The sequence below is a fragment of the Schistocerca nitens genome, chromosome 6 (assembly GCF_023898315.1).
Source record: "Schistocerca nitens isolate TAMUIC-IGC-003100 chromosome 6, iqSchNite1.1, whole genome shotgun sequence".
Lineage (NCBI taxonomy): Eukaryota > Metazoa > Arthropoda > Insecta > Orthoptera > Acrididae > Schistocerca > Schistocerca nitens.
The window spans coordinates 507,061,171-507,133,259 of NC_064619.1; positions in this window are offsets into that span (position 1 = coordinate 507,061,171).

Below are 72,089 nucleotides of genomic sequence, written 5' to 3' on the forward strand. Positions count from 1 at the left end.
GCATGCAGCTTTACTGTATGGATAAATGATGGTGGCGTCCTATTGGGTAAAATATTCCGGAGGTAAAATAGTCCCCCATTCGGATCTCCGGGCGGGGACTACTCAAGAGGATGTCGTTATCAGGAGAAAGAAAACTGACGTTCTACGGATCGGAGCGTGGAATGTCAGATCACTTAATCGGGCAGGTAGGTTAGAAAATTTAAAAAGGGGAATGGATAGGTTAAAGTTAGATATAGTGGGAATTAGTGAAGTTCGGTGGCAGGAGGAACAAGACTTTTGGTCAGGTGACTACAGGGTTATAAACACAAAATAAAATAGGGTTAATGCAGGAGTAGGTTTAATAATGAATAGGAAAATAGGAATGCGGGTAAGCTACTACAAACAGCATAGTGAACGCATTATTGTGGCCAAGATAGATACGAAGCCCACACCTACTACAGTAGTACAAATTTATATGCCAACTAGCTCTGCAGATGACGAAGAAATTGAAGAAATGTATGATGAAATAAAAGAAATTATTCAGATAGTGAAGGGTGACGAAAATTTAATAGTCATGGGTGACTGGAATTCGGTAGTAGGAAAAGGGAGAGAAGGAAACGTTGTAGGTGAATATGGATTGGGGCTAAGAAATGAAAGAGGAAGCCGCCTGGTAGAATTTTGCACAGAGCACAACTTAATCATAGCTAACACTTGGTTTAAGAATCATGAAAGAAGGTTGTATACATGGAAGAACCCTGGAGATACTAAAAGGTATCAGATAGATTATATAATGGTAAGACAGAGATTTAGGAACCAGGTTTTAAATTGTAAGACATTTCTAGGGGCAGATGTGGACTCTGACCACAATCTATTGGTTATGACCTGTAGATTAAAACTGAAGAAACTGCAAAAAGGTGGGAACTTAAGGAGATGGGACCTGGATAAACTGAAAGAACCAGAGGTTGTACAGAGTTTCAGGGAGAGCATAATGGAACAATTGACAGGAATGGGGGACAGAAATACAGTAGAAGAAGAATGGGTAACTTTGAGGGATAAAGTAGTGAAGGCAGCAGAGGATCAAGTAGGTAAAAAGACGAGGGCTAGTAGAAATCCTTGGGTAACAGAAGAAATATTGAATTTAATTGATTAAAGGAGAAAATATAAAAATGCAGTAAATGAAGCAGGCAAAAAGGAATACAAACGTCTCAAAAATGAGATCGACAGGAAGTGCAAAATGGCTAAGCAGGGATGGCTAGAGGACAAATGTAAGGATGTAGAGGCTTATCTCACTAGGGGTAAGATAGATACTGCCTACAGGAAAATTAATGAGACCTTTGGAGAAAAGAGAACCACTTGCATGAACATCAAGAGCTCAGATGGAAACCCAGTTCTAAGCAAAGAAGGGAAAGCAGAAATGTGGAAGGATTATATAGAGGGTTTACACAACGGCGATGTACTTGAGGACAATATTATGGAAATGGAAGAGGATGTAGATGAAGATGAAATGGGAGATACGATACTGCGTGAAGAGTTTGACAGAGCACTGAAAGACCAGAGTCGAAACAAGGCCCCCGGAGTAGACAACATTCCATTGGAGCTACTGACGGCCTTGGGAGAGCCACTCATGACAAAACTCTACCATCTGGTGAGCAAGATGTATGAGACAGGCGAAACACCCTCAGACTTCAAGAAGAATATGATAATCCCAATCCCAAAGAAAGCAGGTGTTGACAGATGTGAAAATTACCGAACAATCAGTTTAATAAGCCACAGCTGCAAAATACTAACACGAATTCTTTACAGACGAATGGAAAAACTGGTAGAAGCTGACCTCGGGGAAGATCAGTTTGGATTCCGTAGAAATACTGGAACATGTGAGGTAATACTAACCTTACGACTTATCTTAGAAGAAAGATTAAGAAAAGGCAAACCTACGTTTCTAGCATTTGTAGACTTAGAGAAAGCTTTTGACAATGTTGACTGGAATACTCTCTTTCAAATTCTAAAGGTGGCAGGGGTAAAATACAGGGAGCGAAAGGCTATCTACAATTTGTACAGAAACCAGATGGCAGTTATAAGAGTCGAGGGACATGAAAGGTAAGCAGTTGTTGGGAAGGGAGTAAGACAGGGTTGTAGCCTCTCCCCGATGTTATTCAATCTGTATATTGAGCAAGCAGTGAAGGAAACAAAAGAAAAATTCGGAGTACGTATTAAAATCCATGGAGAAGAAATAAAAACCTTAAGGTTCGCCGATGAGATTGTAATTCTGTCAGAGAGAGCAAAGGACTTGGAAGAGCAGTTGAATGGAATGGATAACGTCTTGAAAGGAGGATATAAGATGAACATCAACAAAAGCCCCCCCAGGGGGTCCACAACTCTTTTGTGGATACGTGCGTGGCGAGCACGGGGCCCCGAGCCATTGCAGCCTTCTTTCTCTCCCGGGCTGCATTTCCTTTTCCTTCCCCTCCTTTCCCCTCCATGCTCCTTTCCCCTCGCCCTCTCCTCTCCCACTATTGGTGTCCTTGCTTATGTTGGCCCCGCTATCCTCCTGGTTCTGTTGGTTTAACTCTCTGGCTTTGTTGCGTACTTATCTCCTCTTTTTGGCATTCCTTGGTCCCCCTCTGGGGTTTGACCTCCATTCCAAAATTTCTCTTCCGTAGTGTGAGCCATTTGGGGAAGAGCACCTTACCTAGTGTCTCCGACGTGCGCCCTCCTAGTACATTCCACCTTTTCTTTCACGTCGTGGTCTGATGCTAGGGTGCATAGCCAGCACGGTAGCCAGCCCGTGTGGTGGGGTCGCTATGTACCCTTTTGGTTGAGCCCCCTGAACACACAGGGATCACACTTCTGATACCTGAGCTGTGACCTACTCATGCATGCCTTGGAGTGGTTGCTCGTCATCCTGGAGCATCGGAACTCCCGGCAATGGCCGCCGTGCCAGACGGCCCTTGCTGTGGCTGGGTGGCGCCCGTGAGGAGAGCCCCTGATCGGAGTGGGTGGTATCAGGGCGGACGCTATGCAGATGAAACGCATACGGGTCCAAAACTCTGGCCGTTCTGCGGCCGTCTCTCTGCGTGGTACTGATTCCTCAAGTGCTGCTTCTCTTGCCCCTTCGGCCTTCCCTTCCATGGCTACCCCCTGGGAAGAGGGTCAGGCCCGTCGTCTAGGGGCAAAACCTTTCCCCCGTTATCTAGTTTGCACCAGGACTGATGGAGATACTTTCACCAGTGTCAAGCCTTTATTCTTTGTGGAACACATTGAAGACAAGTTTGGCGAAGTGGACTCCCTGAGCAAGATGCGGTCGGGTTCGTTGCTGATTAAAACTACTTCAGCTGCCCAATCTGCGGCCCTTCGTGCCTGTACCCATCTTGGCACAATTCCTGTGTCTATTACCCCTCACCAGTCTCTAAATATGGTACAAGGTGTGATTTTCCACAGGGACCTCATCCTTCAAACTGATGAGGAACTTCGGGACAATCTCGCACGGCGGGGTGTTCACTTTGTTCGGCGTGTTCAGAAGGGTCCTAAAGATAACCGTATTGATACTGGTGCCTTTATCCTGGCCTTTGAAGGGGACACCCTTCCTGAGAAAGTTAAGATTATGGTCTATCGCTGTGATGTGAAGCCGTACATCCCACCTCCTATGCGGTGTTTTAAGTGCTTGCGTTTTGGCCACATGTCTTCTCGCTGTTCCCAGGACCCTCTCTGTGGTGACTGTGGACGTCCACTCCATGAGGGGAGTCCCTGTGTTCCCCCTCCTGTATGTGTAAATTGTCGTGGTAGTCATTCTCCACGTTCACCAGATTGCCCAGTTTATAAGAAAGAAAAAAAGATCCAAGAGTATAAGTCCCTCGATCGTTTAAGCTACACAGAGGCCCGTAAGAAATATGCACGACTGCACCCTGTGTCTATGACATCAAGTTACGCCTTGGTTACATCTTCCCCCCTTCCCCCCCCTTCCTTACCCCCATCCCGGACCCCACTCCTCCCCCCCTCCCCTGCGGCTCCCACACCTTCTCCTCTGGGTGCTGCTCCCCCTCCCCAGCCGGAGAAGTGTCCCACTCCTTCGGCGTCTGCCGGTCAAGGGCGCCTCTCCCGGGATGCCCCTTCCCGGCACCTTCCAGGTCAAAGGTCTGCTGCCGCGCGGCGACCGCGAGAGCCGCGGTCTGTCGGCCCCCAGGTCGCCCGGTCTCTTTCTGTTCCTGATCTTGCTGCAGCTGGCTCCTTTATGCCACACAGCCCTCCTCGATCTCAGCCTGAAAAGAAGAAGAAACATAAGTCCCGGGACAAAGAGCCTCCGGTGTCACCGGAGGTCCCTTCCCCGACTTCACAACTGGATTCTGACCTGTCGTTTATGGATGTCGCCCCCTCCTTGTCTGTGACGGGTGGGGACCCGGCAGTATGACTGGATTTAGCGTGTTCAGCCCTCATTTAAACCATCGTTCTGTGGTTCTCCAATGGAATTGTAATGGCTACTATCGACACCTTCCGGAATTGAAATCCCTTCTTTCGTCCTACTCTGCAGCTTGTGTGGTTCTCCAGGAATCACATTTTACTGATGCTCACTCACCGACCCTCCGTGGGTTCCGTGTTTTCTGTCGCAATCGGGTCGGACCCTTGCGGGCTTCTGGTGGCGTTTGTACGTTGGTCCGTACCGACATTGCTTGCACGTGGATTCCTCTCCAAACTACATTGGAAGCGGTTGCTGTTAGGGTCCACTTAGACTCTGCAGTCACCGTTTGCAATCTTTATCTCCCTCCTGACAGGGCTCTTACACCTGCTGCCTTAACCACCCTTCTTCAGCAACTTCCTCCCCCCTTCCTCCTCCTTGGGGATTTTAATGCTCATCATCCTTTGTGGGGCAGTGCCTTTCCATCTAGACGAGGTTTTCTTATAGACCAATTTATTGCAGACCACGACCTGTGCCTTCTTAATGATGGCTCCCCTACTCATTTCAGTGCTGGTCATGGTACCTTTTCTGCCATTGATCTTTCTCTTTCTTCTCCCTCTCTCCTCCCTTCATTACACTGGTCGCCACACGACGACCTTTGTGATAGTGACCATTTCCCGTTGATTCTCACGCTCCCTTCGCGCTCCCCGATGGACAGGTTACCTCGTTGGTCTTTCCACCGCGCCGATTGGCCTCTATACACTGCACAGGTCGAGTTTTCTCCCTCTTTGTCGGGTTGTATTGATGACGTCCTACGTGACGTGTCTGACGCGATTGTTCGCGCTGCTAACGTTGCTGTCCCGCGCTCATCTGGACTATTTCGTCACCGGCACGTCCCGTGGTGGAGTCCGGCCATTGCCATTGCCATCCGTGATCGCCGTCGAGCTTTGCAACACTTCAAGAGGCACCCATCCGTAGCCAGCCTTACTACTTTTAAACGCCTTCGCGCTAAAGCCCGTTATTTAATCAAACAGAGCAAGCGGATATGTTGGGAACGATTCGTTTCTTCCCTTGGTTCCACTGTCCCTCTGTCACGGGTATGGGCTACACTTCGTTCTCTCCAAGGTTGCCATCGGCAGTCCACCCTACCAGGCCTTCACCTCCCAGATGGCATTTGTACGGACCCATTAGTTATCGCCGAACATCTTGCGACCCATTTTGCAGTGGCATCGGCGTCAGCCTCCTATCCCGCTGCTTTCCTTCATCACAAACAGCAGGCTGAAGCTCTCACCTTATGTTTCACCACTTGTGAGTCAGAATCTTATAACGAACCTTTTACTGAATGGGAATTTCTTTCTGCTCTATCTTCTTCTCATGATACGGCCCCTGGCCCAGATTCCATTCATAACCAACTGCTTCAACATCTCAGTGCTCCACAACGGCAACATCTTCTTCGGGTGTTGAACCGTATCTGGCTCCAGGGTGACTTCCCTTCTCAGTGGAGGGATAGCATTGTGGTTCCTGTCCTTAAGCCTGGTAAGAACCCCCTATCTGTTGACAGCTATCGGCCAATTAGTTTGACCAATGTTGTTTGTAAGTTACTTGAACGGATGGTAGCCCGTCGGCTCACTTGGGTCCTCGAATCTCGGGATCTATTGTCCCCTTACCAGTGTGGCTTTCGAGAGGGACGATCTCCAATCGATCATTTACTTCGCTTGGAATCCGCAGTTCGGCAGGCTTTTTCCCAGCGCCGCCATTTGGTTGCAGTGTTTTTTGACCTTCGCAAGGCCTATGACACGGCCTGGCGCTATCACATCTTACTAACCCTTCATCAGTGGGGTCTTCGGGGCCCACTCCCGAATTTTATCCGCCAGTTCCTGATCCATCGGTCATTCAGAGTTAGAGTTGGTACTGCTTTTAGTTCTCCGCGGACCCAGGAGACGGGCATCCCACAGGGTTCTGTCTTGAGTGTCCTTCTTTTCCTCATTGCTATCAATGGACTTGTGGCCTCTGTCGGTCCCTTGGTCGCCCCTGCCCTGTATGTGGATGATTTCTGCATTTGGGTTAGTTCCTCCTCGATGGCATCTGCAGAACGGCAGCTCCAGGTGGCTATACGGCGTGCCTCTGCATGGACCCTCTCACACGGGTTTCAATTCTCTCCTTTAAAATCGCGGGTGGTCCACTTCTGTCGCCGTACTACGGTCCACCCTGATCCAGAGCTCTATCTCGCTGCACAACGATTGCCTGTGGTTTCACAGTTTCGTTTCCTGGGTCTTCTTTTCGACAACAAGCTCACTTGGTTGCCCCATATCAGACTCCTGAAGGTAGGATGTTTCCGTAAACTCAATGTCCTTCGCTTCCTTGCCCACTCCTCTTGGGGTGCGGACCGTTCTCTCCTCCTCCGTCTTTATCGTGCTCTAGTTCTGTCTCGTTTGGACTATGGTTGTCAAGTTTATGGTTCAGCTGCTCCTTCCACACTGCACGTGCTGGATCCAGTCCACCATCGTGGTATCCGTTTGGCCACCGGTGCCTTCCCTACTAGCCCTGTTGATAGTCTCCTGGTTGAAGCTGGGATCCCACCCCTTTCTGTTCGGCGGTCCCAGCTTCTGGTGTCTTATGCCCTCACTATCCGTTCTTCTCCCTCTCATCCTTCCTATTCTATCCTGTTCCCAGACCATGGACGTCGCCCACCCGACTCCCGCCCTCGGGCGGGTTTACCGGTTGGGCTGCGCCTTGCGTCTCTTTACCGTGATTTTCAACTTCCTTCTTTGTCCTGTCTTCCTCGCTCCCTCCCCTCCACCCCTCCTTGGTTAGTTCCTCGGCCTCGAATTCGGATGGATCTCCGCCGCGGTCCGAAAGATTCCATCCCCCCGGTGGTGTTTCGTTCCTTTTTCCGCAAAATTTTATGGGAGTTTCGGGATGCTGTTGTTTTTTACACTGATGGCTCTAAATCTGCTGATCATGTTGGGTATGCCTTCACGTCCTCTGTTGGAACGGAAAATCATCTGCTGCCACCTACATGTGGGGTGTTTACTGCGGAATTGATGGCAATTTCCCGGGCCCTTACCTTTATTAAACAATCCCAACACAACCGCGTTTTGTTATGTACGGACTCGATGAGTGGCCTTCTTGCTATTGACCAGTGTTTTTCGCGCCATCCCTTGGTCTCTGCCATCCATGACCATCTCGCTGATATTCACCGTGCTGCTTGTTCCATTGACTTCCTATGGGTCCCTGGCCATGTGGGTATCCCGGGAAATGAGCTCGCTGATCGTTTGGCTGGGGGAGCAGTTACTTACCCCCCGTTTCCTGTAACCCCTCCTGCAGCGGATTTACGGCTTCACATCAAATCCCACTTCGCGCAGTCATGGGCCAATTCTTGGGAGGCTACTCCACTGTCTAATAAACTTCGTGCAATTAAGGTGACACCAGGCCCATGGCGTTCTTCCTTTCGCCTCTCCCGAAAGGACTCGACCACACTGTGTCGTCTCCGCATTGGTCATACCAGGCTGACCCATGGTTTTCTTTTGCGTGATGAGCCACCCCCGCTATGTGGTTGTGGAGCCTTCCAGTCAGTGGCCCACATTTTGGTTGAATTCCCCCTTCTTTTGGCTCTGCGTACTAAGTACAGACTCCCCCACACTTTACCTTTGATGTTGGCTGACGATTCCCGGATGGTCTCTCTGGTTCTCGGTTTCCTCCGGGAGAGTGGTTTTTATTCTCAGTTTTAAGGTTTTTAATCTCCCTGGTGTTGGGGCAGGGCGGTGAGTGTTTGGGTGTCTCCCACTGTAGGCAGTGTTTAGAGATTCCCGATTCACCTCCCTGACCGGAATCCTCTTTTCTTCCCCTTTTACTCTTTTTACCCTTTTTTAAGGCTTGGTTAGTCTTTTTATTCCCATACGTATTTTCTGCATTATAGCAGTTGTACCTTTTAAGTCACAGGTGGTCTTGCCTATGCTGCTTCAGCATAGTGTTGGGTTCGTTCTCTTGCCGACTTCCCTCATTTGTTTTTACCAATGACAACGTGACTGCCCTTTACGTTTTTTCCCTTTTTCCGTTTTATTGTTCTGACTTTTCTGAGATGTCCCGTTAGCAGAATGGAGTATATTTGAAACAAGGGACTGATGACCTCGCTGTTTGGTCCCTTAAACCTCAAACGACCGACCAATCAACAAAAGCAAAACGAGGATAATGGAATGTAGTCGAATTAAGTCGGGTGATGCTGAGGGAATTAGATTAGGAAATGAGACACTAAAAGTAGTAAAGGAGTTTTGCTATTTGGGGAGTAAAATAACTGATGATGGTCGAAGTAGAGAGGATATAAAATGTAGACTGTCAATGGCAAGGAAAGCTTTTCTGACGAAGAGAAATTTGTTAACATCGAGTATAGATTTAAGTGTCAGGAAGTCATTTCTGAAAGTATTTGTATGGAGTGTAGCCATGTATGGAAGTGAAACATGGACGATAAATAGTTTGGACAAGAAGAGAATAGAAGCTTTCGAAATGTGGTGCTACAGAAGAATGCTGAATATTAGATGGGTAGATCACATAACTAATGAGGAAGTATTGAATAGGATTGGGGTGAAGAGAACTTTGGCACAGCTTGACCAGAAGAAGGGATCTGTTGGTAGGACATGTTCTGAGGCATCAAGGGATCACCAATTTAGTATTGGAGGGCAGCGTGGAGGGTAAAAATCGTAGAAGGTACCAAGAGATGAATACACTAAGCAGATTCAGAAGGATGTAGGTTGCAGTAGGTACTGGGAGATGAAGAAGCTTGCACAGGATAGAGTAGCATGGAGAGCTGCATCAAACCAGTCTCAGGACTGAAGACCACAACAACAACAACTCTCTTACTTTATAATTCACGGTGGGGTCAGGGATTTTCACGTGCCTCGAGATGACTGGGTGTTTGTGTTGCCCTCATAATTTTATAATCATTCATGAAAATGGGGAGATAGGACTGAGCAAAGGTTGGGAATTTGTGCGATCGCTGATAACCGTGCAGCTGAGCGCCCCACAAACCAAACATCATCGTCATCTGATATTGTAGCAGCACTTTCCGAGAGGTATTATCAAGCATTTCTTAAGTCACGCGAGAAGTCTCTTCTTACCTCCAGGAAGACCATTGTATCAGTGAGTGGTAAGCGCTTTCTAGACAATAACATTCTGTTAAAGATGGCATGCGTATGTGATATATTTGAGAAATTAAACTCACTAAAAAAAAGGATTGCAAGGAAATGAAACACATTTCATTCAGCTTATTAACAAGCTTTCGGTCTTCAAGAAGAACTGTTTCTTTGGAAGAGAAAAACGAACGACGGAGGGGAAATCAATTACTTCCCACGTTGGCAGCGTTATATAAACGACAATGAGAAAGGTCTTACACAAGATATGTTATTGAAGGACATTTATCTGACTTTCATGTTCATTTTGCTAAATACTTTCCTGAAAAATGTCGTACATTCCAGCGGCTCCCAAATCCCTTCAGTAATGATTCTCCTTCTGTGATCAACACTGCAGAAGAGGAAGAGTTGATACAACTTTCATTAGATTCTTCCATAAAAGTGAAGTATTCGTGAATGAAATTGTCGACGTTTTGGTATTCAGTAAGCGAAGAGTTCACAAACTTGAGCAAGAAAGCACTGAAGTCCGCAGCTCGTGGTCGTGCGGTAGCGTTCTCGCTTCCCACGCCCGGGTTTCCGGGTTCGATTCCCGGCGGGGTCAGGGATTTTCTCTGCCTCGTGATGACTGGGTGTTGTGTGATGTCCTTAGGTTAGTTAGTTCTAGGGGACTGATGACCATAGATGTTAAGTCCCATAGTGCTCAGAGCCATTTTGAAAGCACTGAAGGTATTAGTTCCCTCTGGAAACTTCTATCGCTGTGAGAGTGGGTTTTCGGCAGTGACTGTCAGTAAAAAAACAGATTGCAAGTGAATCTCTGGTGTGGAGAAGGAAATGCGCGTAGATGTATCTCATTTGGTGCCAAGATTTGACAAGTTGTGTAACAGGAAGCCAGCTCATGTGTCGCATTGAGGTGAGTAGTATCTTATTCATAACTTTTTAAAATTACTTCCTTCAATTTTTACGAGGTACCGTGTAGGGTAGCCACGAAGACAACATAGCTGGTCAGGTGATCCATGAACGGAAAAAGATTAAAAATCGTGGATTTAAGGCTTTCTCAGCTGACCAGTTAATTAGATGATTCTTGGACAAAACACCTCAGATGCCGTTGACCCACAAAGGCATGCGACCTTTCAGCTAGAGAACCATTTGTGTTTCAGATTGGTTTGCGTCCGTTTTTGTGCTGGAATGAAGAGATACAGTCGATAGTGAGGACCACAAAATATGGTCAATCTCCTCTGGAGCGGAATGAATGATACAGTCGGCACTGGGCTGGTGTTTGAAAACTTCGTGGCACATTACAATTCTGTGATCGTCTGGAACTTTAATTACCTTAGGCTCACCCTCACCACTTCTGCGAGCACCACTCTCCTTCTGACGCAGGTAATAATTCGCATTCCATAGCGCGTGGGATACCAGAGAAGACATCGCGGTTTCTAGGCGATATTTAAGCTAGAGATGTTATTACTGAAGGCTGACTCGAAAAATTCCTTTGTTACGTACAGCTTCTTATTCTATAGAGTTTCCTCTCTGGCGGACTACAATAACACTGACAGTTGCTCACGTATCTCTAGAACAATAAAGAGGTAACTTTGCTAATAATCTCCGTCTACCGCAGGATTTCCGGCCCTATTTGCTCAACAGGGGATCCTCACTTTAAAACGGATTGTTGCTCGTAAGACAGCAGCGAGCGCACGTCGGCTCGGAATAAGCGCCAGAGAGAGCGGTAATTTAGCGCAGGGCCTACATCAGAATTTAATTCCGTACAAGACGCGCGCCTTACTACGCTTAATCAGGCCCGGCCGAATATTAACTGCAGACGGTGGGGGTAGAGGTGCCTGCAGCCTGCAGCTAGCCGGAGCGCCAAAATACGTCTTCCGCAGACAGTAATTCCCCGCTAGCTATTCCTCTTCTCTCTGCTCCACGAGGGGAGCGGGAACAAACCCTCTGCGAGAAGAAAAAAAAGAAAAGAAAGGAAAACGAAATGTGTGTGTATGTGACAGAATTAAACAAAACCAATAATTTGAAGGATATTAATCGCATTTTTTATCTACATTGGGTTTAATAAATAGTACCGCCTAAGTGAGACACCCTTGTTATTTTGAGACTGGGTTTGAGTATTCGTTCACGAACAGACTCTGGGGAATTAACTCGAAGGTAAATGTGGCATTAACATACGTAAGCAGCGGGCTGAGGGCAAGAAATATAGTGTGTAGGGCTGTGGGGGTGAAATGTAGAGTGTTCTAAGCCAGCAACAGTGCACAATGTAAATAATCGTTGGGGACAATGCATATTGGGGACAACGCAGCTCACGTTGTTGACATGAACAACATCTTCTTACACTTCTTTTGAAGATGTTCCGTCGCAGTATTATCTACACTGGGCTTACTAAATATGACATCCTGGAGGGCATCCACTAGCTTCCAACAATATCTGTATCGTGCGGATGACTGTGATCGGTACTTGCGTAGCGCAGTGTGTTGCGTTTGTGTTGTTGTGGGTAAGTATGGTATGATAGATCCAGAGGGGACGATATTCTGGATGACTGAGGAAAGCGTACTGCTCTACAACGGTACCTAAGGAGTCACAAAGCTCAGTGCACGGATGAATTCCGCCATTGTCAGTCGTAACAGTGGCTAGATTGGTTTGTGAAAAACTTGGATTGCGTAAAAATTGGGACTTTATACGGGCGCTGATGACCGCGGAGTTGAGCGGCCAAGAAATCCAATATCATTATCATCACCACTGTTACAGTACCAGAGCGCATTACAAAATATTGTGAACTATAACAACAACAATTTCTTACTTCTGGGTCCACGGTAGCTGCACGTTTGTTGCATCACACATGACAATGTATCAGAGATCATACAGTGAAGGCTTTCACGATCAGAAGTCTTAATAACTGGTGCCTCTTCCAGGTTGTACGCCCGTAGTTCCAGAAACTTCTCCGTCCATGACGTTTCGTCCAGAGCTGCGCTGGACGTCTTCAGAGGTGCTTCTGCTGACGCTAGGTCAGCAAAACTCACTGACGCCGGGAATGCCTCAGAAGATCTTCAGTTTAGCTCTGGACGAATCGTTGTGGTACGAAAAGTTTCTTGGACCACGCCCATACAACGCAGAAGACTTACCACCAATTAAAATATGTCTACATTTTTTTAAAGGTAGACATTTGCCTGCGTAGCCATGTTTTTTTTTTTCTTTTTGAAAAGCACACTTCAGTTCTTTTTTTAGCAATTCGCTATTTCCACACCTTGGACATTATGTTTATTATCGATCTACCGCTGTTATCGTGGTTTTCAATCGGAAGCCGCTTCATCTCCGAATAACAGCTGCAACCTACATTCGTCTGAATCTGGTTACTGGGTTCATCCCTACATCTCCCTCTACGAATTTTACTCCTACATTCGCTCCTGTTCCAATCTGACAATTCCTTGATGCCTCTGGATGTGTCCTATCAACCGATCACTTCTTTTACTCAAGATTTGCCATAAAAGTCTTTTCCTCAAGTTCATTACAGTAGGTTCACATTAGTTATGCGATATAATTTTCGGCATTCTTCCACAGAATCACATTTCAAAAACTTTTATCTTCTTCTTGTCTAAAGTGCTTATTGTCCATGTTTCCCTAGCATACGAGGCTCCTGAAAAATACACTCTGGAAAGATTTCATGACTTCCAATCCATTATCCAGTCTGGTACAGCAACAGTATGTAGAATATTTGAATTAAAAATAGTCTTGGTTGCAATTTATTCTTTTATTAATGATGTGTTTCGCCTTCGATGGGCATCTTCAGATTATCTGTAGGGATAATATAACAAGCAAAAATTAGAGTATGGTCCGAGCTCGCATGATTATACAGGTGAATATGGAAATTTTACCGTCCTTGAAATGTTTCTTTTATAACATATTAAAAACCGCAAAATGACTCTGTGCTGGACTGTAGAATACATCTACACCTACATGGATACTCTACAAATCACATTTAAGTGTCGAATCAGATGAATCCGCAGAGACCTTTTCCTTTTACAACATTTTGAAACCATTACATTGTTCTGTAATCGCGAGATGGAACGCTAAATAAATGATCAAACTAAACGAGATGTATCTCAATAAAGTCGTACCAGCATGCCAGAATGGTGTAATGGCAGAACCACAATCACAATCGACAGAGATGCGGCTTTCATACAATGACTGCAGAAGACAGACACGGATGGTGTTTCAAAGCAGTTATGTGACAATCGGCGTATTTAAAGTTTACAAAAAAAAGCGTAAGAATGGTTGATTCACTATAATGAAACTAAATCAGAATGTAGTCGCCCGTGAGGGATCCTTTAAACTACTGCAAATAGATAAAATTATAATATCAATCGTAACTAAATGAAATCGTAATATAACCATCAAAGATGGGCGTCATACCGATAACCAGGGATAAAACAAATTCTTAAAACAAGTCCCGAAATCGAAATGGAAGCCATTAGAAGGACATAACTAAATTTATATAAAATTTTTAAAAACTGACATCATTGAATCATAATAGCCTTGGTTCCTACTAGTGAGGTGATGGTTAAGCAGCTGTTTGTCGACCGTACACTTATGTTTAAGGATTTCCAACTTTTCCATAAAAATTATTCCTGTTCATAAGCTATGATGATATGTAATTTCCGTTTCACTCTCGGCTTGGGGATGCAACAGAAAATCGGAAGGAAAGGATTCTTTTTAATATTTTAATTTATAACCCAATTCTGTATCAAAATAAATGCAATATCACAAAGCGTATGTAGCGACTCAAGTCGTTACCTTCTTCTACATCTACATGATTACTCTGCAACTCACATTCAAGTGCTTGGCAAAGGGTTCATCGAATCACAATCATACTATATCTCTACCATTCCACTCCCGAACAGCGCGAGGGAAAAACGAACACCTAAACGTTTCTGTTCGAGCTTTTATTTCTCTTATTTTATTTTGATGATCATTCCTACCTATATAGGTTGGGCTGAACAAAATATTTTCGCATTCGGAAGAGGAAGCTGGTGACTGAAATTTCGTAAATAGATCTCGCCGCGACGAGAAACGTCTTTGCTTTAATGACTTCCATCCCAACCCGCGTATCATATCTCTCACACTCTCTCCTCTATTACGTGATAATACTAAACGAGCTGCCCTTTTTTGCCCCCTTTCGATGTCCTCAGTCAGTCCCACCTGGTAAGGATCCCACACCGCGCAGCAATATTCTAACAGAGGACGAACGAGTGTAGTGTAAGCTGTCTCTTTAGTGGACTTGTTGCACCTTCTAAGTGTCCTGCCAATGAAACGCAACCTTTGGCTCGCCTTCCCCACAATATTATCTATGTGGTCTTTCCAAGTGAAGTTGTTCGTAATTTTAACACCCAGGTACTTAGTTGAATTGACAGCTTTGAGAATTGTACTATTTATCGAGTAATAGAATTCCAACGGATTTCTTTTGGAACTCATGTGGATCACCTCACTCTTTTCGTTATTTAGCGTCAGCTGCCACCTGCCACACCATACAGTAATCTTTTATAAATCGCTTTGCAACTGATACTGGTCTTCGGATGACCTTACTAGACGGTAAATTACAGCATCATCTGCGAACAACCTAAGAGAACTGCTCAGATTGTCACCCAGGTCATTTATATAGATCAGGAACAGCAGAGGTCCCAGGACGCTTCCCTGGGGAACACCTGATATCACTTCAGTTTTACTCGATGATTTGCCGTCTATTACTACGAACTGCGACCTTCCTGACAGGAAATTACGAATCCAGTCGCACAACTGAGACGATAACCCATAGGCCCGCAGCTTGATTAAAAGTCGCTTGTGAGGAACTGTGTCAAAAGCTTTCCGGAAATCTAGAAATACGGAATCAACTTGAGATCCCCTGTCGATAGCGGCCAATACTTCGTGCGAATAAAGAGCTAGCTGCATTGCACAAGAACGATGTTTTCTGAAACCATGCTGATTACGTATCAATAGATCGTTCTCTTAGAGGTGATTCATAATGTTTGAATACAGTATATGCTCCAAAACCCTACTGCAAACCGACGTCAATGATATAGGTCTGTAGTTCTTAAACACTGGTGCGACCTGCGCAATTTTCCAATTGTAGGTACAGATCTATCGGTGAGCGAGCGGTTGTATATGATTGCTAAGTAGGGAGCTATTGTATCAGTGTAATCTGAAAGGAACCTAATCGGTATACAATCTGGACCTGAAGACTTGCCCATATCAAGCGATTTGAGTTGCTTCGCAACCCCTAAGGTATCTACTCATGCAATCAGCTGTTCGTGTTTCAAATTCTGGAATATTTCATTCGTCTTCCCTGGTGAAGGAATTTCGGAAAACTGCGTTCAATAACTCCGCTTTAGCGGCACAGTCGTCGGTAACAGTACCATCGGCAATGCGCAGCGAAGGTATTGACTGCGTCTTGCCGCTTGTGTACTTTACATACGACCAGAATTTCTTCGGATTTTCTACCAAATTTCGAGACAATGTTTCGTTGTGGAACCTATTAAAGGCATCTCGCATTGAAGTCCGTGCCAAATATCGCGCGTCTGTAAATTTTAGCCAATCTTCGGGATTTCGCATTCTTCTTCGGAACTTTTTCCGTTGCCTCTGCAACAGCGTTCGGACCTGTTTTGTGTACCATGGGGGATCAGTTCCATTTCTTAGCAATTTATGAGGTATGAATCTCTCAATTGCCTCTGCCGTCTGAGCCTCGTTTCGAGGAGGACTCTTAGCTGTTTGACCTCTTTGGTCTACCGTTTTGGTTGTACAAAGAGCTGCTCCAGCGCACGGCGTTTTGTCAGGATCATGGACTGACATTTGGCTGCACGAAAGCCCTTGTGCCACAGGTCACCTCTGATCTCCAGACCTGGATATGACACTTGTAGTTGGCTGCGCCGAGCTGAACAAAGTAACTACACTCCTGGAAATGGAAAAAAGAACACATTGACACCAGTGTGTCAGACCCACCATACTTGCTCCGGACACTGCGAGAGGGCTGTATAAGCAATGATCACACGCACGGCACAGCGGACACACCAGGAACCGCGGTGTTGGCCGTCGAATGGCGCTAGCTGCGCAGCATTTGTGCACCGCCGCCGTCATTGTCAGCCAGGAGCTCCATCGCAGTCTTTAACACTGGTAGCATGCCGCGACAGCGTGGACGTGAACCGTATGTGCAGTTGACGGACTTTGAGCGAGGGCGTATAGTGGGCATGCGGGAGGCCGGGTGGACGTACCGCCGAATTGCTCAACACGTGGGGCGTGAGGTCTCCACAGTACATCGATGTTGTCGCCAGTGGTCGGCGGAAGGTGCACGTGCCCGTCGACCTGGGACCGGACCGCAGCGACGCACGGATGCACGCCAAGACCGTAGGATGCTACGCAGTGCCGTAGGGGACCGCACCGCCACTTCCCAGCAAATTAGGGACACTGTTGCTCCTGGGGTATCGGCGAGGACCATTCACAACCGTCTCCATGAAGCTGGGCTACGGTCCCGCACACCGTTAGGCCGTCTTCCGCTCACGCCCCAACATCGTGCAGCCCGCCTCCAGTGGTGTCGCGACAGGCGTGAATGGAGGGACGAATGGAGACGTGTCGTCTTCAGCGATGAGAGTCGCTTCTGCCTTGGTGCCAATGATGGTCGTATGCGTGTTTGGCGCCGTGCAGGTGAGCGCCACAATCAGGACTGCATACGACCGAGGCACACAGGGCCAACACCCGGCATCATGGTGTGGGGAGCGATCTCCTACACTGGCCGTACACCACTGGTGATCGTCGAGGGGACACTGAATAGTGCACGGTACATCCAAACCGTCATCGAACCCATCGTTCTACCATTCCTAGACCGGCAAGGGAACTTGCTGTTCCAACAGGACAATGCACGTCCGCATGTATCCCGTGCCACCCAACGTGCTCTAGAAGGTGTAAGTCAACTACCCTGGCCAGCAAGATCTCCGGATCTGTCCCCCATTGAGCATGTTTGGGACTGGATGAAGCGTCGTCTCACGCGGTCTGCACGTCCAGCACGAACGCTGGTCCAACTGAGGCGCCAGGTGGAAATGGCATGGCAAGCCGTTCCACAGGACTACATTCAGCATCTCTACGATCGTCTCCATGGGAGAATAGCAGCCTGCATTGCTGCGAAAGGTGGATATACACTGTACTAGTGCCGACATTGTGCATGCTCTGTTGCCTGTGTCTATGTGCCTGTAGTTCTGTCAGTGTGATCATGTGATGTATCTGACCCCGGGAATGTTTCAATAAAGTTTCCCCTTCCTGGGACAATGAATTCACGGTGTTCTTATTTCAATTTCCAGGAGTGTAGTAATATCGAGACTCCTTTGCTATACACCAGTCTGAAGTGTAGACTAACCTGCGCGACACAGGGACGGCGACTCCGCCGCCTTGTCCTGGCAGCCTGTGCGCGCTGCCGGCTGCCAGGGCTTGTCATTAGGCGGCTAACGCGCAGCTGCCCCTGCGGCCAAGATTTATTTCGCTAATTAATTTATCGGTCACAGTATTTCCCCCTGCCGGGCCCTTCGTTTCCCACTCGTTGCAGGCAGCTGCGCGGCTCTGCTGCCGACCGATATTGCTCGTTTGCCTACAGGGGAGGGTGACAGCGGACGAGGGGCAGTTGCGTGCTAGGTGTGTCCAGCGCCGCTTCCGCGATGGGGAAAGGGCACCCTCTCTCAGGGACGTCGACGCCAGAGGACATACACAGGAAGTCGTTCGACACCGGATGAATCTCGTAAGGCAGTAATTTCGGACCACTTCCCTGTCTGCACTTCAAAAAAAAGCATCTAGAATAATGACTGAACAGAATCGTGTGTTAACTCCAGATAACATTTAACCAGAGATGCTTTGAAAACTACAGTTGATTGTCATTTGTTGTCGTCGTAATATTCTGTCCGAAGACTAGCTGTAAGCAACTCTCGATGCTAGTCTATCGCGGACAACCATCTATCTCTGCATAACCACTGCAACCGTATTCATGAAACCCTCTCACGTGTTAATTTTTACACCCCTCCCCTGCTTCCTTCCTTAGGAACTATTTTTAGATGCCTACTAAAGAATGTTCTGCTGCCCTCATCGCTTTAGTAATTCTGAATTAGCTACCCGCTATACCGATGTAAACTTCAGTATCCTTCTGTAACACCACATTTGAAATCGTCTATTCTATTCTTATCTGAATTGCTTATATACCAAGTTTCACATTCGTAGAAGGCTACCCTCCATATAAATACCGTCAGAATGACTTCCTAAAACTTTATTATATCTGTACAAAATTATGAAATATTTTCGTTTTTTCAGAAACGATTTTTTTTTTTTGCTGTGGCCAGTCTATATCTTATATCCTCTCTATTTAACCTATCATAAGTTATTTTGCTGCCTAAAGAGCTAAATTCATCGCCTTCTCTCAATGTGTCCTTTCCTAATCTAATTTCATCAACTTCGACTAATTTGGTTCTAAAACCCTTTCTTTTTACTTCTGTTGGTTCAAATGGCTCTGAGCACTATGGGACTTAACATCTATGGTCATCAGTCCCCTAGAACTTAGAACTACTTAAACCTAACTAACCTAAGGACATCACACAACACCCAGTCATCACGAGGCAGAGAAATTCCCTGACCCCGCCGGGAATCAAACCCAAGAATCCGGGCGTGGGAAGCGAGAACGCTACCGCACGACCTACTTCTGTTGGTATTGATCTTATAACCTCATCTTAAGACATTTCCCATTTCATTCAACTGATCTTCCAAGCCGTTTGCCGTCTCTGACAAAGTATGATTAGTAAAAATCGCTCTCTTACAAAGATTATAGCATTCTAGCCTAAGGCGTGGTAAGCAAAGCAGTTTTAACGAGCTATGAAAATCACTGACGACTTAAGGCTGGCTTTGTTACACGCACACAGTGTCTCCAATGAAACCTCTGCTTTCGGATCTTTTGGGAATCTCACATGTCCTCATTGCCAACAAATTTGTAAGTATTGTGGCTTTAATGGAACGAATGAGGCAGTAGTTCATCAAAGTAGCCGAGCTGGCTACTACAGGGAAGAACAGATTTCGACCTACTATCAGTGCATTTTTGGGGGTTGAAAAACTTGAACGGGGTTCATGCATCTTTGTGAACAGAACTGATAAGTTACTTGTACTTGTACATCTACATTCCTCAAGTCACTTTACGGTGTGTGACGAAGGGTAGTTTATGTATTACTGTCACTTCCCTTCTTTCGTGTTTCGGTAGTGATTGGCCTACGGGAGGAATCGTTGTTGGAAAGCCTCCGTTTTAGCTCGAGTCTTTCACAATTTTACCTTCATTGTCTTTTCGCAAGATATACGTAGGAAGAAATAATATATTTGTAGAACCTTCTACGAAAAACCTCTTCCGGAATTTCTACAGCAAACCGCATCTTAATGCAGAACTCATTTCTGGAAGCGTCTACCACTGGATTTGGCTGAAGATCTCAGTGGCGCTTACGCGTTTACTACGTGAACCCGTAATGAAATGTGCTGCTCTTATTTGCATCTTCTGTGTTTACTCTGGCGCTTCAGTCTGGAATCGTGCGACCGCTACGGTCGCAGGTTCGAATCCTGCCTCGGGCATGGATGTGTGATGTCCTTAGGTTAGTTAGGTTTAAGTAGTTCTAAGTTCTAGGTGACTGATGAGCTCAGATGTTAAGTCCGATAGTGCTCAGGGCCATTTGAACCATTTTCTTTTGTTTCCTCAGTCAATCCCAACTGGTACTGATACGAAAACGACGAGTAACGCAAACAAACTCATTTCAGAGTGACTACTGTTCTTTGTGATTCTTCCAGTTCATCTGTCTGGGATCTGCTTTAGTTGCGATTGTTCTTATGTGCTCGCTCTAATTTAAACCGCTCCGTGCACTCATACATATTTCACGGAAGTAACTGCTACTATTGATTATGCTACAATCGTCTAATTATAGGCCTTCTGCATATTTATGTGCAGTACGGTACAAATCGTTTATGTTGAGGGTCAAGTGCCAATCGCTGCACCAAGCGTTGATCACTTGAAAGTATTCCTGCATTTCGCTACTGTTTCCGTATACAAAAGCGTCATCCTTGAAAAGCCTCAGGTAACTTCCGACGTTACGTACCATGTCATCTATGTATGGAGGCAGTTATAAGAAGAAAAAACATTCGAGCGTGGTTCAAGGATTGGAGCTACACTGCTATTCGGTAAGAGCTGTTACCACACTCGTCCCCTCCTCTCTCTCCTTACACTCAACTACACTCCCCTCCCCTTCATCTAAATCTACATCTACATCTACATTTATACTCCGCAAGCCACCCAACGGTGTGTGGCGGAGGGCACTTTACGTGCCACTGTCATTACCTCCCTTTTCTGTTCCAGTCGCGTATGGTTCGCGGGAAGAACGACTGTCTGAAAGCCTCCGTGCGCGCTCTAATCTCTCTAATTTTACATTCGTGATCTCCTCGGGAGGTATAAGTAGGGGGGAAGCAATATATTCGACACCTCATCCAGAAACGTACCCTCTCGAAACCTGGCGAGCAAGCTACACCGCGATGCAGAGCGCCTCTCTTGCAGAGTCTGCCACTTGAGTTTATTAAACATCTCCGTAACGCTATCACGGTTACCAAATATCGCTGTGACGAAACGCGCCGCTCTTCTTTGGATCTTCTCTACCTCCTCCGTCAACCCGATCTGGTACGGATCCCACACTGATGAGCAATACTCAAGTATAGGACGAACGAGTGTTTTGTAAGCCACCTCCTTTGTTGATGGACTACATTTTCTAAGCACTCTCCCAATGAATCTCAACCTGGTACCCGCCTTACCAACAATTAATTTTATATGATCAATCCACTTCAAATCGTTCCGCACGCATACTCCCAGATATTTTACAGAAGTAACTGCTACCAGTGTTTGTTCCGCTATCATATAATCATACAATAAAGGATCCTTCTTTCTGTGTATTCGCAATACATTACATTTGTCTATGTTAAGGGACAGTTGCCACTCCCTTCACCAAGTGCCTATCCGCTGCAGATCTTCCTGCATTTCGCTACAATTTATTTTCTAATGCTGCAACTTCTCTGTATACTACAGCATCATCCGCGAAAAGCCGCATGGAACTTCCGACACTATCTACTAGGTCATTTATATATATTGTGAAAAGCAATGGTCCCATAACACACCCCTGTGGCACGCCAGAGGTTACTTTAACGTCTGTAGACGTCTCTCCATTGATAACAACATGCTGTGTTCTGTTTGCTAAAAACTCTTCAATCCAGCCACACAGCTGGTCTGATATTCCGTAGGCTCTTACATTGTTTATCAGGCGACAGTGCGGAACTGTATCGAACGCCTTCCGGAAGTCAAGAAAAAAAGCATCTACCTGGGAGCCTGTATCTAATATTTTCTGAGTCTCATGAACAAATAAAGCGAGCTGGGTCTCACACGATCGCTGTTTCCGGTATCCATGTTGATTCCTACATAGTAGATTCTGGGTTTCCAAAAACGACATGATACTCGAGCAAAAAACGTGTTCTAAAATTCTACAACAGATCGACGTCAGAGATATAGGTCTATAGTTTTGCGCATCTGCTCGACGACCCTTCTTGAAGACTGGGACTACCTGTGCTCTTTTCCAATCATTTGGAACCCTCCGTTCCTCTAGAGACTTGCGGTACACGGCTGTTAGAAGGGGGGCAAGTTCTTTCGCGTACTCTATGTAGAATCGAATTGGTATCCCGTCAGGTCCAGTGGACTTTCCTCTGTTGAGTGATTCCAGTTGCTTTTCTATTCCTTGGACACTTATTTCGATGTCAGCCATTTTTTCGTTTGTGCGAGGATTTAGAGAAGGAACTGCAGTGCGGTCTTCCTCTGTGAAACAGCTTTGGAAAAAGGTGTTTAGTATTTCAGCTTTACGCGTGTCATCCTATGTTTCAATGTCATCATCATCCCGGAGTGTCTGGATATGCTGTTTCGAGCCACTTACTGATTTAACGTAAGACCAGAACTTCCTAGGATTTTCTGTCAAGTCGGTACATAGAATTTTTCTTTCGAATTCACTGAACGCTTCACGCATAGCCCTCCTTACGCTAACTTTGACATCGTTTAGCTTCTGTTTGTCTGAGAGGTTTTGGCTGCGTTTAAACTTGGAGTGAAGCTCTCTTTGCTTTCGCAGTAGTTTCCTAACTTTGTTGTTGTACCACTTCACTTCACTGAGTGGACATTCTGGTTAGGTCTTCTGGGGTCTGATTTTCGAAATAAAGCCATCTTGATCACTCGATAAATTTTAATTTAACACCAAGGCAAGTACCACAATTCGTAATCGAACCAAGTTGGCAGTTGACAACCCGGGTTTGGTTCACAAATCACACCTAAGTTTCTTTTACAGATGTAAGCTTTGCTTTGACGACTCAAGTAACTGAAGTCAGAATAAATGAATATATATTAACTGATTTACACCGATTAACCCAAAAAACTTATAATATTAACAGACTAATTTAGGGAATCGCAGACTCAATTAGGAAATTTATTTCCCTTATTAACCCTCGCAAAAGCAATTGCTACGGCGGGGGCTATACTTGGTGCCCAGCTTCGAAAATATTGTAATCTACTCAGTTACTTTATAATTTAAAATTCTGGAAAATAATATTTATTGTTTCTAATGAATTCTTGTGACTGCATAAATGTTTTAAATTTTTTAGTTGAACTTAATCAAAAATTTGAATCTTGGTAATAGATATCACTGCCGGCCGCGGTGGCCGAGCGGTTTTAGGCGCTTCAGTCCGGAACCGTGCGACTGCTACGGTCGCAGGTTCGAATCCTGCCTCCGGCATGGATGTGTCTGATGTCCTTAGGTTAGTTAGGTTTAAGTAGTTCTAAGTTCTAGGGGACTGATGACCTCAGATGTTAAGTCCCATAGTGCTCAGCGACATTTGATTTGAATAGATATCACTTTCCCCAGTGAACGTCATAGTCAACATTTTCATGTTCAGCAGCTTACACAATAATTAACAAAATTTGCGTTTTTTATTTGATATTTAGGTTGGCCATAAAATGTCCCCCTTGGTAGTACACGTTACTGAAAAATGTGTTGATGATGGTAACATGTGCTAATAGATATTTTCATGTTCTAGAGTCTACTAACACATCAGTACCTCTTTAAAAATTGTTTTGTTAATACAAGAAAGCTACAGTTAACGTCTTTTTTTACTTTTTAGGGTGGGCCTCTGGTAATGTGCGTTTTGGAGACTACCTTGGTATTTCTAGGGTTAATGAACTTCTGGGATCTATCTAAATAAGTTCAATTAAACGACAGAAAAATTCCTTAAAAAAGGACGCGCCCACTTCAATTATAACGACATGGGACTACCAAATTTTCTTCTTTTCTCTTCCCTGTAAAATTATCGACAAACTTTTTAAATAAGTTCTTTTTACTGGTTCTGTACCTCAGTCGGTAAAAGCGGAACACTTTAGGATCACTTTGTTTCCTTTTTCCTGATCGTCTCTCAAGAGACATTTCCCTCACGAACGGGTCGAAGTGTCAAGCGGAATGTCTACGGTCCCTTCGCAGCGTAAAACATTTAAGCTTCTAGGTCAGTGTAATCAAAAGAATCGGCCATTTAGGTATACTTATCTTGATACTCGCAAACTTACTGATCAAAACTTCTAGATGAACTACCTATAAACATCGAAATAGACGAACCTTCTGTGCACATAATTAAGTCTGTACGAAATCTTTTTCTTTTCCCTTTATCATCTGTGCCATAACTTCGTTCATGTTATTCCAGCAGGAGTGAAAACACAAAGGAGATAGATGAGAGACTGCTGTAAAAGGAATGTGTTCGAGAGGGCGGTGGATACCAGGAACTTAGCGTTAAGCGCGTGTAGTCAGCACAAACGCCTGTTTCCGCATTTCGGGACTAGCGAGTGCTGGAATCCGATTGCGGCACACGGCGCTGCGCGCATTGTGTTTTGCAGAACAATCGCATCGCAGGTAGCGAGCGCTGGTGCTGCCCTCGGCGCGACGTTCACCGCCTGCCATTATTTCCCAGGGGCGCCGAGGGCGCTGATTGCTTTCATTAGAACGCTCTGCGGCTTACTTGCAGCGCGAGTATCATCTGGGCGCGCTTTGTTCCCGGCCGCCTCCGCACAATTGCTCCGAATCCTCAGCAGCGAGTACAACAGCGCGTTTAAGAGTTCCCTCTTATTGTCTCGCCTTGATACTCGACAGGTGTAATTGTTTCTGTGTACTCTGTTTTACGACGCAGAAAACGCTTTAAGGGCGTATGCTACATCACGAATTATCTACCGGTAGTTACCCCCTTTTATCTCACTCATTAAAAAGCTGTGCATGTTGTTATAAGCTTGGAGTTCAGAATCGTCCCACATTCGAGGAGACTAACAACTAGGGATGGGAGGCACTTAACGTAACTGATAAACTGAAACGGCAAGGAGAGTGGGAAGGCTGTGTGCGAGGTGCTGGAGGTTTTACCAGACAAATTCCAATTCATCCTTTATTAATAGAAACCACATATGGACTTGACACATCATTGTAACACTGACCATAACTGATTACAACAGTTTGATCTCGAAATATATTTCATCATATTTAGCTGTAATTAATCAAATCTTTGCTCTTATAACGGGTAGCAAAATATGTGGAAAAAAAGGCAAGCATACTTACAGTGTGTTTCTCAGTTCATGATAAACACTTCTACAGGTTGTAATTTGTAAAGGTGACATAGATCAAGTGTAACATGGGACACCAGATCCGGAAACGTCATCCAACGACACTACAGAACATCAAAGTGAAGGATTCCGGCGCCTGTAAATGTACACTACTGGCCCTTAAAATTGCTACACCAAGAAGAAATGCAGATGATAAACGCTTATTCATTGAAACAAATATATTTTACTAGAACTGGCATGTGATTAGATTTTCACCCAGTTTGGGTGCATAGATCCTAAGAAATCAGTACCCAGAACAACCACCTCTGGCCGTAATAACGGCCTTGATACGCCTGGGCATTGAGTGAAACAGAGCTTGGATAGCGTGAACAGGTACAGCTGCCCATGCAGCTTCAACACGATACTACAGTTCATCAGGAGTAGTGATGGCGTATTGTGACGAGCCAGTTGCTCGGCCATGATTGGCCAGACGTTTTCAGTTTGTGAGAGATCTGGGGAATGTGGTGGCCATGCAGCAGTCGAAGATTTTCTGTATCCAGAAAGGCCCGTACATGACATGCAACATGAGGTCGTGCAGTATCCTGCTGAAATGTAGGGTTTCGCATGGATCGAATGAAGGGTAGAGCCACGGGTCGTAACACATCTGAAATGTAGCATCCACTGTTCAAAGTGCCGTCAATGTGAACAATAGGTGACCGAGACGTGTAACCAATGGCACCCCATACCATCACGCCGGGTGATACGCCAGTATGGCGATGACGAATACACGCTTCCAATGTGCGTTCACCGCGATGTCGCCAAACACGGATGCGACCTTCATGATGCTGTAAACAGAACCTGGAATCATCCGAAAAAAAGACGTTTTGCCATTCGTGCATCCAGGTTCGTCGTTGAGTACACCATCGCAGGCGCTCCTGTCTGTTCCGAGCTGACAGTCCATGCTGCTGCAAACGTCGTCGAATTGTTCGTGCAGATGGTTGTTGTCTTGCAAAAGTCCGCATCTGGTGACTCAGGGATCGAGACTTGGCTGCACGATCAGTCACAGCCATGCGGATAAGATGCCTGTCATCTCAACTGCTAGTGATGCGAGGCTATTGGGATCCAGCACGGCGTTCCGTATTACCCTCCTGAACCCACCAATTCCATATTCTGCTAACAGCCATTGGATCTTGACCAACGCGAGCAGCAATGTCGCGATACGATAAGTCGTAATCGCGATAGGCTACAGTTTGACCTTTTTCAAAGTGGGAAACGTGATGGTACGCATTCCTCCTCTTTACACGAGACATCACAACAACGTTTCACCAGGAAACGCCGGTCAACTGCTGTTTGTGTATGAGAAATCGGTTGGAAACCTTCCTCATGTCAGCACGTTGTAGGTGTGGCCACCGGCGCCAACCTTGTATTGAATGCTCTGAAAATCTAATGATTTGTATATCACAGCATCTTCTTCCTGTCGGTTAAATTTTGTGCCTGTAGCAGGTCATCTTCGTGGTGTAGCAATTTTAATGGCCAGCAGTGTATGTATACACGTTGAACATTAATAAAACCGACAAACTGCATGGACGGATTCCTGACTGGAAATGGAGGGAAGAAGGTCCTCCGAACATGTGCCCGGACATGCATCATTGCCAAGGTAGATGGCGTCACGAATGAAGGTTCCTCTGACAGCGGTTTCTTTTTTTGTGTCATTTTTTGTGTTTTTTTTCTTTTTGTGTTCCTTGTGTGTTGACATAGCGTACTGCAAGCAGCAGAACGGTCTAGTTTTCATGTCGAGAAACCAGCTGAGATGGTGTTTGATGACGGTCAAGCAATGGAAACGCTCGAAAGACAACACGGAAATACCAAAACAAGTACCCTTATAGACACCAATCAATATCACACGATATTTCAAGTCAAAGAGGTAGTGTAGATGGGCAGAGGAGGGGTGGGTGCAGCAAGAGCCAGCCCAGCTGCGAGATTCGTGTGGTCCTTTCAGACAGACGAACGTGCACGGAGGCGGCGGACTGTGCCTACACCAGATCTGTAGGATTGGGTTCCACAGGATATTGAGGCGAACCCTACTACAAGCTCCAGGCAATTGGCTCGCGAACGTGGTGTCAGCCAAAGAGCGAGTATATGTATCCTGCATGACAACCGCGTGTATTGCTTTCCGTGGAGGCCACCTTAAGCATCTGTTGTGAAATGAATCTGATGTTCCGGGACGATTTGTTTTCGTTGCACGCACACCGTCCACTTGCGGACGCAAGTTCATACCATCCTTTCTTTCCTCCATTTCCAATGAGGAATCTGTCCCTGTCGTTTGTCGGTTTTAGTTTTCTAATGGTTCTGAGCACTATGGGACTTAACTGCTGTGGTCATCAGTCCCCTAGAACTTAGAACTACTTAAACCTAACCTAAGGACATTACACACATCCATGCCCGAGGCAGGATTCGAACCTGCGACCGTAGCGGTCGTACGGTTCCAGACTGTAGCGCCTAGAACCGCTCGGCCACTCCGGCCGGCTCGGTTTTAGTAACGTTCACCTTGCATACGAGGTGATTCCGTGATGATGTTACAAACTTACTAGGAAGATGGAGAAGGATAAATGTATCAATTTAAGGTAAGGGCCCCTGCACCAAAAACACAAACGAGTCCAAATTTATAAGCGAAAGCTTTCTGATGACTCTGACAGTGGAATACATGTACTGGTACTGTTATTGCTATAACTGTAGGGTAGACAACTTTCAGAGACGGTAGTATGGACTAAAAGAAGGATAAAATGTCCAGTAAACATGGACTCCTAAATGCATACCTTAAGACCCATGAGAACTTGTTCACAGAGGAGATGAGTTTCACAACAGCAAACATGGCTTAAAAGACAGCAGAGAATCGAAAAAGCACAACGCCATACGAACCAAAATGACGGGCAGAACGACGTCGCACACAAATGATAGACATCTTGCTGCGTCAATTGAGCGCCGTGCTAATGTCCCTAGCCACCGTACTCCACACCCAGAGACACGAGAAAATGACAAGTCTGCAGCAGACGTGTTGCTGGTGACTCCATAGCGTACACCAGGACCCCGTGTTCGGCACCCGGTTCCCAATATCTGTTACTCCACAGAATCCATAAGGATGCTGATCTCAATGCATGACAACGAGAAGTGGCAGACGAGCAAACAGCCTGCACTCGGTGCACACACCTCAGGACTGCCTACTATGTGTTCAGTGATCGCGGCCGCAGCTTCAGTACACAGGCTGACCGCTACCTAAGGTACTGCAGCCGACCATGTGTTCCCTTCCTAGTTCTAGGGCACCAGCCAAAGCTGTTTCCTTTCCACATCAACCAGAGATAACAAGTGTCATAGCAGTCCCACGGGAAACCCCTTCGAGATGGATTGCAAGAAAGGTGCCGGAGTGGCTCGTAAACTACCTTTTACACAGTCTTACCTATCAACCAAATAATGGGTTCCAAGCTGGTTCCTCATAAATTTTTAGTGGGGTAGGATTCAGCAAAAGAAAGCGAGCGTTCTCCATGCACTTCCCTTTTGGAAAGCAGTGAGTATTTGTTTCTGATTACACTACCTATCTTCTTGATGCTAAAATTTCATTAATGTTAGCAAATGAATACCATTTGTTCCTTTGCAACCATCTAGCCTTTGGTGTAATGCTCTGGGTATTCAGAAAAACGCTCTGAATATGTGTCCCTTTATACAGAAAGTGTTGGCCCAAGATATGATTTATAACGCAGTCTGACCATATTTCAAAACATGGTTGGACTCGGAGAATCGACAAATGATCCATATTATAGGTAAATTACGTGCATTGAGTATGTTTATCTCTGGCTGATAACAGAAAATCTAACATATATAAAGATATATAACATCCACCTCGAACACAGACTGATAAGCAGCAAGCAATCTCAGGCTCTCCACACTATCATTTACCGCCCAAACCGTAAAACATACAAAGAGTAGTAATAGGGTTATGCTGACTGCAGTTCTGAAGACAGTTTAAGCTCATTGCGGTTTTCCTTGTCAGAGAATAATGTTGCTATTGAAGGCAGAATTCATACTACACAGTTTGTGCTTGAAATTAAATGAAGGTTGGAAACCTATACAAAGGCACACAAGGTGTCACATTTTTGAACGTGAATTTGGTAAGTAATACGGGAATGAAAATAAATCGTAGAAGCTCCAGTTGAATGTATGATTATTGTGATTCACTTTATAACATTGATACAAGTAGCAATACAATTGTCTGTGTGTGAATCACGTGGCGTAAAGGGTTATCACACAAGAAAGAACTGAAAAAAGAAAAATTCTAGGCACTTAATAAAATCTTGAAAACATAAAAATAATTGAGACAGTGATGCAATCAACACGCCTACTGCGTGGATGAGCTCATAGAAACTCACTAGTGTACCATCTAAATCGGTAGCTAATTATCTCACTGAACAACGGAAACCGAGGTTTAACGTAAGAATACGAAAGTTGATGATCTGAAAATGAGCAAACAAGTGTTACGACAAGCTCTAAAATGCAAGTCGCAACTTCACTACACTTTTTGTAATTCTTTGCATCAGTCTCCAGACATGTCTTCGGCTTGGAAGACTGGACTGGACTACAACGGTCTTTAGAGAAGAGTCCCACTTCGATGATGAGCGCAGACGTGTCTGGAGGAGTCTTGGACAGCGGTGGGATACAGCCGTTACTGTCCCCACCGTACGGGCCGACAGCCAGGCGTCATAGTATGGGGCGTCAATTCTTTTCATAGTATGGCGTCCTGATGTCATCCACAGCACCATTACAGCACAGCGGTACCACCCGTTTTGTTGCCTTTCATGACAAGTAAGCATGGGATTACATTCCAGCACAATAACGTACGCCCGCTTAGGGCGAGAATTTCTACAGCTTGTCTTCGTGATTGCCAAACCTTACCTTGGCCAGAAAGGCAGCCGAATCTCTCCCCAATTCAAAACGTTTAGAGCATGATGCGCAGGGCCCTCCAACCAACCCGGGATTTTGACAATCTAACGCGCCAGTTACAGAATTTATCCCTCAGGAGAACACCCAATAACTGTTTCAATCCATGGCAAGACTAATAACTGCTTGCATAAGGGCCAGAGGTGGATCAACACATTACTGACTAGCCTCGCGGGTTAGCGCCCGGTCAGGGCCGCCTTGTCACGATTCACACGGCTCCCCACGTCGGAGGTTCGAGTCCTCCCTCGGGTATGGGTGTGTGTGTTGTCCATAGCGTAAGTTAGTTTAATTGGTGTGTAAGACTAGGGACCGATGACCTCAGCTGTTTGGTGCCGTAGAACCTTACGACACATTTTCAAACTTCCATTGCTGACTTTCTCAATTTTTGAATCTTTTTCTCCTGAATAAATTATCTAGATCTTCTGAAATTATAATCATTATCTCTGTACACGTATGTCATGTCTACCGATTTCCGTCCCATTCAGATAATTTCCTCGTGGTGCACTTTTATGGGCCGGCCGGAGTGGCCGAGCGGTTCTAGGTGCAACAGTCTGGAACCGCGCGACCGCTACGGTCGCAAGTTCGAATCCTGCCTTGGGCATGGATGTGTGTGATGTCCTTAGGTTAGTTAGGTTTAAGCAGTTCTAAGTTCTAGGGGACTGATGAGCTCAGAAGTTAAGTCCCATAGTGCTTAGAGCCATTTGAACCATTTTTTTTTAACTTTTGTGAAAGGTTCTGAACCAGGCACCTTTCAATTTGTCATTAAATAGACGCCAGCAGTTAACTATTTAAATGACAAGCGCGTATAGTGTGCACCGAGACAGAGTGATAGTGTAAAATTACGAGATCATGAGAAAGCACTTGAAAATGGCACATTTCCGAAATCAGTTCAAAATGGTTCAAATGGCTCTGAGCACTATGGGACTCAACTGCTGAGGTCATTAGTCCCCTAGAACTTAGAACTAGTTAAACCTAACTAACCTAAGGACATCACAAACATCCATGCCCGAGGCAGGATTCGAACCTGCGACCGTAGCGGTCTTGCGGTTCCAGACTGCAGCGCCTTTAACCGCACGGCCACTTCGGCCGGCCCGAAATCAGTCGATCATGTGATGATAATATAGCCGACGCTGAAAAGTCTGTTAATGAATTTGTGGAGTGGGACACGCTCATGACATGTAAATTTGCTCGTAGGCTGGTGGCCGCAGAGCAGGCATAGAGGGGTAAGCATGCATGCTCTGCATACCTTCTGATATTGAGCTACCAGCCACCGTCTTAGCTATGGTCACGTTACGTTAGCCCTTCCTCTCGGTAGCACACACAAGCACTCCTGCCTCCGTCTCTCTTCATTCAAGCGGACACACACACACACACACACACACACACACACACACACACACACAAACTCTTCCCGAGGTATGGCTGAGACGCTGTAAAGACATATACGAAAGCGCGGTTCCTCAGAGCAGGAAATTAAGGCACTTACGGCTACCAGCTCAAGGCGCACACCTCTTCTCGGCTAACCAGCGGCGGCGCCTCAGGAATCGCAGCGGCGAGGTCTGGAATCCGCCGTAAGGTATTCATCTCGGGTGCCCCCCGGCGCAATTATTCACGCTTTAATAATCCTCAGAGCACACCCTCTATCTCTGGCAGACAGACCCTTATCGGCCATCAGAGCAATAACCACCAAGCCGCGTGCGTCACTGGGCTTTAATCTGGCCCTCCATTAAAATGAGCCGTGGGAGCTCATTCCTCGTCCTGCTCTAGTCTCTCCGTCTGTAGAAGCTGGCTCTGTAGCTGCCGCGTAAATATTATGTAATTTATGCCCGCCAGGGATCTCTCGAGACGTAGTCTGCTCTTCCTCCACTTTCTCTCTTTCATTAAACGGATTATTTTTTGTGCACTGTATTTTTTATACAGAACTAGCTGACCCTGCCAGGCATTGCTATGGCTCAATCTGGTTAAATGGAAAACAGTTAAATATTTATGGAATTAGACATACGTCCTAATATTTTTACCTCCGTTGTCCCTGTCCAGCTCCTCCTTCCCCTCTCTTAGTCCAACTCCTCGTCCTTCCCTCCCCTCTCTATCCATCACTTTCTCCCCCTTTGTCAATGTTTTGTTTTTCCCTCTCTCCCCATCTCACCTCCCCCTGTCTCCATCTCCTCCTCCCTCCTCTCTCTCCTCCTCTATCCATCACCTCCTCTCCCAATTCATCTTCACTTTCTCTCGATTGTCTCTCGTCCCATCTCTCTGCCCTCTCTCCTCCCTTCAGCTCCCCCCCCCCCTTGACCGCATGATCTTGCCCTCCCGTCTCTCATCATCTCTTGCTCCCTCTCTCTCTCTGTACGTCTCCTTATTTCCGCTCTCTTTCTCCCTTTCCTCTCACCCCTCTGTCCATCTCCTCTGCAGTCCTCTCTGTGACATTGAGCCTTGATTACTGTTATTTAAATTCAGATACTGTAGTAAAATTCTAATCATAAACCGATAAGACATTACTACAACTTTCTGTTTGCTAACAACGTTTCACTTATATGTGAAAAATATATAGCGTATGTGTCCAAAGGTTCATTGCAGTAACGTGTAAAAATTTGACGGAAATCTGTCGAGTACTTTTTGAGATCTTTGTTAACAGTGTTTCCCCTTATATCTGTCTGAATGTTCATTAAAGTTTCATGTAAAAGGTTAAATAAATCCTTCCAAATTTTATTTTTGCTGGGGGTCCACAGTCTCAACATATTTTGTGAATGGAAACATGTTACAGGTAGGCTGTATTCCTTTTATTATGTATGCGGCCGACCTATTTCAACCTTGAGTAATTTTCAAGAACGTATCTTAACCTTCCAGCTTCTTTTTACAATGCAGTATATTGTATATCTGTCAAGACCGTTTCGAGATTTTCGGTAAAAACATTCTTACCCTACTTATACAGAGCCCCTATATCCGTCCATCCGTCCAAATGTTCATTAGAGTAGCCCGTGAAAATTTGAAGTATATCGGTCAAGAACTTTTTGAGATTTATGTAACAATATTACGAGGGTTGCCCAGAAAGTAATGCATCGCACTGTTGTTCTTCTTTATTGACCATAATGAGAATTACACATGAAAGAATGGTGTTTTATCTACATACTCTATTTTTCAACGTAATCTCCATCCCGTTCTATGGCCTTCCTCCAGCCGAAACAAGGGCATTTATGTGCTGTCGGTACCAATCCTTGTCCAGTTCTTCACTGTATGAATCACCTCCTCATCGTCCTCAAAACGAGCGAGGTGGCGCAGTGGTTAGCACATTGGACTCGCATTCGGGAGGACGACGGTTCAATCCCGCGTCCGGCCATCCTGATTTAGGTTTTCCGTGATTTCTCTAGATCACTTCAGGCAAATGCCGGGATGGTTCCTTTGAAAGGGCACGGCCGATTCCCTTCCCCATCCTTCCCTAATCCGAGCTTGTGCTCCGTCTCTGACCTCGCTGTCGACGGGACGTTAAACACTAATCTCCACCTCCTCCTCCTCCTCCTCAAAATGTCTTCCACGAATGGCATCCTTAAACGGCCCAAAGAAGTGGAAGCTTGCTGCAACACGTCAGGTGTGATAGACGTGGATAGTCTCCCCAACCGCTGCAAATCGTGGAGCTCCGCCGAACCGCCTTCTAATGACCTCACCCTCCGTGGTCAGCGACTAACTGTATTTCTGTCGACAGCAAATGCTCCATCTAGCTTCTTTATTTGAAGAAATTCAATGACGGCTCGTTGCTTGTGACGAATATCACCTACAGACGCCATTTTGAAACTGTCCTGCGGCTACGCTATCTGTCGGAAGTGACGGAAACTTGACGCGCTCACTCAGGAGACTTCAAATAATACAAACGTAATGTTTCGCATTAGTAGCATTGCTTTCGGCAGTGAAAACAGAAAGTGGTGCATTACTTTATGTGCAACCCTCGTACATATTCGAAAAAAATGTATTAAAAAATAGGTATATAAAAATACATGGATTTTGGTTTGCAACGCTGTGTCTGAATTTCAAGGCAGTTGGTTAAGAATTTTGGGGTATTTAAGATTTTGAACAAACGAACATGAGACTTTTGCTGACAACTTATCCCCTTTATGTATTATGTCTACATTTATGTACTAATTGCGCTCCAATAGGTATATAAAACCACGCGCGTATTGACTGCGACATTGTGTCAAAATTTCAAGTCAATTGACCTGCTACTTTTCGTGTTTTGTGAGCATAAACAAACGCAGACTGAATTTTTATATTGACCGGTATCTTCGTTTCAGTGTCATACAGAGATTGGTAGTCTGCTTCTTCCAGGTGAATGAAGTTGAGTAGAGTCATGTGCGATCCTGAGAAAGAGGTGGAAAGACTGGAACATGAGCGCCCTGGAGCTGGATAGCGTATAGACAGATTTGGAACAGCCGGTGCAGCCATGAAAGTGGAAGTCGTCTACCAGGAGAGTCGTCCAGAAGAAAACGATAGCCCATAGTCAGAGTCGAGGAACGGTGGAAAGTTCAGTTACTGAGGAATTCTGCGGAATTCTAAGCGCTGTGCTTTTGTAAGTTACATCTATTGGCGGGCGCTTGCTAGGTTTCGGCAGAGTAAAGTATCGTGTGGAGGGTGCCGAACGTTTTGAAGCCAGCATGTGCCCGTAGTGGTGTGTTCACATATGGTGAAGCCGATACAAGTTGTGAAGTGAAATTTCTATATCACACGGCGGCGTAATATTTTATTGCATTGTGATTATTGTAATCACACGTAATTCGTGATTGAATCACTGTATTTAGCCATAAGTTCTTCATGTCACGCTCTTTGTCAGTATAATAAGTGGTTGTGTCCATTACAATAGGTGAGTAGACGGTGGAGTTCAATGTTTGTTTGTCCGTCGCAGTTGTTCATTGTAGTTATCCGGTGTTACTTTTTGTGTGCCCTCTTGTAAAGCTGTTGCAGTCTGTTCTTGACGTATCTGCTTTTTCATTGATGATCACTTGTTTCTCTCCAGGGTTTAGTAAGGTTATCGATCGGGAATATTTGAATTTCCTCAGAATAGGTTTTTTGTGTGATTATTCTTTTTCTGTGCTTATTTTAAGCAAAAATAAATTATTCTTGCTGCGAATAATATGTTCGTACATAGGGCAGCCACAGTTAAAAAGCCTCATTCTTCAATTTTAAGAATTTTCAAACAGGTTTTTAACCAGAATGGTCCTATAAATTCATGGGATTCAGAGTGAATAAAACTCCTAAGCCACTTAAGCTCTTCCGTAGTCCTTTATTGGGAAGACTACCGGTTTCGCATCGTTACAGGTGCATCGTCATGTAACGCGCTGTTAATTAAAATACAAGTTTTTAGAATAGGATTTTATAACGAGGAGAAAAGTGTATAAACATTCTAAAGATATTTGTCGAAACTGCACTAACTGAATTTCTTTAAAGAACCATTACTCACATTACTAGCGGTCGAACAATCGGGGAGCTACGATGTGCCGTAGTTCAATTGTAAATCGAAAATATTAATCCATTACAGGCTATTGTCAATACTAAAATCATCAGTAAGCATCAATAGGTGATTGTTAAACTGGATACATACGGCGATAACACCTAATATAAAAAATTGTAGACATTAGAATTTATGGCCAAATCGTGTAAAAAACTTAAACAATGTTCGCGGGCCGGCCGTAGTGGCCGAACGGTTCTAGGCGCTACAGTCTGGAGCCGAGCGACCGCTACGGTCGCAGGTTCGAATCCTGCCTCGGGCATGGATGTGTGTGATGTCCTTAGGTTAGTTAGGTTTAATTAGTTCTAAGTTCTAGGCGACTGATGACCTCAGAAGTTAAGTCGCATAGTGCTCAGAGCCATTTTTGAATGTTCGCGGTATGTAACGTCTGGGAGTTCCAGAATCTGTCTCGAATTGTGGCAGTTAAGAACCGCGCATAAGCGAAATGTTAGACAATATGGCCCTGTATACATGTAATCTGTCAACGGCAGATGTACGGGAATCGTATTACATTGTGGTGGTAACAATGCATAATTAGAAAATAAAACTGTGGAGGGAGCTAATTTTAATAAACCCCTGTAGTAATATTTTATGAGGCAGTAATTAAAACAAATATTATCTGATTTTGTGCCTTTTATAACAAACTGTTTCGAACAAATGATGTATGGTTCATAAAATAGGTTGAACGGAACATATCAGTTAGCATTAGTACTATTACATATGATATTATTTACTTTCTTAGAACCCGCAGACGCTACATACCGCGAGCACCGTTTAAATTTTTTACTTGTTTAAGACATTAATTCCAATGACTGTAATTATTTGTATAGTAATCTTATCGCCCCATGTGTCTAGTTCAACATTCACCCACTAATGCTTAATGCCAGTTTTACTGTTGACAACTGAACTGTGAGACAATATAGTTTGCCGATTGTTTGACAGCTAATCATTAGAGTAATAGAGTAATAGTTTTGGTTTTTATTGTAACACTTTTAAGTCAATGCAATTTTGACAAGTATTTTAAGAACCTTTACAATATTTCCCTTTTTTATAAAATTCGATTCCAAAAGATTGCATTTCAGTTAACAGTGTACCACTTGAGGATGAACCTGTAACGGTTCGAAACCGATAGTCTTCCCAGTAAAGGATAACAAAACAGCTAAAGCGGCTTGAAGAGTTTTCAATCACTGTGAATCCCATCAGTTCATAAAAACTTTTCAGTAGTAAACTGTTTGAAGATTCTTAGGTATTAATTTGCATACAACATTATTTATGTTACCATTAAACTGTGGACGATATTTTGTTGACGTCGTTTGAGCTTTTATGTTATTTGGTCCTTGAAAACAAGCCCAAGCTCGCACAATCCCCAGCCCAAACCCAATCCACTCAGATCCTGCGCTGAGGTGGTTGTTGACAAGAGAAAATGAAACAAATTGCTAAGGAATTGGTAAAGAGAAGACTTAGTTAACGGACTCGTTCTCGAGGGAATAACACTTCCTTAGGAATATTCCGAAAAATTTCAATGGGACGTCTGCATTACCCATGTGCATTCTTGTTATGTACGTGAAGTGAACTCTTCTGAAGCGTCATCGTGATTCTGAAGCACCATAAACATTTGTCTCTTTCCTAAGGTCTCTTCGTAGGGTGTGTAACAGTAGTTCCGCAAAAAACAAGTTATAGCGCTGGTGTGCCTGCAACGAATCATCCGTAGGGTTACTGACGTCACAGCATCTGACAACAGACCATCCCAATGTAATTTTTAAAATCTCAGGAAGCTTCAAGTGCCTAGGTGAACGCAGCGGAACTGCGCAGTATTTAAAAATGTTCTGTCGCAGTTATCGGATGGAGGGGTGAACGTCGTAGTATCAAAGTGTTCAGCACCGAAACTCTTAGTGCTGATTAATACTTGAGGAAGGGCAGTAGGCCCTTCTTCTGGGGCGGGCAGCATGCATGCAAATTTAATCGAAGGCGATGCCGCAGGCCAAGCACCCGTGTGGCCCTAGGGACGTTGGTAAGCGGCCGCATTCCCCCAGAACATCTCCAGTGCACTCAATTACGCTGCCGCAGTGGCGCTCCATTAAATCTACGTGTCTATTCTCCTGCTGCATAGTCCGTTTGTGCCCTTCTCTTGGGTTCCCAAGCGACAAAGTCTAGCTAGACGTTCCTTTCGTCCACCATATCGGCTTCGGCGGTCGGGATCCACGAACTCCTAGCGATGTGCTGCAGGTGAGACAAATTACGCGACGCATCGCTTTTCAGATTTACTCGGAAACGGTGTACATGCTCTGGTTCTTGTTAAATTCTGAGTACATGAAAGAATGTATATAAAAGGAAGAACTGATTAAAACCCTCATGTGTAGGCCTGGAACAAAGACCCATGAATATCTTATTTTAACGCTATTTCATTGGTTGATTTGGAGGAGAGGACCAAACAGCGAGGTTATCGATCCCTATACTATTTGGCTTTACTTTAGGCACCACGTTAACACGAGGATCACTTACTTTGCGAAACAGGTAGTCCATGGACATAAATGAACATTTAAATATACCTTTATGGTACAGTTTCCAAGTCAATGAATCCATCACTTGACTAACGAAATGTACACTGTCCAGTCACATTAATGCGAACACCTGTCAAGAGACTGAATAACCACCTGTCGCAGCGCAGACCGTTGCGAGACGTGCGAGTCTATCAAGAAAGGTACTGATAGGGACGTGGAGCCATGGCGACTTTAGTGTTGTGGCCAGCTACGCTAAATTTCTTGTTTGAGGATACATGGCGTGATCTGACAGATCTAGGTGATCTGACAGATTCTCTATTCGGTTTACATCCGGGTAGTTTGTTGGACAGAGGATTACTTTAATCTCGTCCTGGTGCTTGGTACGTTTTTACCTAACATCTGCTTGGTTTAATCTTTAAATCTAAAGGGAGTGGATGGGCTGACCCAATAAAGTGGACATTTCAATTCAAATGTGTTTATTAACTACCAAAAACAATCTCATATAAAAACTGATAGACGCCACTCAGGCAAGATTATTTACGAAACACTAACTACATGAATTCATAAGCAAGTTAATAAATCATTAGCCAACGATCTCCCACAAACATTGAGAAACGCCCCTCAGGCAAAATATTTATGAAACTCTCTCATTGCATAAAATCATTAATAAACTAATAAACCATTAGCAACTATCTTATATAAGATTTGGCAGAAGCCGCTAAGGCTGAATTTGACCATAACTTTAACAAAACAACTCTACTTAAGACAAGTTATTTAAGAGCCATTCAATTCCAATACTTCAATATTACATGTAAAATAACAGTGGACACACAGCCTCAATGTTAACACGAATACTTAGAACATATTTATTAAAACATAACTTGGGCAATCTTGCAAATTACTAGACTTGCAGAGCGAACCACTAATTTATTCAAATGCCCATTGGCTTGTAAGATAGGCTTTTAGGGCGTAGAATGTTACAACTTTGTACAATCATAAATGTGTAACAACAGAAGTAAGGCCGAAGCTTGGAAGGCCGAGGTTTAACCACGAACGATGGAACCGACTGAGGGAAGTAAGAACCAAGACGTGGCTTCGCTTGCAACCCCACATCGAGTAGGCCACCGAAATGTGAACCCAGCAAACGCTACCGAAGAGGAACACACGAGCTCAGGCGGAGTCCACCGCCCGTAAGCCAAACTTGTAATCTAAAGGGAAGCTGTGCGCTTCGGTTGCCCGCTGCCTCAGCTCACTGAAACACAGACCACAGCCGACAACAGGAGGCCAAAAAGACTTTACTTAACTTGAACATTCCAGATTGTCCAGTAAATTAAGACTATAAAATCAAGGCTAAACAACAACTAATTTCTCTCGCAAGTCCTTTCTTTAAGTGAAACAGTACGTAATAAACATACGCTAAGAGTGGGAAATGAACTGGCTCACGAGAACCGACACTCACTAGAACTCAATGACACAAATGGCTCTGAGCACTATGGGACTTGACATCTATGGTCATCAGTCCCCTAGAACTTAGAACTACTTAAACCTAACTAACCTAAGGACATCACACAACACCCAGTCATCACGAGGCAGAGAAAATCCCTGACCACGCCGGGAATCGAACCCGGGAATCCGGACGCGGGAAGCGAGAACGCTACCACGAGCTGCGGACAAAATGAAACACATATTGGCCACCTTAAGTGGGCTTACAAAGCTCAACACGGTAACCTTTAGAAATAAAACCTCAGGTTACCCGCAGAGGACATATTGACGTGGATTAACCGATATCGTAAGCAAATTAAACACTTGCTAATAATAGCCGATGAACTAACATTCTGTAAATACATCAATGTTATGCGGAAGAAGAGCAGACGCGTAGTAAGAGACATTGAATGAAATCGAACGCCCATAACATCAAGCGTCCGGCAACGTCTTACTGTACCAAGAGCGATCACAGCCACAATTGACTAAGCGCTCTTAGTAATTAGATTACGCCGGCCGTAGTGGCAGAGCGGTTCTAGGCGCTACAGTCTGGAACCGCGCGACTGCTACGGTCGCAGGTTCGAATCCTGCCTCGGGTATGGATGTGTGTGACGTCCTTAGGTTAGTTAGGTTTAAGTAGTTCTAAGTTTTAGGGGACTGTTGACCTTAGATGTTAAGTCCCATAGTGCTCAGAGCCATTTGAGCTATTAATTACAGTACTTAGCTGGGTGTATTGATGCTGGGGCGATTTGGTGAAGGTGTCTGACCATCACTTCACAAGACCTTAACAGCGTGTCCCTTCAAGGAAGCAGGCACATCCACAGCTCAAGAGGTTGCCGGAGAATGCACAGCGCAGGCCAACTCCCGCCGCCTCCAGTATAATCACGTGATAACCGCCTCAGGCACGCCGTCTTCGCTTCTGCCCGCCAGCCAATCGCCGACTCGCGCACCGCCGCCTTCCGTTCTCAAAGCGTTGTTCCCTTTTACTCGCGGTCGGCACTCGCTTATATCCGGAGCCTGCCTAAACCCCAAGACAAACCTCTGTACTAGGATATCAACCTAATTCATGTCAGAGATACTACTTGCACCGGTCCCGCCACGGCTCAGTGCTCTTCCAATCACCCACGTGTTGCGTTGTCCTGCTGTTAGCAGCTATCGTGGCGAGGAAAAACAAACGCATGCAGGGGAGGACATTGCTCCTAACAAGAGATGGACTTCTGTTGCTCCACTGTGTTATAAAAACATTCGCCAATCCACAATGCTCCCTCCTCTGGCCTGGACCCCTCCGACTATTGTTGCACGGTGTGCTTTCCACATTTCACGCCATACAAGCCAACGGTCATCTTTAAGATGGAGTATAAAATGTGATTCACGTTAAACGTCCTCTTGGCGCCACTAAGTGAATGTTCAGTTGCGATAATTGCTAGCAAATTCCAGTTTTCGTCGCCGATGAAGTAGTCAGCATGGGACCACGAAACAGGCGCCAACTGCGGAGGCCCATGCGCAGCAACGTTCTCTGAACACTCGTAGCCCCTTGAGTCACCTAGGTGATCAGTTGCTCGAGAGTTGCACATCATATTTGCCCGTACACATCTCCTTAGCCATCGTTCACCCCTGTCATCTATGGTCCGTGGTGCACCACAGTTTCCTCGGTGCCACATTTGGATTTCGCCCTTTTTCTATGCGCGGTAAAGTTAACTACGCCAGAGAACTGTTTTAGAAAAGCTTTCACCCTGCTCCATGAAGCCACTCTTTTGGACATCATATAAATGGTTCCGTTTCCCTATTACGTCAACGACTACACTGTTCTCCACGTCCCTCTGACACGCTGTATATACCATCCACTGCTAGTTTGCCACCTGCCGTATGTGAGTGGATATTGCACGTTGACGTCCAACATAAGCGGAGGGCATATTAATGCGTCTGGGCCGTGTGTAAATGTTCCATTTTAGAGACGAAGCATGTGCCATAGCATGGTTGGCTCGCAGATGTAACTTAAACACCTTTCCACACGAAGATTGAAGGTACTGGATAGCACAAGAACACAGAATGGATTCTGGTACGCCATTAGCTGGCTGTGCGAACAACTCTCAGTGAGTAAATACCTTTGCTGAGAGCAAATGATCATCGTACAATACCCACTACCATATTACAGTCCATGAGCACGTGGCCTGCCAAATAGAATCGTTAAATTAAGACTGTAAATTTAATAATGGCCAAGGAGATAAAATAAATTCTGAGAGATGGCGTGTAATTACTGATTATTTCAACTCAAAACACAACTTCACAAGCTCGAGAGTTGCACATCATATTTGCCCGTACACATCTCCTTAGCCATCGTTCACCCCTGTCATCTATGGTCCGTGGTGCACCACAGTTTCCTCGGTGCCACAAGCCAGTATAACTTCGGGTGGAGCGCTAAGATGTCTCTATTGAGAGTGGACTGTGCTGACTCAGAACTTCTCTATTAATTTCCTGTCTTTCTTAGTTTTATATCTTCATGATTCCAATTGCGTAACCTGTAATCTCGGCCCGGAGACGACTGAAAGGGTGACGGACACCATGTTGGCAGTAGTTAGCGGTTCTAGGCGCGCAGTCGGGAACCGCGCGACTTCTCTATTAATTTCCTGTCTTTCTTAGTTTTATATCTTCATGATTCCAATTGCGTAACCCGTAATCTCGGCCCGGAGACGACTGAAAGGGTGACGGACACCATGTTGGCAGTAGTTAGCGGTTCTAGGCGCGCAGTCCGGAACCGCGCGACTGCTACGGTCGCAGGTTCGAATCCTGCCTCAGGCATGGATGTGTGTGATGTCCTTAGGTTAGTTAGGTTTAAGTAGTTCTAAGTTCTAGGGGACTGATGACCACAGATGTTAAGTCCCATAGTGCTCAGAACCACCACCATTGTGCTGCCACATATTGCCAGGTACTCCATATCAGGGACCTCAGTAGTCATTATACATCCAGAGAGAGTTGAATGGAGCGCTCCGTAGAACTCATGGACCTCGAACTTGGTCAGGCGATTGGGTGTCACTTGTGTCGTACATCTGAACGCGAGATTTCCACACGCCTAAACATTCCTACGTCTATTGCTTCCGATGTGACAGCGAAGTGGAAACGTGAAGGGAAACGTACAACACAAAAGCGTACAGGCTGACCTTGTCTGTTGACTGACAGAGACCGCCGACAGTCCAACAGGGTCCTAATGTGTAATACGCAGATATCTATACAGACCATAACACAGGATTTCCAAACTGCATCAGGATCAACAGCAAGTACTATGCCAGTTAGGCAGGTGGTGAGAAAACATGGATTTCATGGCCGAGCGGCTGCTCATAAGCCACACATCACGACGGTAAATGCCGAACGACGCCTCGCTTGGTGTAAGGAGAATAAACGTTAGACGATTGAACAGTGTAAAAACGTTGTGTGGAATGACGAATCACGGTACACAATGTGGCGATCCGATGGCAGGGTATGGGTATGGCGAATGCCCGATGACCGTCATCTCAAAAATGTTCAAATGTGTGTGAAATCTTATGGGACTTAACTGCTAAGGTCATCAGTCCCTAAGCTTTCGCACTACTTAACCTAAATTACCCTAAGGACAAACACACACACACACACACCCATGCCCGAGAGAGGACTCGAACCTCCGCCGGGACCTGGCGCACAGTCCATGACTGCAGCGCCCCAGCCCGCTCGGCTAATCCCGCGCGGCGACCGTCATCTGCCAGCGTGTGTATTGCCAAAAGGCAAATTCGAAGGCGCTGGTGTCATGGTGTGTTCTTGTTTTTCATGAAGGAGGCTTGCATCCCTTGTTGTTTTGCGTGGCACTATCACAGCACAGGCCGACATCGATGTTTTAAGCACCTTATTGCTTCCCACTGTTGAAGAGCAATTCGGGGATGGTGTTTGCATCTTTCAACACGATTGAGCACCTGTTGATAACGCACGACCTGTGGAGGAGTGGGCCCACGACAGTAACATCCCTGTGATGGACTGGCCTACGCAGAGTCCTGAACTGAATACTGTAGAAGACCTTTGGGATGTTTTGGAAAGCCGAATTTGTGCCAGTCCTCACAGACCGACATCGATATCTCTCCTCGGTGTAGCACTTCGTGAAGAATGGGCTGCCATCCCCTAAGAAACCTTCCATCACCTGATTGAACGTATGTGTGCGATAGTGAAAGCTGTCATCAAGGTTAATGGTGGGCCAACACCATATTGAATTCCAGCAATGCCGATGGAGGGCGCCACGAACTTGGAAGTCAGTTTCAGCCATGTGTCCGGATACTTTGGATCACATAGTATATGAAGGATACTATGGTTGATGGACTGGGACATAGACCTAATGGCTAGCAATGTTGGTTAAACAAGCAACATTTACCACCAAAGTTACTGGTGATAATTTCTGACAGGCCAGTGGCCCCTCGTTCAACTATACCCAAACTACTGTCCATACAGAAGGCTCCTTAAACATAGCTAGTTTTACTGACTATAGTGTCACTTAAGCTAAAGCTTTAGGACCCGACATATGGCGGTACCTTGCCCAGAGGCAGGGTAGTAAGCTTAGTTTATCACTGACTTAGTAAATCACAGATTAGGGGACACACACACACACACACACACACACACACACACACACACACACACACACACTGGTCAAGGTGGTGAACGCCGTAATCATGATATGTAGCCCTCTAAAACGAGGTTTAACACCTTATTGTGTTCACTATGCATTAGCAGAATGAACAGCACTCAAACCTCAGTACACCACTTGCGGTTATATTTCAGCGCAGGGGGAGAAGTATGTGTACTAAATGTAGCTAAGGCTCCTATTACAAGTTCTCCACAGTCATCTATAATGAAACTTCAGAGCAAACGCAGTGCATTTCAATCAAACAAGTTAAATTGTGTACGCCAGAAGCGCTTACATTCAGGACCATTCAAGGAGAATGAGGCCGCGAAGCCAATAATAGCAGTTCACAGTGCAACTCAAAGTTCCCTCGGATTCTATTTCGTCACAGCTCACGTCATCGACCCGTACAAACAAGACAGCTTGAATCTGGGACGATTTAACCTCACGAGCCACTGCCGAGTTTAAATCATCCAACTTCTTACGCAGCAGTGAATTAACACTTAAAACAATGAAACATAGCAGATTCACGAATCATGGCCTCTCGATGGCGTACCGTCACCCTACTATCAGATAGTTCGCTCCTCTTAAAACAAAGTCAGTACAAAGTGTGCCTCAGTTCCCCGACTCTGAACGCTAATAATACCGCTGAGAGAATGGGGACCATTAACTATAGCTCGTCTACTCGACAAAAATTTCACATACTCACAGCAGACATGAGTGTCTCCCAATACAACAACACCAAGTTAATGTGGAAATTCAAAGGAGAAAATCCAGTTTCCAATATCGGGATGCCGACTACTCAGGAGCGCACTGCAAACCATACGTAAACTACCAGCACGCAACGTTAGCCTTCCCTTCGACACCACATGAAACCATGCCTGAAAAAACACCATCAACCTATGAGCCAAAATTATCTTAGCATATAAGACTATTAGCAAATGCCTCACAATCGACCGAAACACACTTCGGACGCTTGGAGAATTTTTGCATTTGAAAATTAATAATTGATCAGTAAAGGTATCTGAATACAAACATCAGAAACAAACCTTGAAGTACCGCATCGACCCCAGAGAACACAAGTCGTCTTGTTACACAGTGCAAGTAATATCGAACAATTCTTCCACGAGCTACAAACCGCTCTACGGAACTGTTGTAACATACATGACTTATTGCCAATCAGAGGTATCCGGAAGCTGAACATGGCATTCAATTAGCCGAATGCTGCTCCCATGATCTTGCAAAGAGCTGATTCCAGCCAGGAATTCGCAAAACCATATTTCTGGCCGTCCCAGGAAAATCACTTGCTCTTGAAAACAGCATAGCTATCCCAGACACCAACTCATTTAGGAGCACTGCAACTCATAACCTCAAGGATGGACAAATCTCACCTTCACTCAGATAATAAAATTTGGTTCAGGAAAAAAATAAATAGTTAAGCGGCACAGGTGAATAATGTGAAGAGACAGATTACAGAGCTTGGAAGTAACGGTTTCATTGCAAGACAGAACGTACCATTTCCTGTCCTAGCTTCGATCATTGTCCACGACAAAGTTGTCTTCCTGGGTGAAGAAGGCATGCTGTTTATTTCCCCAAGGATGGTCGGTGTTTGCATCAGCCGTTGCAGAAGTGTTAATATCCTTCCAGGAGCGCTGTAAGGAGGAGCTGGAAGTGCCTGAAAGGCCAATACAGTGTGTTACGAGTGCAAGTGTAGATATTTCTGTTGACAACTGAAGACACTGTGCCAAACAATGCTACACTTCGTATTGGCTACTTCATTTGCCGACTAATAATTGTAGCTATTACGAGTAGCATGTTTCTAGGTTGAACTGTACCTCCAAGCCATTAATGCTGATTTCCACCTGGACACCAGGTCAAGTACTAATGAGCGAACGCATGGACCAAGACGGATGGTCTACACCGACAGGCCTAGTCCGGTTGCGACCATGCAGAAAACATCACGTAATAAATTATTTGACGTTTTCTCTATAAGACTGGTAGACACAGAGGTACCAGTTGTCAAATTATTTGTACCTATACACCTAACATCCTCTATGTTAAACAGTTTCGGGAGCAGCTGGAAGCTCCCGTAATCAAGAGAGTCAGCTCTCCTTGCCACTCTGTCTTACGCAAGCCTCTTCATTTCTCAATAACTACTGCAACCTACATCCTTTTGAACTGAATTCTATATTCATCTCTTGGTGTCCTTCTGCGATTTTATCCCCCCTCCCACCTCCCAACCACATACACATCCCTCTAATACTAATTCGTAATTCCTTGATGTCACAGAACGTGTCCTATCAGCTGATCTTTCAGTCAACTTGTGCCCCATATTTCTTTTCTCCTAAATTCTACTCGGTACCTCCTTAATAGTTACACGGTCAATCCATGTAAACTTCAGCATTTATCTGTATCACCATATTTTAAAAGCTTGAATGCTCTTCTTGTCTGAACCGCTTAGTATCAACGTTTCTCTCAAGTACTAGGCTACACTCCAGACAAATATCTTCATAAAACATCTCCAACACTTAAATCTACTTTCTGTGTTAATAAATGTCTATTGTTTAGGAACGCTTACCTTGTCATTGGCAGTGCACATTTTATATCCTCTCTACTTCGACCATCACAATTTATTTTCCTGCCAAAATAGGAAAACTCATCTACTACTTTTAGTGACTCATTTCCTAATCTAATTCCCTCAGAGTTGCCTGATTCAATGCGATTACTTTCCATTACTCTTGTTTGACTTTTGTTGACGTTCATCCATTCCATTCATCTGCCCTTCCAAGTCCGTTGCTGTTTCCGACAGAATTTTATTCTCCACGTCTATAGTCAACGATCCTTCGAGATCAACGAGGTTACTTTTCCGGTACGGAAAGTCTAGAAAGCATTCGAAAGTTCGTCACCGAGCGCGGGCGCAAGGATTCTGCTTAGACACTTCGTTGTTCTTCTCGGCGAGTGCCGCGGGTTAGTGAACGTGGATTTGTTACGTAAATATGGGCCTCATAGTAGAGCGTGGGGGAATTAGCTAGAATTAGCTAGCTGAAGGTGCTACGATAAAAGTTCTAGGTGTCACTGACGTTAGCCGCATTTCGACATTGTAATGAATAATGGAAACAACTGGAACTGAGACTCGAAACCGGACTCCCGCTTTATGCGAGTGATGGCCTTAATCGCGTCGACTATCCGAGCACGCTTCCTCCTTCTCCCCTCTTGACCCAAATTCCCAGTTGTGACGCACTACTGAAGCAACATCAGCGACCCACGAACCCCTTACTTGCAGCCGCTGAGCCCCCTAAATGGTCAAGCATGGTGTACATCTACAGTGAAGGAAATGATCATTGGTCGTCGTCACCTTGGTGTCTCTTCTGTGGGACGCCAGGGGCATTTTCTCTGGCATTTCGACAGATATTTGCATTGTGTAGCTGGAGTCAGCCCCAACAAACATTCCTCACCATGATTTTCATTCAAAGCCCAGTGTCGGGGTTCAAGGTCGGTTTGTTTCCCCTTACAAACAAAATGACTTTTAAAACGGAATTTTACGTGTCCTTTCAGTAGCTGAGTTCCATATTAGTCCGGTGTGATGTACGTTTTATCGTTACGTATTGACAGGGACCCCAGTAGCGATAGCACCTACTTCATCTGCGCTGACTGCTAACGCAAGGCATGCGGTGCTACAGACTCGTGTTTTACTGTAGCTCGCTCTATCGAATGGGCACGAAAAATTGTGATTTAAATATTATTTTGCTTATAACGGGAAACAAACCTACGCTTTCTGTTGACACTGAATGTCGCATGAAAGACGTGACGACTTACATGAAAGACGTGACGAGCAGAAATTGTTAGGCTCATTTCACCTACACAATACGAAAACAAAACTGGAAATGTCTGCAGAAACACAAAAGAAAATGCGCTTGGAACTAATGCCAATAACATGTCGACGACCAACACTCCTTTCTTTCAATACGGATATTCGCCATGCCTGATCTCTTACAGGAATCAGTAACAGCAAGCAAAGAGTTCGTGGCTAGGTGATGCTATGTCAGGAGTGAGTGAAAGGCTGGGAATTTGGCTCGGATGATGGGGTGGGGGTGGGGGGGGGGGAGGGTTGGAAGCGTGCTCGGATGGCCGAAGCGTTTAAGGCGCGCGCGCATGCGTACGCGCGCTTTTGTGTGTGTGTGTGTATGTGTGTGTGTATGAGGTGTCTGGTCTTTAGCACATGTCCGAAAGGACACACACACACACACACACACACACGTATAAAAGTGTTGAAGTTCGTCAAGTTTAACTGATACCAATAAATTTCATTTGTTTCCGTGAAAATTTGAGTGTGGTGTTTTTGCGTGAATGTCTCCGTGTGGAACGGCATTGGCTCAAATGGCTCTGAGCACTATGGGACTTAACTTCTGAGGTCATCAGTCCCCTAGAACTTAGAACTACTTAAAGCTAACTAACCTAAGGACATCACACACATCCATGCCCGAGGCAGGATTCGAACCTGCGACCGTAGCGGTCTCGCGGTTCCAGACTGGAGCGCCTAGAACCGCTCGGCCACCTCGGCCGGCTTGAACGGCATTCCTCAATCGTTGTCGTGGTTACTGCCGGTGGTAGTCGTTTGCAGCCAAATGGTGGTGGTGTCTTAGTGGTCAATATATTACAATCTGCTAGTCGGATAGCAGAATCTTTTTGAAAGTAGTTGGGTAACAGCAGATCCTTTAATTGTCTACTTTGTAGTCATGAGAAATTTAATCCTGACTCGCCGGTCAAACTGGTGCTGGCGAGCATTATTTACAGTGAATTTACCTGTTTGGCCGGGCAGAGAACTAATTCGATCCGTCAATAAACATTTCCAATTAAATCCGGAGAGCAGTAAGTCCCAAAATTTGTGTCGCGCGCTGCACATCGCCAAGTGAACACGCATTCTATGGCCACCAAAGTGAGTGGGATATCTCTCGTCGCTGCGGAAGCTCGGAGGCACGGAAGAGATAATATTTTGAGAGTACGCCTGCTATAATTCATGTTACACGTAAACAGAACATTTCAAGAATGATTAGTTTCTGCACTAATGGAATAAACACTTGAATTCTTTTTTTATGCGTCGGAGATGCTGTGTAATTGACCAAAATCGATAGTAAAAATTGAAAGGGTACAGTACCGCCCGACATTGAAAATAGGTACAACATACTTCATTATTTTTGTCAGAACAACACATTTTTTTTGTAAAATAACTCAATTTCAATTAATACAGCGAAGCCGGATACCAGTGTGGGAAAGAATGACAATTTATTTATTTAATTGATCACATGTGCACTCCCACAAAGTAAATCCCTACATCCAGTTTGGTGAGATCTGTGAAATGAATGAATGTATGGTCGTCTGCTCACCGCAGATAGTGAATGTGAATATATGATCATCTTTGAGACGATCCTTTGGCCACCTTTGGTGGGACCAAAGAGATGAAATTTACCTGAGCTTTGAGCGCCTGAAATGTGGCTGACCAATACGGTAGCAAGGTGCTCCCCCACTTCGACAGAGGTGCGAGAGGACCTGAAGAACGGCCATGCTTCAGCACTCTGCCGCTGGATCTTGTGCTGTTAAGACCTGTCTTAGGTGTGCTCCGTAAAGACAAAAGAGCGGAGACATGGTATGTATGTGGAATATTTAAGAGTAGTTTGAAATAATAATTTCTCTATTTCAGGAACTTTTGTGGGGAGGATTAAATGTCAGGCAGGTAATATTAATGGGATTGTAGTAATCTTCGGAAGTGACCAACGGTCACGATGAAACCACGTGTAGCAATAAGTTGAAATACTTCCGTGTGCTTAAGTTAAGCTGAATTACTAGCGTGTGTATAATAAGTTGATATATTTAAGAAATAGCGTGTGTACCATAAGTTGAAATATTTAAGAAATGGCGTGTGCAGGACTTGAAATTAGAGACGAGTACTTCCACGTGGTGAGTACTGTGAGTCTCAATCTGGGTATGAGACAAAGGATAAAGAGAAGTACTCGTCCATGGTATCAGTTGAGGACTCGGGTGTGTGATGAATACGTTCTTAATATTACTTTGCGTGGTATGATTCCGTGTGACGCTAGATTCAAACTCTGAGAGAGAAGCAAGGTGAGTCGGCCGTCTATCCAGCAACGCCACTCGGCTTGCATTGCACAGGAGGACGTGCATATATCTCCAGAGTTCATAGTAGGAAAGTAGAATTACGAAGTGGGGCAGTGTCGTGTGAAACTGGGATAAATATTAATTGAACTGGGAAAGCTGAAAGTGATAGTGTTGTGACTATTTAGTGTTTTGTATTTCTTATTGCAGTGTGATGTATGTCATGTAATTTGGGTTTGTGTGGTTTGCATGGGAGAGTAGCAAGGTAGTTTCAAAAGATTAGTGGGTTATGCTTGTTCCTTCTGTATCGCTCGATCTGGAGGAAAGTTTCGTGATGATGATTGTGAGAGTCGAAGTGTGAGATATAATAAAAGATCCACCATCATATCCAAAAAGTGCACTGTAGCGTTAAATAATTACGAGACCATAATATAGAGATTCACCAATGTAAAGCCATGCCCACTGGGCGGAATTTCTCATGTGTTATTGTTGTAGGTTATAGATTTTGTGTGTTTAGGTTAGAGAATTTATCGGAATAAATAAGATAGTGAAAAGAAAAACATTGGTGGACTTTTCCTTCGAATTGTATGTTGTCATAATGTCCCGAATTTATAATGTGTGCGGCATTCATATTCAGTGCGGTGGCCACGTGTTAATAAAAGCCGTTAAATAAAAGACAAAAAGAAAATGTGGTATTGCCAGTGCGTAGTGAACAGTCAGAGTTCTGTAAATCACTGATAGTCAGATGTGCGTTTCCGTTGCGTATTAATCATATAGGAGGATGACTTGTAACTTAATTGTGAGTACGAGAGTTCATGTTACTCGATAAATAAGAATGAATCCACTCGCTTGGCAGACCACTCATCTTGCAAGCCTGACTGCTTGATGCCACAGTATGAGCAAGGCATGTGGGTTCCTCTCAAAATAAAATAAAATAATATACAACTTTGTACCGAATGATGCAGTCTCCGACATTTATGAAAGCCGTCCAACACTGGCTACACAAAATTGTTCTTGAAAAAAAAATGTCCTGGGGCTTTGCTTGAAATGGAAAAGGGCACCCGTAAATATTACTAACCTATAATAAGTACACATGACTTACTAATAAACTACTCTACAGTTTAGAACATCGTAATAAACACTGTAGACATGCCAAGACGCAGTCGAAAGCGCAGTTGCTCAGTTCGCACCATTAACTGAGTTTCACCTAGATCGATTAGTGAGCTTGGTGGTGCTCCTGATTTTAACAAGCAGCACTGTCTTCATTTTCTACTTGAGCGACTTCAGGTACGTAAAAAACGTCAGCTTTTCGTTTAAGTATATTGTATGTAATGCGTGTGGTACAAATGCCTTTTTTTGTCGGTTTCAAGTCGAACGAACGAATTCCTTTTAAGGTGGTCCGGTGATGGTCTACCAACGCAAGGATCGGCAGTGCTCATTATTAGACGAAGGGCGCCGAAGGCTCGCGATGGAGAGAACAGCTGGGGATCATTGTAAAGAACTACTATGCCGTCTGTTAGTACCAAAATGTCCGGTAAAGATCATGAACTATTTTCATCGTGTGTCAGTTTTATAGTCGTTTTGAAAAAGTTTTTCATATATAATGATCTATGTGAAACGTCCCCTTTGAACAATTATACACGACTGTGCTTAACCTGATACACAATATTTTTTAGCGCAACGCAATCTGACTTTCAAAATTCCCTACAAAAGAATGGCCCTGACTAACAGTAAACTACACCTTTCACAAATCACTTACCTCACAAAAATCTTCGCTACTCAAGCTACTGCAATACAGCGAACGCCACTACTGCCAGCTAAATAAAAGATTCAAACTACTAAAGGCACTAACTACTGATAGGGACAGTTAGCAAATGAAAGATATTAATAGAGAACAAACAATGTATTTACCTTGATATCATCATATATAAATATAGCAGTTCATGACAAATTTCAAAACTCCGCCATCTCTCTCCCCACATCCACCACTGCTGGCGGCTCACCTCCAACTGCGCAACGCTACGCGCTGTTCACAGCCAGCTGCCTAACACTACAATGGCGAGTATTACAACAATGCAAAGCAGCCACAGGCTGCACACAGCACAGCCAGTGATTTTCATACAGAGGTGGCGTTACCAATAAAAAAACCTAAACAGCCTACTTACATAGCCCCCATGCTCCCCACAAAAAATTTTACAAATTTTTTTGGGCACTGGCCAATACATATTTGTTAAAATTTTTCATAATCGTAATTACGATAACAAAGAAATCAAATGCACACACTTATTGATACAATGTTGGTCAAAAGCTAAAATTTTCTCACAGTCAATAAAGACAGTCCTGATCATTCATCACATTGCAGTGTTTTTCTCAAAGTCTGAGCAGGAAAAGAAAATGCACACGGAAGTAGTGGATTTCCATGCAATCTTGAAGAAGTAGCGTTGTCCTTCCAACGGAAAGACAGTGCTGACTCTTGACATGCTGACAGGTAAAGGGCCACAACAGAGCAAACCCACAGCGGAGTCAGTCGAAGTTTTGAAGAGTATTGGTGGGTAGGTCATCACAGAGCAGACCCACTGTAGTACTGGTAGAGATTACGGTATTGGTGGGCCACCAGAGGTGCAGACCCACTGCAGTCCTTGTAGAAATAATGGTACTGGTGAGTCAGCAAAGACGCAGACCCACTGTAGTCCTTGTAGAGATAATGGTACTGGTGAGTCAGCAAAGACGCAGACCCACTGTAGTCCTTGTAGAGATAATGGTACTGGTGGGCCACCAGAGGTGCAGACCCACTGCAGTCCTTGTAGAGATGGCCAGCAGCCATCTGGTGTGACTGTGCATTTGCACAATCACCATTGAAGAGTCTTGCGGATAATATAGCAAGTCCATAACCACCACTCGTGCACTCACAATTTTTTTTTTTGAAATGTCCTTAGAACCAGCAGTGCTGTTATCCAGTCCCTTGCTGAATTATTAACACACGTGCAAACACTAACAGTCCCTACTTCTCACATATTGTCCATATACTATGACCAACAGAAATGGGTGCAGTGAAATGGAACTTACAAGTTACTTAATTTGATGACCTGGTGTCAATTACAATTTTATAACATAAGAATACAATTACAAAGGTACAAAATACATCATTAAAGAACATAACAATACAGATAACATTTGTAGTACCGGCTTTACAAAAGAATCAAAATAACATATACAACAGTGTTACAGGAATTATGACATAAGTAAATACATAAAAGATCAGAATAACTTTTGAAACATCAACTTTACACATGAGCATTAAAACAAAACAGAACAGATTAATGTCTAAACATATTTACAAAGTAAATAACATATTATCAATGCCAATTGTATTTGAGGATAACAGTATTCCTCATTATAGTGAATGTAACTTAGTATTAGAAGAGAAAAAAGGTCTATGAAACAGTACACAGAGACAGGAAGAAAACAAATACACAAGGGTACACAAACACATAGGGGGATAACACAATGGAAAGGACAGGGTTCGTTTTCAGTGTAACTTTTGGTACTGCAGTATTTTGCGAACAAAACCTATTTTGTTCTTGGAGATCTCCCTTCGTTCATCATTATTCCCAAAAAGTCCTATCTATACCTGCTTTCTGTATTCTATTCACTATACCTTTCACAAATCACTTACCTCACAAAAATCTTCGCTACTCAAGCTACTGCAATACAGCGAACGCCACTACTGCCAGCTAAATAAAAGATTCAAACTACTAAAGGCACTAACTACTGATAGGGACAGTTAGCAAATGAAAGATATTAATAGAGAACAAACAATGTATTTACCTTGATATCATCATATATAAATATAGCAGTTCATGACAAATTTCAAAACTCCACCATCTCTCTCCCCACATCCACCACTGCTGGCGGCTCACCTCCAACTGCGCAACGCTATGCGCTGTTCACAGCCAGCTGCCTAACACTACAATGGCGAGTATTACAACAATGCAAAGCAGCCACAGGCTGCACACAGCACAGCCAGTGATTTTCATACAGAGGTGGCGTTACCAATAAAAAAACCTAAACAGCCTACTTACATATGTAATAGCAGTCTGATAAATCCAAGTGTGTCGAGCACATCTTTTGCGTAGAATAGTACCCTGGAAGCTGATAAATATGGAAAAAGTCTATCAGTTAGTGATTCTAATAGAAATTTCTTCATTTAGGAACTTATTCTGAACAGGCAACCAACATTCAAACCCCATTAGTGGGTAAATATTAATTTGCCAACTATTACGAATTTCAAGTAATATTCTGAAAGTGACTCGTAACTTAGTACACTGAAAGAAGTGCTGTAAGGAGTCGTCCCAACTTCTTAAAGGCTGAGGGCGTTTCTTCAAATGTTTACTCAACACTGTGAGACGTTTGCCGTGTGTCATTGTCAGTGTCGATGTCTAAGAAATGTGAGCTCGTCCTTCAGGTTACAAACTGCTACGGCATACATGAGTCAATTAGTCGAACAGGCAACGCTGATTGCAAGAAAATTTGAGCATAAATTTGAACCAACACTTCATCAAATTGTAGGCAGCTCGGGTGGAACAAGATAAGAGAAGAGCGGATGGGCGGTGCGCCGTGCTAACTTGCGCTGATTGTTAAGAGTAGGGTCTGCATTCGTGTCATGAGTGCTGGATGTACGCAAGCGTGATTTTTGCCAGGATAATGAGGACTCTTAGAGACTGCAAGGTAGAGATATACATGAACAATACCAGACTTCATGGTATGGGCACCCAAAGCTCACAGTGTATCTATTTATTTACAGTTCAATTGTGTATTGACTAATCTTATCAGAAGCAAATAAAAACATGGAATCCGTAAATGCACTGTTTGACCAAGAACTAAATACATCTTCAAACATTAGACAACTGGGACCCGGAGATCCACAACCCAAAGTGTAGTGATAGTAGTTTTTCCTAAATCTTCCATAGTGCACGATAATGAGGACGGATAACACCAAGAAATAAGGCTGAGGTCTGCTGGGCTCTACATTCACAGAACGTTGGGACTCTCATCTCTGGATAATAATTTTGTTCCTTGTGACACTTTAACAAAGTTGACTGTGTGACTTTCAGGTGGTCCAGTCTTTTGTGCGGTCTGTCGTCGATCTTTGCAAATGACGGATTCTAGCGTGCCACGTTTTTAGTCTATATTGTTTGTTTTACGAGTGAAATTAGAAGATGCACTTCTAGCAGGACAGTACCAATGACCCCACAACTAGCGATACGCATCACACCTGCAGTTTATAAACTACATCAATATCCCCGACTAGCAAGAGCACTAGGAGAATTCTCCATGCAGCAAGTAGGAGAGGAGATGCGATGGTTTGGACTACGTTACCACCAACATTCTTTGAACATTTTCTATGGCTGGAAGGCCTTGGAGCACTACCTCCAGACATCGGAAAATTTAGAGTGTGGATTTGAATGAAAAGTTGTTAGTAATCGAGATAAATGCACCCAAAATTTTCTGCTTTATGGAGGAGTATATAATGCATTCGCTGTATTACGAAACGGACCTATGTAACTTTTACAGCGTAATTATAACATAATACTAAGCGACCAAATAATTATTCACTACATTTTTTTGTTTATGTGCTACTAGCTTAGCGCCCTCTGCTTCGCTCGCGTAGTCTGTGTGATCACATTTTTTTTTTTTTCGTTTTCATTTTATAAAATTTTTACGCAGCGCCTTTTGAACTTCTCACGCCAATTAAGACCATAGAGGCATGGTCATTTCCGAACGTACTTTTTACCAATAAGCTGGAGTCCAAAGCTTTTGCTAATCGTGCCTTTTGCATTCTTGTGGTGATATTCCATAGGTGCTTCCACCCCTCCCCTAACAAATATTTCTTTATATCTAATCGAGAAGTGGAATAACAATTTTCATAGATTTAGCACTAAAATTTTTTAATGTAGCGAAATATTTTCTTAAAAATTTTCACCTGCTGTTTCACACCCTAAAGGGTTTCATTTCCAAAAACGGTAAAAAAGTATTTTCTTAAATTACTAACAGAGAAGCCAAATACAGATTTTCATAGATTAAGCTTTGAAAATGTTTTCATAATGAAATAAATTCATGAAATTTTTCATCCCATGTTTCACTCCCTTAGGGGGCTAAATTTACAAAAACACTGAACCACTTATTCTTTTTATTCCTAATCGAGGAGTCAAAAACCAGTTTTCATATATGTAACTTTAAAAATGCTTAAGTAGTTTTTTAATAACGATTTATTTTTTTAAAAAAGTCACCCATTATTTTATCGATTTAGTGACTGAATTTCCAAAAATGCTGAAATATGTATTTTTTTTTAATTTCTGGCTGTGAAACTACATACCAGTTACTCAAAATTGCCATAATACTGATATATTTTCGGAAAGGCTCTCATCCCCTATTTTACCACCTTAGGAGTGAAATTTCGAACAATCCCTTCTTAAACGACATCTACAGTATAAGATCCACACCCTCTCCAAATTTCAAGTTTCTGACGGTAATGGTTTCTAATGGGCGATGAGTAGACAGTGTATAAGTATGGAACTATTTCACTCCCTTAAGGGTTGAATTTCCAAAAACGTACTTCATTTCTAAGAATGTAAATACCAGTTTTCATAGATTTGGCTTTAAAAATGCTTTCCAAATGAAATAAAGTCATAATACATTTAACCCCCTTTTCCACCCCATTCCAAAATCAGTGACATGCGTAATTTTTTTCTAGTCAAGAAGCCAGTTGCAAATTTTCATAGATCTAGCTTTGGAAATGCGTTCCAAAGGCACTGAAACACGTTTTTTATTTGTAAGAGATGTCAAGTATAAATTTTCATAAATATAGCTTTAAAAAATACCTTAGTAGTTCTTTAATAATGATTTTAAAAAAATCGTTTCACACACTATTTCACGCCCATAGGAGGTGAATTTCTAAAAATTCTTAATTTCTGGCCAAGAAACCAAATACCAATTTTCGTCTGATATGGTTCAAAGTTGCCTTAATAGCGATATTTTTCAAAAAATATTTGAATTCCTGTTTCACCCCCTTAGGGAGTGGAATTTCGAAAACTCCCTTCTCAGACGACTCGTACAATAGAACAACCTCCCTATTTTCTAATTTCTATCGTTAGCGGTTTGGGCTAAGCGGTGATGAGTCAGTGAATGAGTTCAAATGTTTCAAATGGCTCTGAGCACTATGAGACTTAACTTCTGAGGTCATCAGTCCCCTAGAACTTAGAACTACTTAAACCTAACTAACCTAAGGACATCACACACATCTATGCCAAGGCAGGATTCGAACCTGCGACCGCAGTGGTCGCGCGGTTCCAGACTGTAGCGCCTAGAACCGCTCGGCCAGTCCGGCCGGCCAGTGAATGAGTGAGTCAGTCAGTCGAGACATTGTCAGTCAGGACATTGCCTTTTATAAATAGTGACTGAGCAACATAATTGACAGTTGTAATGTTCTAAGTTTAAAATATCATGTATTTTTTACGATAATTTTCTTTTCTTGATTGTGTTCTACAACCACGAGAGAAAAAGTCTGTCGAAACATTTGACATTGCAAAAATGCGTGTTACAAATCATCGCATCTGCTGTAAGATGCATATTTTCGTACGCACGATTTCTGGTAGTGTCTCTAGACTGGACACCAGACGCCCCCGCGCTCCACGACAGGTATGAGGTGTACGTGCCCTCCGGCGGATACACGTCCCGCCTGCGTTGCCAGAGCAACACAAACAAGCGACGGGCCGGAGCCGAGACACACAGGGCCGATGACAAACACAAATAATGCATTATTTAACGGCGCACCAACCTGGACGCGTGCGTATCACGCTGGCACCCTCCTCTCTCTTAGCTGTGCCACCTCTCTTCTTCACTCCCTCTCCTTCCTCCCACTTTCTCTCTCTCTCTCTCTCTCTCTATCTCTCTCTTTTCTCTCCATTCGCTCAGTCTGCCTATCCTGCTCTAGGCCTCCGTCTGCCTCTGCACCCTTCGCTTAACCCCTCCTCCATCGCCGTGCGTGAACGCCGAATCCAGAACAGGCTTTTGTGCGTATATGTGTGCGCACGTGCAGGCGTATGTCGCGTTGTTCCCTTCAGCAATTCTGGCACAAAGTTTCAGGATCATAGGACAAACATTCAAGTCACTCATCGACGATGTGCTTCTTGTAATCTGTGCTGATGTGAATAAGTTTCATGTACGGTTGCAACAAGGGACAAGGCAATTGATTTGGGAAAGAATAATTCTATCACAGGTGTAGAGCTAGGCAAAAGTCGTGTTGGAGTTGGTGCAGCAGATTATATTATTGAATCCTAGAGTAAGCCAAATGAGTCATAACCCATCGAACGAATGATTTTCCGCTGTCAACCGAACTGTATAGCAAGAAAGTTGGCAAAAGAGATATACTTTTAGATATGCTGTCACTCAACAACTGGGATTAACTATAAATGCTTCGTGGTATGTGGGCACAAACCACAAGCGACGATCTAGCAGACGTAAGTTTTGTGGCTACTTTGAATCCATGAAAACGAGAAAGATCTGTTTAAGGACTGTATTTCGTACTATACCTTCATTTATCTCTCAGGTAAATATAATCATGTAAGATTTTCGAAGTTTTTTATTCTCACAACATACACTGAACTGGCCTGCGCAAGGGCATCTACATGGTAGCCAAACTAGTCTGTACCTCTACAAGCGTTTGTGGAATTGCTGTGTGTACGTGTGTGAGAGTGGGTAGGTTAGGGACACTGAACGCCAAGGTTATAAGGGTGGAACTACTACATTAACTGCTATTGCTTTGCAGAGCAGCAGTTGATAACCATGCTGCTTCATACAATGGACTCCTGCGATCTCCATGTACTTCTACTATTAAGCAATCATCCTCCCTTGTTATGTCGACCACATTGTCGGCCTGGTGGTGATTTAAAATCAAAAGTAATCGAAATTAATAAACTAATATCAATTTGATGCCTTTTGACGGTTTTGAAATATCTTCTATATAACACAAATATACAAAATCTACAAACTGTTGTAGATCACACGCGTATATACACGGTGCATCTACAAAGTTCCGAGAGTGATTTTATTCCTGACATACACATAAGCGACCTCAGCACAGTAACTACTGTGGCAGCTCGAACTTACAGTAGATAACTTACGTACGTTCCACCAGTCAATTGTGATCAGGCTTTAAGTAGTGGACGCAAAGCCGTAGTGTGAGAACATTGTTGTGTCACAAATCACAATGGAGCACCGAAATGAACGCCCCTAAATTAAATGTTCAAGACGTTCTCCAGAAGGTTTTGAGGAAGTTTGTCCAGCGCACCTTGACACCCGAATAAAAACGACGCGTAAACACCTGCCGCGACTCGAATGAAACTAAAATTGCGAGCAATTCTTTTTTGGAAAAGATCATCGTGGGTAACGAGGCTTGGTGTTATCAATACGAACCTACCAGGAAACGACAAAGTGCAGAATGAGTCTCCGATGGTTCGCCAAGAACGAAGAAGGTGCGAATGTAACGTGCGAGTCGAAAACATGACGAAGAAGAATTTTTCTGACTGTGTCACACGATTGCAAGAATGTGCGTTGTACTCAAGTGGACTATGTAAAACACATGAAGCACTAAATCATTATTAGAAAGATGCACCAGAAGATGTTCTTACAATAACTAAATAATTAATCTTTATTAACGACTGACTGTTTCAGCATTTAGCGTCATTGTTGAGTAACTGCGAATTCAATTTTGGTGAGAACATGCTTAAATCTGAATTCACTTAAATTAAAGTGACTAAATTGTACTTACGTCTAGATTGACGTGAAGTCCACATTAAGTCGTTAGTGAACTGTCTTATAACTATCAATGTTTTGATTAGACAGTAAATGACGTAGATGTATTGGAAAATTATGGTTTGATAACACTTTGATTGTTCTACTCTTACAAAATTGTATGTTTACAGAGATTATACAGATGAACAGCGATATCATTTCATTAACTATGTTTCGTCAAGATTATCTTTGGTTTCTGCATATGTTACTTCCGTCTCACCCATTTTCGTGTGCTAAGAATTCAGTAAAGTGTTTTAGGTAGCATTTGGAGATAAATTCACTATGCTCGTTTAATATACATAGCGTGTGTATATCTTTACAGTTCTTCAAGAATGGTCATTGCATAACCCTTACGTATCCTGTGCAGGGTTTGGAGTATATTTTCGATTGTACTGGCAGTGTGGTTTTGATTTTTCAAATATAGAAAGCAGCTCGACTGATTGTTCTCGCCATCTCTAATGTGTTCCTTATGTGTGACATTAAAATTTCTTCCAGTTTGGCCATAATAAAAGCTATTACAGCTGCCACATGTGTGTTATTGTTCGACATATGCTGCTGGCTCTAAATAAGAAGAAAAAGATACATTTTTCCCCATTTTTTAAAAATCTAGTCTCGAAATTTTCTGAATTGCTGGAGAAGTAAACTTAACAAGCAGGTCTCATTAGAAACCTTCTGGGTGTCTTGCCGAATCATCTTATGAAGTTCTGAAAATACTACGATAGTCAGACCTTTCGGTCTTGTGGCCTTATTGCCTGAGGTAGAATGCTGCAACACGGCCGAAACGTCGGTTTATTTTAGTATTTAAGGCACTTTGTAAGATGAGGTGACAGTACACCCGAAAGGATTTTGGGGCTACTGACACGGGTAGCGGAAGGCTAACAAGGGAACCTCCCCATCGCACCCCCCCCCCCCAGATTTAGTTATAAATTGACACAGTGGATAGGCCTTGAAAAACTGAACACAGATCAATCGAGAAAACAGGAAGAAGTTGTGTTGAACTATGAAAAAATAAGCAAATTATACAAACTGAGTAGTCCAAGTGTAAGATATGCAACATCAAGGAGTGTGTAAGCTGAGGAGCGCCGTGGTCCCGTGGTTAGAGTGAGTAACTGCGGAACGAGAGGTCCTTGGTTCGAGTCCTCCCTCGAGTAAAAATTTTACTTACTTTATTTTCGCAAAGTTACGATCTGACCGTTCATTCATTGACGTCTCTGTTCACTGTAATAAGTTTAGTGTCTGTGTTTTGCGACCGCACCTCAAAACCGTGCGATTAGTAGACGAAAGGACGTGCCTCTCCAATAGGAACCGAAAACATTTGATTGCAAATTCATAGGTCAACCGATTCCTCCACAGGAAAACACGTCTGAAATATTCTATACGACACTGGTGACGGCATGTGCTTCACATTACAGGAATATGTTGTCGACCCACCTAACTTGCACACTTGGCGAATGGGTAAAAAGTTTCTTCTACCTTGCCCGATTTAGGTTTTCTTGTGGATGTGATAATCACTCCCAAAAAAGTGATGAAGACGTAAGAGTTTGTCACATAAACTGCAACAAATGAATGCAAGTTTCACAGTCGCACAGTTTTCCCTGTGCTCTGTCAAAACATACGTTTTTAACGTTTTCAAGTTTTTCCGTGTGTAGACCGTCAAATCCTGCATGTGTCCAAGCAAATCTGAACATGTCCTAGAATTTTGGAGAGCGAAGTTGATCATGTCTGAGTGCATGAACTTTGATAATTGTCTGAAAATAAAAAATTAAAACTTTTCACTCGAGGGAGGATTGAACCAGGGACATTCCGTTCCGTAGCTGCTCGCAGTAACCACGGGACCACGGTGCTCATCAGTGTACACGTCCCTTGATGTGGCTTATCTTGGACACGGACTACTCAGTTTGTATATTTTGCTTATTTTTTTCATAGTTCCATACAACCTCTTACTGTTTTCTCGATTGTTCAGTTTTTCATGGCCTATCCCTGTGCCAACTTATAACTAAATCTGAGGGGGGTGCGATGGGGAGGTTCCCTTGTAAGAATTTACTGCCCAGGTGTTCAGCAACAATCGACGTTCCGGCCAATTGACTCCTGCGCTGTGTAACGACTGGATTGTTAATCACCGCATCACGATGAGGAGGGGGTGACAACCTAACCGTGCAAGCGACCCGACCACCACCACCGCCGCAAGCAAGAGACTGCGACGCTGCCAGCGATTTATGTATTCATGGGAGAGGGCGCCGCAATCATGCAACGTAAATATGTCGGCGCTCCGCAGCAGTGTGTAGGCGCACCGCACCGCACCCGTGCGTGTGTGCGCGCGTGTTTACGTGCGCGTGTGTACCCGCCTGCAGAGCGTTTCGCCACGCCGCGGCCTGTTGGTCACAGCCAGGAGGCGGCGCTGTGCACAGTAGGTGAGGTGAGGGGCCAGGCCGCTTTTGAACGGCTTTTAGGGGCGACAGACGATGGCAGGCACGTGGTGCCGGAGCCAGCTGCGACGAGGCTGCGTGAGGGCCAAGGCGCAAGCGGAGTGTAGGGATGGAGTGAGGGGGTGGGGGTGGCGTGGGGGGGGGGGGAAGAGTGGCAGCTTTTGTAGTTGCCTTGATCTCTGGGCTTCCACGTGGCTCCCTCCCAATCCCGTTCCATATTGGCTGAATACCCTGCGCACCAAGACTGTGTTCTCGGTATTCCCCTTCACTTTTTCCAGTTACGAACTAATCATGTGTGGTGTTGCGTACTGTAAGACCTTCGGTACACACACCATCAGATTATTTGACTTGTCGCTCTAACGAAGTAGGCGAGTGTCAGCAATATGTCTCGTGGTCTTATCGTGGCGTGTTTATCTTCTGCCGTTAGGTCAGACGATAGAAATGCCACTTGCACGCTCAGAGTAGCAGATTCACGGTGACCAACTTTTAACAGAACTTGATTAATTTTCACACACATTTATTAGAATAATAACAATCATAAACCTTACTTAACTTGATTCTGGATGCTATTTACAATTGACAATCTGAAGTACGTTAACCTTCAAGCGCTCGCGCGGGCGGTGAAGTGACCGCCGCCTTTTTGCAATTTCGCTCCATACTTACTCCACAAACGTAACGAGGCGGCGGGAGGGACATTTATACTCTAGTTGCACCTTTCTCCGACAGATGCTGCTCAAAATTAGTACAAGTCGCACCTCTCTGCTTATTAGGACAAGTTCAAATAGGTCCGAACACGAGACTATTTCTAGCGCGAGCGCATGAAGATTAATCTTATTCACACTTATCTTTGATACTTGACAAAGTGTCTATACATTACTCTTCATGGCTATGTACAGGAATATGATAATCTTATTAGGCGCAGACTGAAACCTGACTACAGACTAATGCAGACTAATGCTGACTGGTACAGACTAATGCAGACTGACTAATCGGAGGTCTGTACACTCGTTATAATACCTCAAGCGATCAGGTATCACTGCGCGAGTGTGATCCGCGAGGAGAAAAGGTTCTACGTTAGCAGCAATCTCATTGGCTGCGTTACATATTAATACGCGGATCGGCGGAAGCAGAATTTGGTCCGTCTCTAAGACAGCGCCATCTCGTAGTGCGGAGACGGACGAGCGCTACGCCTGCGCTGTTATGATTAGCGGGGCGCGCTCTAGTGGGAAAGTTGTGTACGCACTGACTACGCGCAACTATGTACACATCATCATGTAACACTGCGGGCATTCGTCGCCGTTGTCATTAAAAATAAGATCTCTAGGGTGCTTATGTCGCGTTAAGAACGATCGCAGGACAAATGGACTCAATTACAGGCGTATGTAATTCACGTCAGTCTGTTGTAGAATAATGGAGCTTCCTTTACTCTGGTGTATGACGACGTTTTTGGACAATGAAAATCTTCTCTACAGAAATCAACATGGGTTCTGTAACGCCAGAAATGCATATCCTCCTATTTCCATCTATTGTACTATAATTTTTTTCCTTATTTTGTTACCTGAATATATGACGTTTCTGTATCTTTCTATATTGTAATTGTTTTACTATTTGTATATATATGCATTGATGTCGATGTATAATTGGTTTGTTGTGTAAAGATTATTTGTGTTTTTACGCTGGGTCTGGCCTAGGGAAACTATGCTATCGAGCCATTACATCGATAGGTCGTGTGGAGAACCAAAGTGTTTAGGATCTTTGGTAGTGTTAACTCTGCCGCGTGGAGCGCAGGCAGAGCAGAGAGGGTCTGGCTGGGGTAGTGCAGTGGGCAGGTGTGTTGTGTGACGCTCCCGCGAGTTGCCGCGCTTTCGGGGTTTGGCAGCATGTAATTGCGCTCGACTTGCTATGATAGTTTCTGACACGATGTCGCGGACGGGAAGCATTAGCTGACGCACATCAAGAGCCCGTTTCGCCTGGTGGCCGTGTCGAGAAGGAAGCGCGCCAACATCCAGCTTCTGCAACAGCGACGGCCGACGATGAGTGACTGTCGCCACCTCCTCGATCGACGGCTTCAAACCTTCAATCAACCAACAAGGAAGACTGGAAGCACGTAAAGTTTTAGAACTGTATGGCAGACCTCAGCTTTTCAAACTTTTAAAATTGTTGCATCACAAAATTACAGCAACTTAGCATGAACCTTTGTTGCTCATTGTCCCAATTGCATTACCAAGCAGGGTCCCTTCCTTTTCCGAAATGAACCCGAGTGTCGCTGAAATTCAAACGCCAGCTTTAAAGTAATATAATTAGATTTCACTGCTTTAATTTCAAAGTTCAGTTAAAGTATTCATAGCTGGCTACAATATTTAGATTACACAAGCACAAATTAAGAGTGCGAGTTTTGTTACCGTATTTTAGCTTACCTGTGACTGCAGCTCAGCTTGGTGCGTACTAAATTTTACTATTGTTAATTGTTCAGAATCATTTAATTCAAGTTCAAAGTTAAATCTCTTATTTCTAAATTTCATGGTTTCAAGTAGCTTTTGAAATGATTGTTGAGGTAGTCCAAGAGTAACCGTATTTTACTGAATTTCGATGTGCTTCAGAAAGAAAGCTCACTATTAACTTCAGTCACTAAATTAACTTTCGATTTTCCGGTTTTATTAATTCTTTTGTTAAATTAAGTCAGAGTGTAGTGAAATTTATTACTTCTGACAAACTTTCAGTTTTCACACTACACGTGTCAACCTTCAGTTGCCACGCTTCTAGTGCTAATTATATGTGTAATAACCTTTCTTTTTCAGTTACTATAGTAATTGTCCTTAGGACTGGCGACCGTAATTGCCCCCAAATCTCAAATACCTAATTACCGCTAGTTAATTGTTAACGTAACGGCCGCACGTTTACTTTCTTTATAAACTTTACCCTTTTTCAAAATTAATTTCCACCAGTTTCATTTGCATGTTTCCTTTCATTTAGATGTAACCCTTTTCTCCCTCTTTACCGACAAATTAACTTCGGTGACGATTGCTTTTCCCAAATTCCCATTAGGTATACGCGGCTTAATTTTTCACTGTCATTAAGTTCGATAAGAGAGGGGGAGGTTACACGTGGCGACATGGTGACAGGACAATCTTCGGATTTGAGGTTGTTCTGGACACGAATTTTGCGTTGTGCAAATCTCGTAACAAAGTACTGATTACGAAATGGTCAATACGTCAGCGAGAATATTAGTGTGAGGAATCCTAATTAGACTTGAGATTTGTTATTTATATTGAAAATTATTAAAATGAGTGAAGGCAACAATTACCAAAATTTGGTAGACTTGGATACGGAACAATCGGTCGAACAGTGGGAAACGCGCACCGCGGTACCCATTGTTCAGGGGCAGGCGGCTAGCATGAAAGACGCGACCGCCGAAACGCGACAAAGAGCAGAAATGGAATTCCAAACTTTAGAAAATGTTTCGGAATCGGAAGTGAAAATCAAATCTGAACCCCTTGATGACGAATACGGGGGGACAATTAAAGAGAAAGCCGCTACGGAAGTAAAACCAGTAGTTTCCGGGAATTTAACTGATTTATTGAATGTTTTGATTAATGAAATCAAGAGTCAATCGGCAGAAATTAAAGCTCTGTCTGCCAAGCAAGATGATCAGGCTGCCAAGCAAGAAGCTCAGGCTGCCAAGCAAGAAGCTCAGTCTGAAAAAATTGAACGAAAGCTAGACAATCAGAACAAAACTATTAATGTTGTTAACAACAATGTTGGAGTTGTTAACACAAAAGTTGATAAAATCAAAGAAGATATTGTTGTGATTAATACTGAAATCGGTAATCTTAAACAGGAAATGATAGGCGTTCAAGCGGAAATTGCGAGCATAAATACTCGTTTTTATTCCGAAATTAGCAGTATCGAGAAAAGTGTAGGAGAAGCAGTTGCTCCGATCATCGAGAATAAGGTGACGGAACAAATTCAATTAGTGAAAAAAGAGAATCAAAAGAAGGTGGAAACTTTAAAGGCTTTAGTATCCGAAGTAGATACCAAAGTGACGAAGCAGGCTAATACCTGCGAAGAGAAAAAAAGGGAAGTAGAAACGCTTGCGACAACCACTTGCCAAGTAATTACGAGAGTGTCGGAATTAGAAAAGAAGTCTGTGCACATAGTTCGGAATTGTTGACGAAAGAGGAGCGTTTCGACCCCTTAAAAAAAGGCGGTATACACCCGATGGGTTTCATTAAAAATTGTGAAAGAGTTTTGCCCAGATCATGGACTAAGGAGAGAAAAATTAATGCGGTTATTGATGTGTTGGCTGGTGATGCCAAGCGTTGGGGCTTAAACCTCAACATTACGAACCTGACTTTTGACGAGTTTAAAAATTTATTTCTGGCTGAATACTGGTCAGAGCAAAAACAGCAAAGTGTCTGGCCCGAATTTGTCGTATCGAGGCCTTTCGATGCGAATTCGCGCGGTTCGATGAAGGAGTTTTGTGAGGGCTGGATCCGCAAGTTGGAATATTTGCGTGATCGCCGCACGGAATCCGAAATAGTCTGCGAACTCTACAAGAAGCTTCCAGATGATACAAAACGCTACGTAGGAAGCAATTACAGGACAATCAATGATTTCCTGGAAAGAGGGAGGACAAGGACAATTGGCGCAATAATCGCGACAGTGGTAGAGGCCGTGGTAACAACAACGGGTACCACAGCAACCACAACAACGATAACCATGGGAATAATGCATACCAGAACCATGGCAGCAATAACAATAATGGTTCGGACCGTAATAACAATCGGTACAATGCAAATAATAATAGGAATGACGGAAACCAGTATCATACTAACGTGATACGGGCTTCACAGAATAGTAATAACGGCAGAGGGTGCGATCAGCCGCCTCAGCAGCATCCGGGGAGCGTATCTGCTGGGACGAGACAGGGAAACCATTAGCCGCGCCGGTGAGGGGCCGACCGGGCGTGGAGAAATTTTGGCGGCCCAATAACAGGAGAAAACCCAGGTGTCGTCGTTATGAAAATTCCGTGTGGAATAATCAACGGCGGGAGAGTGTGCCAGTGTTAGGAGAAAGGAGTGCGCCCACAAGTAGTAGATCAGCTGTATACACGGCAGTAGGAAGTACATTCACTGTCAGTGAGAACAATTTAAGTAGTGTTCCGGAAATCGATTATAAAGTGGCAGCTGTAATACCCACAGCGGAACTGGAGATTGAGTTTAAGAATGATTCGCAAGTGTTGAGAGAAGATCAGATGTCGGGTAAAACGTCCGTCATCGAGCGAGGGGATGCAGAGAGGGATGAGGTCTGGTTAAGGCAGTTCGGTCGCTTATACGACGAACTAAGAGATTATAGGGGCCTGTATGGGAGAAGTGCTTATGGGGAGCGCGTGCAGGAATTTCCGCGTCTCGTCCCGCAGAAAGATAGTGTTTGTGAAATGATAGAAAGTTCGGGCCCTAACCGGCAGACTTTACCAGAAACATTTGATGTTAATGGGGAGCACGAGCAAGATTCGTCGTGTTTCGTCCCGCAGGAGTTGGATGTTGAGGTAGTAACGGGAAGTTCTGGCCCTAACCGGCAGACCTTACCGAAAGTCGTAGTGGTAGAAGTAGCCGACCCATCCGACGCAAACCTCCAGTTTAAACATTGCGAGAGTATTGAGGAGAAAGATTACGAAAATTTTAGTGATAGCCGGACACGATTGGTAGAAAAGCACATAGATTACAGCGTGTATGAGGTTAGAGCTGACATTATACGGTCAGACGATAGCAGTGTGGGTTGCGCAGATCTAGAGGAAGTAATTGCAGATACTACTGGGCACATTTCTCCAGGTAGATTGGCAGATGAGATCAATCTGACCAAAGAGGAATCAACGAAGGTGACAATTAGTGAATTGATAGCAAAGCAACACTCACTAGTTGACGAGTTACAGGAAAACGTTTCGGTATTGGAGGCGAAGCTACAGACTAAGCCTCAGGACAAACGTGTTGAAATTAAAACTGTATGTGAACAGAGGCTGAAAAGGCCGCCAGATAAGCCGGATTTAGGATCAAAGCCGGATGGTTTTTTCTGGAATGACCTGGATATAGACGAGGATTTACTGTGGGAAAATAAAGAAACAGTCGAGGACAAGTGTAGACAGATAGTAGTGTCTGTTAATATGCACGACCTACAACTAAACGTGTTGATTGACACCGGTGCAGAATTGAGTGCTGTATCTGGGAAAATATTTGAGTTACTGAAAGACAGACCCGGCATCGTAGTTATGCCAGTAACAGGAGTGAAAATTATCGGTGCTACTGGGAAGGCCAGTAAACCGGTTACAAAACAGATTTTTGTCAACTTCGAGATATGTTGGGCACGATTTGAACAAGAGTTTGTCGTCGTGCCAGACTTAACTACGGAAGTAATTATCGGGTTGGATTGTCTATTAAAGTACCGTGCAGTGATTAATTGCGAAAGCAAAACTTTGACATGTACGTCACAAGATAAAACAATATTAGTTAGTTTTGACGAGGCAGGAGACGGTGTGCATAGGCAATACCAGCCTATACACATTGTTAACTGGCCGGATGCTATTGACGTAGGTATGAATTTGAACTACTGTAATGTGAGGAATCTCGGCATTGACAATAGTGTAGAAAGTGAATTGGAAAGTATTGTAGACGGTGTGTCAAACGTAACACACGAACAAAGACGAGGCCTGTATGAAGTAATAATGAGGAATAAGAGTGTGTTTTCAGACAAACCGCGACTTGTGGAAGGTTATAAATGCAAGTTGCATGTAATTCCGCACGAAACATTCTTCGTGAGACCGTATGCTATACCGCTGTCCAAAAAGGAAGCAGTGCAACGGGAGATAGATAAGATGATCGAATGGGGAGTGATTGAAAGAAGTACGAGTCCATACAATAACGGTTTGGTCATTGTAGCAAAACGGGATGGTAGTGTGCGTATTGTGATTGACGCACGCACGTTTAATAGGGTCGTTCAACGCGAAACAGACAGACCAGAGAGTATGGAGGAGATTTTGCAACGTTTTCATGACGTTAAGTTCATGACTAGCCTCGATCTGACGGCTAGTTATTGGCAAATAGAACTTGAAGAAGAATCTAGGCCATACACCGCCTTCTTGTTTGCGGGCAGGTGTTATCAGTATAGAGTACTGCCGTTTGGACTTAATATATCTGTGTCCGTATTCATCAGGGCCCTAGATAAAGTGCTAGGACCGGCTTTGAGTTCAAGATTAACTGTATATGTTGACGACCTATTGTTGGCCAATGCCACTTGGCATGACCATTGTGACCTGTTAGATGAAGTTTTTAGAGCATTGCGCCGTGGCGGAATGACTCTAAAGCTAAAGAAATGCGAATTTGTGAAGCAGGAACTGAAATTTTTAGGGCATGTAATTACCACTGCTGGTATTACGAAGGACCCAGAGAAACTAGAGGCAATAAGGAATTGTCCTCCACCCAAGTCTAGGAAACAGTTAAAAAGTTTTCTAGGGCTAACAGGATTTTACCGTAAATTTGTAAAAGGACGCAAAAATGTTCCGTTTGTGTGGACTGACGGGTGTCAGGCCGCTTTCGAGAGATTAAAAGACGAGTTGTTAATGTTGTGTCTAGACAAGACAGCCTAGACACAATGAGAGGAAGCCGAAAGGCACGCGCTTAAACTCACGCAGGCTGGCGTGAGGTCTGAAACAGGATACGTAATGAATGCTATAAAGAAAACTACGTAGCTTCTGGAATACTTAACTTTAATCCACATTTGCAGAACATCGCTCTTGATGATACATTAATAGAATCTCAGTATCAATTGAATACGGCGCCTTGCTAGGTCGTAGCAAATGTAGCTGAAGGCTATGCTAACTATCGTCTCGGCAAATGAGAGCGTAGTTGTCAGTAATCCATCTCAGGCAAAGTCGGCTGTACAACTGGGGCGAGTGCCAGGACGTCTCTCTAGACCTGCCGTGTGGTGGCGCTCGGTCTGCAATTACTGACAGTGGCGACACGCGGGTCCGACGTATACTAATGGACCGCGGCCGATTTAAAGGCTACCACCTAGCAAGTGTGGTGTCTGGCGGTGACACCACAGTTAAGATCTAACATACTATTTCATCCTGATTTATCGCTACCCTTCCATCTGGGAACGGATTCGTCGAATTACGGGGTGGGGGTAGAACTGTTCCAAGAAGTTGGTAAAGGAGAGGATAAGGAACACCGGACGATCAAAAAGTGAGCGAAACTACACGATTTCTGAGAAAGAGTGTCTCGCTATCGTGTGGGGATTCAAGAAGTTGAAGGGTTACCTATGGAACCGTAAGGTGATTATTTATACGGACCATAAGGCGCTCACTTATCTGAAGAATTGTAAACTACTTCACGAAAGACTGACTAGGTGGTCGCTGTATTTACAGCAATTTAACTACGACATCTGTTACGTTAAAGGGACCGACAATTGCGTAGCGGATGCGCTGTCGCGGTTGCCCGAGTCTAATCAAGATGTATTGAAAGATGAGTCAGATGGAGTGGTCAAATTATACTATTTTAAAGAAGTTGAGGGACGCAAATTAATAGTGAACATCTGTAAGAATCTACGTCGTCATCAGAACGAGGATGGTTGTTTAAATATGGTGAAAACACGATATGACGAAAGGAGTCCAGAAGGAGAGAAATTAAGGAAGTATTACAAGATATACGATCATTTCTTATACATACGTAAGGGTGAAGATAGTAATATTTGGCGGGTATGCTGGCCCACCAAATACGTCACGGAAATAATAGACTACTACCATTTGGCGTATGGTCACTGTGGACCAAAGAAATGTACGGAAAAGCTGAGTGAAGTAGTGCATTTTAACAACATGTTAAAACGCGTTACTGACAGAGTGAAAACTTGCGATTTATGTCAGAAGGTGAAGGTCACCAACTGTACGAGTCGTGGTCCTATGCAAAGTATAAGGCCTAACGACACCTTTGAATTACTGTGCGTGGACTTGTATGGACCTTTGCCCAAGTCATCAGAAAACTTTGCTTACATTTTAGTAGTGCTAGAAGCTTTTTCCAAGTTCGTCAAACTATACCCGATTAGGAAAGCAACAGCCAAAGCGGCCCATAGCAAGCTTGTGAACGATTATTTTGTTCATATTGGTAAGCCCAAGGCGATTCTATCAGACAATGGGGCACAATTTACTTCTAAGTTGTGGAATGAAGGCATGGAAAGTAATGGGGTCGAGGTGATCCATATTTCAGCTTATTGTCCGGCTGGGAATCCCGCTGAAAGGTATATGCGCGAGCTAGGCCGACTTTGCCGTACCTATTGCCATCACAACCATAGGGCATGGGGCAAATATGTAGCAGTATTTGAGAGAATTATGAACACCTTGAGACATGAATCTACGGGA